Below are 72,089 nucleotides of genomic sequence, written 5' to 3' on the forward strand. Positions count from 1 at the left end.
TATTTAGATTTATTTAATTAATATTTAAGTTAGGGGGTTTAAGGGTTAGGGTTAGATCATTTTATTATAGGTTGCGGCGGTATAAGGGGGCAGGATAGGGGTTAATAAATGTAATGTAGGTGGCGACGGTGTAGGGGGGGCAGATTAGGGGTTAATAAGTTTAATATAGGTGGCGGCGGGGTCCGGGAGCGGCGGTTTAGGGGTTAAACAATTTATTTAGTTGCGGTGGGGTACGGAATCGGCAGGATAGGGGTTAATAAATTTATTATAGGTGGCAGCGGTATAGGGGGATCAGGATAGGGGTTAATAGGTATTATGTAGGTGGCGGTGGGGTCCAGGAGCGGCGGTTTAGGGGTTAATACATTTATTATAGTTGCGGCGGGGTTTAGGCGCGGCGGTTTAGGGGTTAATAACTTTATTTAGTTGTGGGGGGCTCCGGGGGCGCCGGTATAGGGGGTAGAACAGTGTAGTTTAGTGTGGGTGCTTAAAGGACCAGTCAACACATTGGATTTGCATAATCAACAAATGCAAGATAACAAGACAATGCAATAGCACTTAGTCTGAACTTCATATGAGTAGTAGATTTTTTTATAACAAATTTAAAAGTTATGTATATTTCCACTCCCCTTGTACCATGTGATAGCAATCAGCCAATCACAAATGCATATACGTATAGTCTTTGAATTCTTGCACATGCTCAGTAGGATCTGGTGACTCAAAAATTGTAAATATAAAAGACTGTGCACATTTTTTTTAATGGAAGTAAATTGGAAAGTTGTTTAAAATTACATGCTGTATCTGAATCATGAAAATTTAATTTAACCTGAGTGTCCCTTTAATGACAGCTTATCAATAAAGCTGGGAAAAAGCCAAAGAGCAGCGAGATCGGATGAGTGATAACTATCACAGTCCGCTGCTCATCGCCCCGTACTTGGTGCGCGGCTTTTTGACAGCTTTTTTGATAACTTTGGCGAGCGTATTCAGGTCCGCTGCGGGGATGTGAGACGAGCTTAGGCGGGCGTATTGGGGCCGGCGATGGCAGGTAAGTAGACACGTTGATAACTAGAGGCCAATGTGTCCATCAGTAATAGTACATTACCTGTTGTTCCTTCAACATCTAATGTACAAGATATACCTGTGAATTTAAAATATTTTATTGCTGATGCAATTCAGAAGGCTTTGTCTGCAATCCCGCCTTCTAATAAATGTAAAAGATCTTTTAAAACTTCTCATAAAGTTGATGAAATTTCTAATGACCGACAACATGCTGAATTATCCTCCTCTGACGAGGATCTATCTGATTCAGAAGATCCTTCCTCAGATATTGACACTGACAAATCTACTTATTTATTTAAAATGGAGTATATTCGTTCTTTGTTAAAAGAAGTGTTGATTATATTGGATATTGAGAAAACTAGTCCTCTTGATATTAAAACAAGTAGACGTTTAAATTCTGTTTATAAACCTCCTGTGGTTACTTCTGAGGTTTTTCCAGTTCCTGATGCTATTTCTGATATGATTTCTAAGGAATGGAATAGGCCTGGTACTTCTTTTATTCCTTTTTGGTTGGAAAGTTTAGCACAACAGGAAACAGATACTGATTTGTCTAGCATTGTTCGCTTGCTTCAACATGCTAATCATTTTATTTGTGATGCCATTTTTGAGATCATCAAAATTGATGTTAAATCTTTGTCTTTAGCCGTTTTAGCTAGGAGAGCTTTGTGGCTTAAATCTTGGAATGCTGACATGGTTTCTAAGTCTGGATTACTACCTCTTTCCTTCCAAGGTAATAAGTTATTTTGTTCTTAGTTGGATTCAATTATTTCAACTGTCACTGGGGGGAAGGGAGTTTTTTGGCTCAGGATAAAAGACCTAAGGGTAAATCTAAAGCTTCTAACCGTTTTCGTTCCTTTCGACAAAATAAGGAACAGAAACCTAATCCTTCCCTCAAAGAATCTGGTTCCAATTGGAAACCTTCTTTAAGTTGGAGTAAATCCAAACCATTTAAGAAATCGAAGCCAGCCCCCAAGTCTGCATGAAGGTGCGGCCCTCAGCAAATCCAGTAAAGGCTCAGGATTTTCTGAAGTGTGTTTCAGACCTGGAGCTTTCAGAGGTAATCATACCAGTTCCGTTTCAGGAATAGGGTCTGGGGTTTTATTCAAATCTATTCATTGTCCCAAAGAAAGAAAATTCATTCAGGCCAGCTCTGGATCTGAAAATTTTGAATAGTTATGTAAAAGTACCAAATTTCAACATGGTGACTATAAGGACTATTCTGCCTTTTATTCAGCAAGGTCATTATATGTCCTCAATAGACTTACAGGATGCATATCTTCATATTCCGATTCATCCAGACCACTATCGGTTTCTGAGATTCTCTTTTCTAGACAAGCAATACCAATTTGTCGATCTTCCATTTGGCCTAGGGACAGCTCCAAGAATCTTTTCAAAAGTTCTCGGTGCCCTACTCTCTGTAATCAAAGAACGGCGTATTGCGGTGTTTCCTTATTTGGAAGATATTTTGGTACTAGCTCAGTCTTTATATTCTGCAGAATCTCACACAAATCAACTAGTGTTGTTTCTTCAAAGACATGGTTGGAGGATCAATTTACCAAAAAGTTCCTTGATTCCTCAGACAAGGGTCACCTGTTTAGGTTTCCAGATAGATTCAGTGTCCATGACTCTGTCTCTAACAGACAAGAGAAGATTAAAATTGGTTTCAGCTTGTCGAAACCTTCAGTCTCCATCATTCCCTTCAGTAGCTATGTGCATGGAAGTTTTAGGTCTCATGACTGCGCATCGGACGCGATCCCCTTTGCTCGTTTTCACATGAGACCTCTCCAGCTTTGTATGCTGAACCAGTGGTGCAGGGATTATACAAATATATCACAATTAATATCCTTAAATCCCAATGTTCGACTATCTCTGACTTGGTGGTTAGATCACTATCGTATAGTTCTAGGGGCCTCTTTTGTTCGTCCAACCTGGACTGTAATCACAACACATGCAAGTCTTTCAGGTTGGGGAGCTGTCTGGGGATCTCTGACAGCACAAGGGGTTTGGAAATCTCAAGAGGCGAGATTACCAATCAATATTTTGGAACTCTGTGCGATTTTTCAGGGCTCTTCAGGTTTGGCCTCTGTTGAAGAGAGAACCGTTCATTTGTTTTCAGACAGAAAACAATAATAACAATAATTTCTGCGGTTCATATACCAGGTATAGATAATTGGGAAGCGGATTATCTCAGCCGTCAGACTTTACATCTAGGGGAGTGGTCCCTCCATCCGGATGTGTTTTCTCAGATTTTTCAGATGTGGGGTCTGATGGCTTCTCATCTAAACAAGAAACTACCCAGGTACCTGTCCAGGTCCAAGGATCCTCAGGCGGTTGATTTCCCTGCAACCAATTATGCCTTCCTGATTAAGGCCTGAAAGGGACAGTCTACACCAAAATTTTTCTTATTTAAAAAGATAGATAATCCCTTTATTGCCCATTCCCTGTTTTTGCGTAACCAACACAGTTATATTAATATACTTTTTACCTCTGTGATTACCTTTTATCTAATCATTTGCAGACAGCCTCCTTATCTAAGTGCCTTTGACAGACATGCAGTGTAGTCAATCAGTGAAGACTCCTAAATAACTTCACGGGAGTGAGCACAATGTTATCTATATGACACATGTGAACTAGCACAGTCTAACTGTGAAAAACTTTCAAAATGCTCTGAGCTAGGAGGCGGTTTTCAACTGTTTAGAAATCAGTTTAAGCCTAGCTAGGTTTAGCTTTTCAAAAATACCACCAAGGGAACAAAGCAAATTTGATGATAAAAGTAAATTTGAAAGTTGTTTAAAATTGCATGCCCTATCTGAATCATGAAAGTTTAATTTTGACTAGACTGTCCCTTTAAGTCATGCAGCAAAGGTAATAGCTCCAAACCGTCCTGAAGAAACTCTATGACTCAAGAAACTCAAAAGAACTTCCAACAGTATTTATTCTCTGCACACCATTCTAAGTACGTCTTCCATACCTTGTGGTAAATTCATATGGTAACAGGCTTTCTAATTCTAATCAAGGTATCAATCACCAGACCTTGGCCACTTCCATTAAGGCTAGACCTTTTGTCTCAAGGTCCATCTTTCCATCAGGATCTCAAATCATTAAATTTGAAGGTATGGAAATTGAACACCTAGTGCTTAGTCATAGAGGTTTCTCTGACCCAGTGATTAATACTATGTTACAGGCTCGTAAATCTGTTTCTAGGAAGATTTATTATCGAGTTTGGAAGACTTATATTTCATGGCGTTCTTCTCATAAATTCTCTTGGCATTCCTTTAGAATTCCTAAAATTTTACAATTTCTTCAGGATGGTTTGGATACGGGTTTGTCTGCAAGTTCCTTGAAGGGACAAGTCTCTGCTCTTTCTGTTTTATTTCACAGAAAGATTGCTAAGCTTACTGATATTCACTGTTTTTTTACAGACTTTGGTCCATATAAAGCCTGTCATTAAATCAATCTCTCCTCCTTGGAGTCTTAATTTGGTTTTGAAGGCTTTACAGGCTCCTCCGTTTGAGCCTATGCATTCTTTGGACATTAAACTACTTTCTTGGAAAGTGTTGTTCCTTTTGGCCATCTCTTCTGCTAGAAGTGTTTCTGAATTATCTGCTCTTTCTTGTGAATCTTCTTTTCTGATTTTTCATCAGGATAAGGCAGTTTTGCAGACTTCTTTTAAATTCTTATAAATAAAAAGAGAGAAGCGCTCAACCTGGGAACGAACAATAGCATAATAGCTTGTTCTATGGCAAGTTACCACCCTAGAAGCAGCCTCTTTTTGCTCAATATGTGCCTTTCACAGAGAAGAACTTTCCTGTAGCATATCAGTCTGATCCTGACTTCACAGTGCAGTCCAGCCCCGAAATACCAGGCAATCCCTCTCTGAACAAGAGAAACAGCAAAACCCCAGACGTACGTTTCGCCCTATTGTGGGCCTCGTCAGTGAGGTGCAGCCATATCCCACTAGGCACACTGAGCAATGGGTCCACGTCTGGATTCCCGCATCACACTTAGGGAGACTTCCCCAAGTGTCATAATTTGCATAAATAAAAAGAGAGAAGCACTCAACCTGGGAACGAACAATAGCATAATAGCTTGCTTTATGGCAAGTTACCACCCTAGAAGCAGCCTCTTTTTGCTCAAAATGTGCCTTTCACAGAGAAGAACTTTCCTGTAGCATATCAGTCTGATCCTGACTTCACAGTGCAGTCCAGCCCCGAAATACCAGGCAATCCCTCTCTGAACAAGAGAAACAGCAAAACCCCAGACATATGTTTTGGCCTATTGTGGGCCTTGTCAGTGAGGTGCAGCCATATCCCTCTAGGCACACTGAGCAACGGGTCCACGTCTGGATTCCCGCATCACACTTAGGGAGACTTCCCCAAGTGTCATAATTTGAATAAATAAAAAGAGAGAAGCGCTCAACCTGGGAACGAACAATAGCATAATAGCTTGTTCTATGGCAAGTTACCACCCTAAAAGCAGCCTCTTTTTGCTCAATATGTGCCTTTCACAGAGAAGAACTTTCCTGTAGCATATCAGTCTGATCCTGACTTCACAGTGCAGTCCAGCCCCGAAATACCAGGCAATCCCTCTCTGAACAAGAGAAACAGCAAAACCCCAGACGTACGTTTCGGCCTATTGTGGGCCTCGTCAGTGAGGTGCAGTCATATCCCTCTAGGCACACTGAGCAACGGGTCCACGTCTGAGTGACACACTATAATAAAATGAACAGGCACGGAAGTTTTTCCAGCTTTTGTTCTGTCTCAGCTGAGTGCATCTCTCTCTCTCTTTTAATTTATGCAAATTGCTCTTGGGTCTCCCTAAGAGTAAAAGGGGAAACCAGACGTGGACTCCTTGCACACATGCCCTTAGATAGATGCGACTGCACCTCACTAACGAGGCCGAAATGATCGTCTGGGGTTGTTGTTTCTCTTGTTCAGAGAAGAATTGCCTGGTATTTCGGCGCTGGACTGTCATTGGGCAGGGTCAGACTGATATGCTACAGGATATTTTTTCTTTGTGAAGGGGCATAGTGTGCTAAAAGAGTATGCACCCTGAGTGACACACTATAATAAAATGAACAGGCATGGAAGTTTTTCCAGCTTTTGTTCTGTCTCAGCTGAGTGCATCTCTCTCTTTTTATTTATGCAAATTGCTCTTGGGTCTCCCTAAGAGCAAAAGGGGAAACCAGAAGTGGACTCCTTGCACACATGCCCTTAGAGAGATGCGACTGCACCTCACTGACGAGGCCGAAACGATCGTCTGGGGTTGTTGTTTCTCTTGTTCAGAGAAGAATTGCCTGGTATTTCGGCGCTGGACTGTCATTGGGCAGGGTCAGACTGATATGCTACAGGATATTTTTTCTCTGTGAAGGGGCATAGTGTGCTAAAAGAGTATGCACCCTGAGTGACACACTATAATAAAATGAACAGGCACAGAAGTTTTCCAGCTTTTGTTCTGTCTCAGCTGAGTGCATCTCTCTCTCTCTTTTTATTTATGCAAATTGCTCTTGGGTCTCCCTAAGAGTAAAAGGGGAAACCAGACGTGGACTCCTTGCACACATGCCCTTAGAGAGATGCGACTGCACCTCACTGACGAGGCCCACAGAAGGCCGAAACGATCGTCTGGGGTTGTTGTTTCTCTTGTTCAGAGAAGAATTGCCTGGTATTTCGGCGCTTGACTGTCATTGGGCAGGGTCAGACTGATATGCTACAGGATATTTTTTCTCTGTGAAGGGGCATAGTGTGCTAAAAGAGTATGCACCCTGAGTGACACACTATAATAAAATGAACAGGCACGGAAGTTTTTCCAGCTTTTGTTCTGTCTCAGCTGAGTGCATCTCTCTCTCTCTTTTTATTTATGCAAATTGCTCTTGGGTCTCCCTAAGAGTAAAAGGGGAAACCAGACGTGGACTCCTTGCACACATGCCCTTAGAGAGATGCGACTGCACCTCACTGACGAGGCCCACAGAAGGCTGAAACGATCGTCTGGGGTTGTTGTTTCTCTTGTTCAGAGAAGAATTGCCTGGTATTTCGGCGCTGGACTGTCATTGGGCAGGGTCAGACTGATATGCTACAGGATATTTTTTCTCTGTGAAGGGGCATAGTGTGCTAAAAGAGTATGCACCCTGAGTGACACACTATAATAAAATGAACAGGCACGGATGTTTTTCCAGCTTTTGTTCTGTCTCAGCTGAGTGCATCTCTCTCTCTCTTTTTATTTATGCAAATTGCTCTTGGGTCTCCCTAAGAGTAAAAGGGGAAACCAGACGTGGACTCCTTGCACACATGCCCTTAGAGAGATGCGACTGCACCTCACTGACGAGGCCCACAGAAGGCCGAAACGATCGTCTGGGGTTGTTGTTTCTCTTGTTCAGAGAAGAATTGCCTGGTATTTCGGCGCTGGACTGTCATTGGGCAGGGTCAGACTGATATGCTACAGGATATTTTTTCTCTGTGAAGGGGCATAGTGTGCTAAAAGAGTATGCACCCTGAGTGACACACTATAATAAAATGAACAGGCACGGAAGTTTTTCCAGCTTTTGTTCTGTCTCAGCTGAGTGCATCTCTCTCTCTCTTTTTATTTATGCAAATTGCTCTTGGGTCTCCCTAAGAGTAAAAGGGGAAACCAGACGTGGACTCCTTGCACACATGCCCTTAGAGAGATGCGACTGCACCTCACTGACGAGGCCCACAGAAGGCCGAAACGATCGTCTGGGGTTGTTGTTTCTCTTGTTCAGAGAAGAATTGCCTGGTATTTCAGCGCTGGACTTGTCATTGGGCAGGGTCAGACTGATATGCTACAGGATATTATTTTTTCTCTGTGAAGGGGCATAGTGTGCTAAAAGAGTATGCACCCTGAGTGACACACTATAATAAAATGAACAGGCACAGATGTTTTTCCAGCTTTTGTTCTGTCTCAGCTGAGTGCATCTCTCTCTCTATTTTTATTTATGCAAATTGCTCTTGGGTCTCCCTAAGAGCAAAAGGGGAAACCAGACGTGGACTCCTTGCACACATGCCCTTAGAGAGATGCGACTGCACCTCACTGACGAGGCCCACAGAAGGCCGAAACGATCGTCTGGGGTTGTTGTTTCTCTTGTTCAGAGAAGAATTGCCTGGTATTTCGGCGCTGGACTGTCATTGGGCAGGGTCAGACTGATATGCTACAGGATATTTTTTCTCTGTGAAGGGGCATAGTGTGCTAAAAGAGTATGCACCCTGAGTGACACACTATAATAAAATGAACAGGCACGGAAGTTTTTCCAGCTTTTGTTCTGTCTCAGCTGAGTGCATCTCTCTCTCTCTTTTTATTTATGCAAATTACTCTTGGGTCTCCCTAAGAGTAAAAGGGGAAACCAGACGTGGACTCCTTGCACACATGCCCTTAGAGAGATGCGACTGCACCTCACTAACGAGGCCCACAGAAGGCCGAAACGATCGTCTGGGGTTGTTGTTTCTCTTGTTCAGAGAAGAATTGCCTGGTATTTCGGCGCTGGACTTGTCATTGGGCAGGGTCAGACTGATATGCTACAGGATATTTTTTCTCTGTGAAGGGGCATAGTGTGCTAAAAGAGTATGCACCCTGAGTGACACACTATAATAAAATGAACAGGCACGGAAGTTTTTCCAGCTTTTGTTCTGTCTCAGCTGAGTGCATCTCTCTCTCTCTTTTTTTTTTCTTTTAAATTCTTACCTAAGGTTGTGAATTCTAACAACATTAATAGAGAAATTATTGTCCCTTCTTTGTGTCCTAATCCTAAGAATTCTTTGGAGAGATCCTTTACATTCTTTGGATGTGGTAAGAGCTTTGAAATATTATGTCGAAGCTACTAAAGATTTCAGGAAGACTTCTAGTCTATTTGCTATCTTTTCTGGTTCTAGGAAAGGTCAAAAGGCTTCTGCCGTTTCCTTGGCATCTTGGTTAAAGCTTTTGATTCATCAAGCTAATTTAGAGTCGGGTCAAGCCCCGCCTCAGAGAGTTACAGCTCATTCTACTAGATCAGTCTCTACTTTGTGGGCTTTTAAGAATGAAGCTTCAGTTGATCAGATTTGCAAAGCTGCAACTTGGTCTTCTTTGCATACATTTACTAAATTCTACCGTTTTGATGTATTTGCTTCTTCGGAAGCAGTTTTTGGTAGAAAAGTTCTTCAGGCAGCTGTTTCAGTTTGATTATTCTGCTTTTGATTTAAGTTTTTTCTTTCATTTATGAGAAAAACTTTTTTTTTTTTTGGTTGTGGATTTAATTTTTTCAGCGGAAAATGGCTGTTTTTATTTTATCCCTCCCTCTCTAGTGACTCTTGTGTGGAGTTGCACATCTTGGGTATTGCTATCCCATACGTCACTAGCTCATGGACTCTTGCCAATTACATGAAAGAAAACATAATTTATGCAAGAACGTACCTAATAAATTCATTTATTTCATATTGGCAAGAGTCCATGAGGCCCAGCCTTTTTATGGTGGTTATGATTTTTATGTATAAAACACAATTATTTCCAAATTCCTTTGTTGATGCTTTTTACTCCTTTCTTTATCACCCCACTACTTGGCTATTCGTTAAACTGAATTGTAGGTGTGGTGAGGGGTGTATTTATAGGCATTTTGAGATTTGGGAAACTTTGCCCCTCCTGGTAGGATTGTATATCCCATACGTCACTAGCTCATGGACTCTTGCCAATATGAAAGAAATTAATTTATCAGGTAAGTTCTTACATAAATTATGTTTTTTCTCATTTTTTAGTTGAGCATATCAGTTTACCAGCTCTCTGATGTCACGCTATACCAACGCTCGTTAAATTCAATTTCGCTCAAGCAAACGAGTTTACTTTCGTGTGCTACTTCTGAAGTAAAGAGCTGCGATAAACCTCTTTTCACTTGCGCACAACAGTTAGTGCGCCACTTATAGTCTATCCAATAAATGGGCATTCAGGTTTACAAATAAAATACTATATTTTGTTAAAACATTTTATTTTTAAACAAGTTCCTTATTGCTATGCACTTGTCGCCTGCAAAAGGGGTCATTATTTTTAAGCTAAAACACTTTTTTTTAAAGAAAAAAAAAAGAGCATTTTATTTTTTACACAAGTATGTCCCTTTAATCTACTTTTGTTCATGTTACAGCCAAAAGCTATGGGTTTTGACAACTAACTATTTACTCTTTCATTTTAACTATCAATACAAAGGTCAGACCATTCTGAGGCATGGGGTGAAAGCTTCATGGTAACACAAACAATTGCCTCAGTCTGTGCAATGCTGATGATCTGGGGCAAGTTAAGAACAAAAATCCCCTTTAATTTGTTCCCAATGATCCACTTTACCTGCTGGAGTGTATTAAATTGTTTACAAGTATTTCCATTAACCTTATATTGGCATTTGAATTAGTTTATCTTGCCTGTGGTAACCCCACCCATCCTGAAAGTTTTTGGACACGAGGCCAAGCTCTCTAAACACAGCCAGTAGAAGAAATTACACTCCCAGGGGTTTATTGAAGAGATAAGGTAATAAAATGTTAATTTTCCATTGTTCTCTCCAAGTATTGGTGATTGGTTTATGGTCAGATATAAGATAAAGAAGCATGCATATGTACACAATGTGATAAAGTACAGTAATGAGATCTGATTATACCTACAAGCTCAACCCATTTTATTAGGTTGTGGCTTCAAAACACAAAACCAGCTAATTCATATACACAAATAAGCCTTAAAAAAGCAAATCTCATACATGTTATACTCTGCAGCTGGTAAAAAAAGTAATTGGAAACACATTAAGGGAAAAACTACATTATAGTATACTGCCCCTTTAAGTAAATGTGCTTAAAAAAAAAAAAGCAATACCCCACCCACTTACATATTCCCACCCACTTACACATTCAAAAGCAGATGTCATGTAACAAAGATCTGAAATCTCCTTTAGTAGGAAGATAAACTATGTACCTAACTATAAATAACTCCTACATACACATGATATAATCATCTGGGCATAAAGTCCTCCCTTGTGCTGTTCCCTACTAAATGCCTTCTGTAATGCCCGGGAAGAACAATAATGTTAGACAAAAAATACATTTTAAGAGAGTAAGTATGTTAGTTTTCTGAAAAAGATAGAAGTTCTCTATTTTTTGCTATATGTAAATTTAACCCTTAGGTACTGGTCTCCCTAAGGGTAATGAGGCAACAAGAAGTGTCTGGTGGGATATGGAAACTGATGAAACTGCTTTAAAGCTTTGGTGACTGCTTGTGTTTGCTTTGCAGATGGATGTATATACTGATATGTTTACAGAAAGAGATAAGCTCTACCAAAAACAAACAACAGCTCAGTAGCTTGTTCTAGGGTGAGTTATCACCAAGGAGCAGCCTTGTTTAGCCCAGTTATGCTTTGCAAGAAGGAGACCTTATCTGAATTATATCAGTCTCATCCCGCTTGGTAAGATCAATCCAGCCTTGAAATTCAAGAAAATCCTCCTCTGAACAAGGAACATAGAAACCCCAGATGATCGTTTCAGCCTGCATTGGGCCCCGTCCCTGAGGCGCAGAAAGAGGCTGCACTCTGGGTGGTGCCATCCTATAGGGAGGGCTATTAAGCACCATCCGTTCCCAGTTGAGCACTTATCTTTGAATTGTATTCTCCCTAAGTTTAATGGGGCAACCAGACATGGACCCTTGCTCACTGTGCCTAGAGAGGTATGGCAGCACCTCCTCTGATGAGGCCTATATAGGTTGAACCATAGGTCTGAGGTTAACTGTACAAATTTGTTGTTCAGTTGAGAATTGCTTGGCATCTTGGATGGAGACATTACTGATACTACAAGAAAGCTATCTTCTGTGAAAAGCATAGGATGGGCAGAAAGTAAATAAACTCTGGTGGACACCATTCCATAAGGTGAGCTGTTAAGCATTGTTTGTTCCCAGTTGAGCACTTTTCTTTGCATCAAAAATGGATCAGTTGTACGGGTTCTATTTTCTTTGAAAACCATATGTTTTGGCTAATTAAGGATGCTGCTGTGATCTGGCTAACAGAACAATTTGTTTTATTGTTTGTTTGTTTTTGCAGGAGCTGTTTAGTCTTTGGTTGCCTCTTGGTTGAACTTTTTTTTTGTAGTAAATCTTGTATCATAGAGTGGTGCGTCATTCAGAGCTGGATTGCCTGCTATATTTTTCTAAACCACTGTACTTCAGCAAAGAGTGAAATAAAAAAAGATTGTTCCCAGGGTGTATATATAGAACACACATTTTTAAACATTGTTTGTTCCAAGCTTTGGCTTTTGTTTAATTTTCATATAAGCAAATTACTTAAACCACTGAAGATTTGTGTCCCTTGGTGTGATGAGGGATATGGCTGTAAACTTTCTAAACTTCGCTAGATCAGATGTAGCTTTTCACGTTGACCCTTGCAGGGGCTGCCATGGTAGAATTATTGTAAAAAAAGGGGCGGTCCCTGCGAGTGGCGAGATGTATCCTATATAAAGTAATGGAGCTCGCTGGAAATAGACACTTTGCTCTATAGAGCGAGGTTAGCAGGGTGCTAGGGGGAGGCACTTTAAAAGTAAACTTCTGCAGCCAATATAAATCACATTACTATCTATGTATAGCATCTTACAAATGCTTCTATTTTTGTATGCATGTGTTTTTCTATTAGGGTATTAAGTATTTTGCGTGTTTTGAGAATAGCTAGCCCCCTTCTAACTGGCGAGAAAAAACTGTAAGATCTGCAGGGCGAAAATCTTTACAGATTTACGCTGGAATCAGGGAGACTATTTCATATACGCCCATGAAACTCCCATGTTCAGCCCATATTTTGCAAAAACAACAATAGCGCTTTGTATTTTGTACTTAAAAGTAAGAATTTCTATGTTGTTATTTTGTGCATCCAGTGTACTTAAATTACAATTTACACTGTGCATATTTAATATGATTTATTCCTGTGTATTATTATTATTATTATCATTTATTTGTATAGCGCCGCCAAATTCCGTAGCGCTGGGTACAGTGATAGGGGTATACAATGACAAAGATTTGTGATAAAATACAAAACATAACAAAACGAAACAAATCTAGTACAGGAGGAAAAGGGCCCTGCTCCGGAGAGCTCACAGTCTATAGGTTTAGGGTGCAGAGACATAAGGTTGGGGTAGCTTGTTACATCAGTTGTATTTGCAGCAGTGAGTCAAGCAGTTCATGTACATGTATTAGTTTGGTTCGGATGCGAGATGGAGGAGAGATGGTAAGCCTCTCTGAATAGGTGAGTTTTCAAGGATCGTCTGAAGCTATACAAGGTTGGAGACAGTCTAATGGAGCGGGGTAGAGAGTTCCAGAGGACAGGAGCAGCACGTGCGAAGTCTTGGAGGCGGGGGTGGGACGTAGAGATAACAGTGTGTAGAGACGTAGGTCAGATTTCGATCGAAGAGGATGGGATGGGGAATATTTCATGATGAGAGAGGAAATATAGTTGGGAGTTAGACTGTTGAGTGCTTTGTAGGTTAGGGCTAATACTTTAAATTGTATTCTGGAGTGTATGGGGAGCCAGTGTAGAGACTGGCAGAGCGGAGCAGCTGATGTAGATCGTCGACTTAGGTGGATGAGTCTAGCAGAAGCATTCATAATAGATTGGAGGGAGGAGAGGCGGTGTTTTGGAAGGCCATTTAGGAGTAGATTGCAATAATCAATGCGTGACAAAATGAGGGAATGAATAACTATTTTTGTAGTTTTTTGAGTAAGGAAGGGACGAATTCTGGAAATGTTGCGTAGGTGTGAACGGCAGGATTTGGTAAGCGCTTGTATGTGTGGGTTGAATGTGAGTTCTGAGTCTAGTGTGACCCCAAGACAGCGGACCTGGGGTGAGGTGTTGAGAATAGTGTCTCCAACCATCAGAGAAATGTCAGGTGTTGGATGTTTCGAAGAGGGGGGGATAAGAAGCAGCTCAGTTTTGGACAAATTGAGTTGGAGGTAGTGTAAATTGCAGAGAGGCAGTCAGAAATCTGGTTGAGTAAAGAGGGAGAGATATCAGGAAAGGAAAGATAGATTTGGGTATCATCAGCATATAGGTGGTACTGGAATCCAACAGAGGCTATAAGTTTTCTAAGGCAGGATGTATAAAGAGAGAAAAGCAAGGGGCCCAAGACAGAGCCTTGCGGTACCCCAACTGAGAGAGGCATAGGATCACAAGATATGTTGAAACTGAAAACGAGCAGTTTGAAAGATATGATGCAAACCAGGAGAGGGCTGTGTCTTGGATGCCAAATGAATGTAGTATTTTTAGGAGGAGAGGATGGTCAACTGTGTCAAAAGCTGCAGACAGGACAAGGAGAATTAGTAAGGTGTAATGGCCTTTTGCTTTAGCTGATAACAAGTCATTTGTTACTTTAGCAAGAGTGGTTTCTGTTGAGTGTTTAGGGTGGAAACCAGATTGTAGTGGATCAAGTAAGGAGTTAGTTGTGAGAAATTGAGTTAGCCGATTATAGACTAGTCGTTCCAATAATTTTGAAGCAAAGGGAAGTAAGGAGACTGGTCAATAGTTAGAAGGCGTGGAGGGGTCAAGGGAGGGCTTTTTTAGGATTGGTATGATTGATGCATGTTTGAATGTGTCAGAAAATGTGCCAGCGGTGAGAGATTGGTTAAAGAGATGAGTTAGGGTAGGGGTTAGTGAAGCAGAGAGAGAGGGAATAAGTCGTGAAGGAATAGGGTCAAGTGGGCAGGTTGTGAGATGAGCCAAGGATAGGAGTGCAGAGACTTCTTCCTCTGTTACAGAAGGGAAGTAGCATAGGTTTTTGTTATTAGAAGGGGTGGGTAGGATTGCTGGGTTTGAGGGGTGTGAGGTGCAGATCTCTTTTCTAATGGTGTCAATTTTATTTTTGAAGTGATCAGCAATAATTTGAGCAGTGAGGTTGGTAGTGGGCAGGGGGGCAGGCAGACGTAGAAGGGAGTTAAAGTTTGAGAAAAGTTTTCTGGGGTTGGATGCGTGAGATGACACAAGGGAGGAGAAATAGACTTGTTTGGCCAGGCTGAGTGCAGAGTTGTAGGACTTAAGGTTGAATTTATAATGTTGGAAATCAGCACAGACAGGTGCATGATTTCCTCCACTGCCGTTCAGCAGCCCGTGAGCATCGCTGAAGATATCTGGTCTGTTTAGTGTGCCACGGTTGCCGTTGAGTGATTGATGTACGTCGAAGAGTGGAGGGTGCAGTTTTGTCAAGTGTTGATTTTAGTGCCGAATTATTCTGTAGAGTCACAAGGTTTGGACAAGAGAGGGATGAAATGTCAGATAGCAGAGGACTCAGTTGAGTGGAAAAGTCTGTGAGATCCAAGTCATTTAAATTCCTGAAAGGTAGCAGTTTTTTGGGGGCTTGCAAAGATGTAGCAGGTAGAGTAAGAGAGAAAGTTAGTAGATGGTGGTCAGAGAGAGGAAAGGGGAAGTTAAGGGAGTTGGAAACAGCACAGAGATTTGTGAAGACCAGGTCTATGGAGTTGCCTTCACGGTGTGTTGGAGATGTTGTCCACTGGGACAGGCCTAAAGAGGTGGTAAGGGATAGAAGTTTAGAGGCAGCAGGCGTGTTAGGCTTATCAAGGGGTATGTTGAAGTCCCCTAAGATGAGAGAAGGGACATTACAAGAGAGAAAATGTGGAAGCCAGGCTTCAAAGTGGTCCAGAAATTGTGATGCTGGGCCAGGGGGCCGATAGATAACTGCAACACAAAGAGCTATAGGGGAGAAGAGGCGGATAGCGTGAACTTCAAAAGATGAGAAGGAAAGAGAGGGGGGTGAAGGAATGCAGTGAAAGGTACTGTGTGGAGACAGGAAAATTCTGAAGTGCAGGCCACCGTAGGACAGAGAGGCTACAGCAGTTGTGTTAGAGGAGGAAAGCCAAGTTTCAGTGAGGGCTAACAGGTTAAGTGAACGTGAAATAAATAGGTTGTGAATAGATGTAAGCTTATTGTATACCGAGCGTGCATTCCAAAGGGCACACGAGAATTGGGGTGTACTAATAGAGGTGCAGTTAATGAGGTTTAGAGGGTTACGTGTGCAAGGTGTATGAGGTGTCATTTGGGGTAGTGATCTGAGGGAAGCAGAGGGTGGACCTGGGTTAGGCGAGACATCCCCAGCTACAAGAAGAAGAAAGATGGTGAGGGAAAGCAGATGAGAATTTGTCTTATGTGAGTGTTTAAGTTTAGGATCAGTGAAGCATGTCTGGCTGAGGGATGTGAGATAAAAATAAAGTTCATGTGTGTAATTTAGATCCATTTTTTTTTTTTTTGGTGAACAATTTTCTTACAATTTTTAGATGCACCTTAACAATACAATTATTTCCTCCGTATTTTTATGTGAATGGTTCAATTATTTGTTTTCTATGATTTTTAAATTACAAATTTTATTGTGCACTTTATAATATATGCAACTCCTTCCTATACAAAAATGCAGTATATGCCCCTTAGCGAGACACCATGTTTTCAGGGTAACAAGTGGCATTACAGAATTCTACCAGGAAACTAGAAGGACTTGCAAGCATTCTAATAGAATCGACCCCTAAGTGCTTTTGCATTGTCCTATTATTATATATTTCTTGATTATGGAATTCAACTGTATTTAAAGAGACATGAAACCCAAACATTTTTTTCATGATTCAGATAGAGAATACAATTTTGTTTTCCAATTTACTTCTATTATTTAATTTGCTTCCTTCTCTTGTTATCCTTTGCTGAAAGGTTTATCTAGGCAAGCTCAGGAGCAGCGGAGAACCTAGTTTCTAGCTGCTGATTGGTGGCTGCATATATATATTGAATGTGATTGGCTCACCCATGTGTTCAGTTAGAAACCATTAGTGCATAGTTGCTCCTTCAACAAATGATACCAAGAGAATTAAACAGATTAGATAATAGAAGTAAATTAGAAAGTTGTTTAAAATTGTATTTGCTATCTGAATCATGAAAGAAAATTTTGGGGTTTCATGTCCCTTTAATGGTCATTAAGATGTAACTCTGAAGTGCCTGCTGAGATAATACAATAAAGTAAAGTTCTTTTCTGCAAAAACAAACAAAACATAATTTACTTAAAGGGACTTTTTCCAGAGTGGGAACTCATTATGGTAGAGAAAGTTAATTTGTTGTATCTTTGTTGAGTGGTTTGCTCTCTTTTTAGTACATATGAATTATGAATCTTGGAGATTCTCTGCATGTGGGAGCTTGAGAAGCCAAGATATAAACTCATTACCCAGTGGTACTAGATTGATATGGCTGCAACCTCACTGATGGGACTTACAGAAGGTCAGAGTGCACAGTTTGTAGTGCCTGGTGTTTGCTACTGAACTGATGCACCTTAAAAAATTCTGCTCTGTAAAAAAAAAACAACCACTGGGAGGGCGTGAACTATTTAGGTTTTGTTGGCTTTCTAGTTGAACACATCTGGGCGCGATCAAATATACGGCGCAGGTTTTGGGGCAAGCGTGGGAACCTGCGCCGTCCGTAATTTCACTTCGCACATCGGGGTATTACATAAACCCCGCCGGCAGTTCCTAAAGTGCCATAAGTCTGATAAACTAGCGATGTCCAGAAATGACATAACTACAAATTCCTAGAGTCGCTAGTGACTTACGGCACTTTAGAAACTGCCGGCACCTAAGTAAAGTAAATAAAATAACAAATCTCCCGTAAAAGTCTAACACTCCTCATAAAAAATAAGCCCGACACGTAAAACCCCTATATCCACAATCCCCCCCCTCTCATTACTAATATTAAATGTATTAACCCCTAGACCGACAACCCCCCACAACGCAATATGCCTATTTAAACTATTAACCCCTATATCCGCCAACCCCAACATCGCAAACTACCTCTTAAAACGATTAACCATTAATCCGCCATTAACCCACAACGCAATAAACCTATTCAAGTATTAACCCCTAAACCGCCATAGCCCACATAGCCTATTAAATGTATTAACCCCTAATCTGCCGCCGCCACTATAATAAAGTTATTAACCCCTAAACCTAAGTCTAACCCTAATCCTAACACCCCCCCAACTTAAATATTATTTAAATAAATCTAAATATAATTACTATTATTAACTAAATTATTCCTATTTAAAACTAAATACTTACCTATAAAATAAACCCTAAGATAGCTACAATATAATTAATAATTACATTGTAGCTATTTTAGGATTTATTTTAATTTTACAGGCAACTTTGTATTTATTTTAACTAGGTACAATAGTTATTAAATAGTTATTAATTATTTAATAACTACCTAGTTAAAATAAAGACAAATTTACCTGTAAAATAAATCTTAACCCAAGTTACAATTACACCTAACACTACACTATCATTAAATAAATTAAATTAATTAACTACAATTTCCTAAAATTAAATACAATAAAATAAAATAAACTAAAGTACAAAAAAACCCCACTAAATTACAGAAAATAAAAAAAAATACAAGAAGTTTAAACTAATTACACCTAATCTAAGCCCTCTAATAAAATAAAAAAGCCCCCCAAAATAATAAAATTCCCTACCCTATACTAAATTACAAATAGCCCTTAAAAGGGCTTTTTTGCAGGGCATTGCCCCAAAGTAATCAGCTCTGTAAAAAAAAATACAACCCCCAACATTAAAACCCACCACCCACACAACCAACCTTACTCTAAAACCCACCCAATCCCCCCTTAAAAAACCTAACACTAACCCCTTGAAGATCATCCTACCTTGAGCCGTCTTCACCCAGCTGGGCAGAAGTCTTCATCAGATCCGGGCAGAAGAGGTCCTCCAGCCGGGCAGAAGTCTTCATCCAAGTGGCATCTTCTATCTTCTTCCATCCGACGAGGAGCGGATCTATCTTGAAGACATCCGACGCGGAGCATCCTCTTCTAACGACGGCAGACAACTGAATGAAGGTTCCTTTAAATTACGTTATCCAATATGGTGTCCCTTCAATTCCGATTGGCTGATAGAATTCTATCAGCCAATCGGAATTAAGGTAGGAAAAATCCTATTGGCTGATGCAATCAGCCAATCGGATTGAAGTTCAATCTGATTGGCTGATCCAATCAGCCAATAGGATTGACCTTGCATTCTATTGGCTAATAGAATGCAATCTCAATTCTATTGGCTGATTGCATCAGCCGATAGGATTTTTCCTACCTTAATTTCCGATCGGCTGATAGAATTCTATCAGCCAATCGGAATTGAAGGGATGCCATCTTGGATGACGTCATTTAAAGGAACCTTCATGCAGTCGTCGGCCGTCGTTAGAAGAGGATGCTTCGCATTGGATGTCTTCAAGATGGAGCCGCTCCTCGTTGGATGGAAGAAGATGCCGCTTGGATGAAGACTTCTGCCTGGCTGGAGGACTTCTTCTGCCCGGATCGGATGAAGACTTCTGCCCGGCTGGGTGAAGACGGCTCAAGGTAGGGTGATCTTCAAGGGGCTAGTGTTAGGTTTTTTTAAGGGGGGATTGGGTGGGTTTTAGAGTAAGGTTGGGTGTGTGGGTGGTGGGTTTTAATGTTGGGGGGGTTGTATTTCTTTTTTTACAGGTAAAAGAGCTGATTACTTTGGGGCAATGCCCCACAAAAAGCGCTTTTAAGGGCTATTTGTAATTTATTATAGGGTAGGGAATTTTATTATTTTGGGGGGGCTTTTTTATTTTATTAGGGGGCTTAGATTAGGTGTAATTAGTTTAAACTTCTTGTATTTTCTTTTATTTTCTGTAATTTAGTGGGGGGGTTTTGTACTTTAGTTTATTTTATTTAATTGTATTTAATTTTTGGTTTTGTAGTTAATTAATTTAATTTATTTAATGATAGTGTAGTGTTAGGTGTAATTGTAACTTAGGTTAGGATTTATTTTACAGGTATATTTGTATTTATTTTAACTAGGTAGCTATTAAATAGTTAATAACTATTTAATAACTATTGTACCTAGTTAAAATAAATACAAAGTTGCCTGTAAAATAAAAATAAATCCTAAAATAGCTACAATGTAATTATTAATTATATTGTAGCTATCTTAGGGTTTATTTTATAGGTAAGTATTTAGTTTTAAATAGGAATAATTTAGTTAATAATAGTAATTTTATTTAGATTTATTCAAATAATATTTAAGTTAGGGGGGGTGTTAGGGTTAGGGTTAGACTTAGGTTTAGGGGTTAATAACTTTATTTACCGCGGCGTTGGCGGTGGCAGATTAGGGGTTAATACATTTAATAGGCTATGTGGGCTATGGCAGTTTAGGGGTTAATACTTGAATAGGTTTATTGCGTTGTGGGTTAATGGCGGATTAAGGGTTAATAGTTTTAAGAGGTATTTTGCGATGTTGGGGTTGGCGGATTTAGGGGTTAACAATGTAGTTATTACTTGCGGTGTGGGTTTGATGGCGGATATAGGGGTTAATAGACTTTATTAGTTATTGCGGTGGGGGATTGCGGTTGACAGGTAGATAGACATTGCGCATGCGTTAGGGGTTAGTTTATTTTTGCAGGCATTTTAGGGAGTTACGGTGCTCCCATACTCAGCGCAAGGCCTGCTAGGGCTGCCTTTTATGGTGAGGTAAAAATGGAGTAAGATTTCTCCATTTTCGCCACGTAAGGCCTTGCGCTGGATATTGGATACCGATTTACGACGCAGTCCCATGTTAGCCTATGGGAGTAATAATTGCGAGCGACGGGTGAAATATATGCGCGTAACTTGTATGCTACGCCATATATGTAATACCAAAATCGTGTAAAATCTGGCGTCCCCGGCTTTTGCGGGCGACGCTGCATATGTAATGGAGGCCCTGTTTTTTTATATATATATATATATACATACAGTATATATAAATAAACAATGATCATACAGGGTTTGTCTCCATAAGATTAATGAGCCATGCCACCCTCCCTCTCCCTCCGTACACAAGGAACAGCTGGGATAGATATGTACTTCTCAGGTGAGCACAATAAAATGGAAATGTATATCTGTGTTTCCAGTTATTTTGAGGGTGTTCTGTCACTTTTAGCCAAAACCAGACTTCTATACAAAAAGAAGTTTTTATCGGCAGATAGCACGTATGGGTTAAAAGATGCTGCTCCAGGGACGGGTACTAACCACAGATCAAATGATTTCCCTTTGTTTGTTCCCTAGTTAATCAATTCTCTCTTTTGAGTGATGGGGAAGATAGAAGCACTGTCTTTGCTCGGTGTGTTTATAGTATAGTAGTTGTATGTCTGAATTGGCTCTTATTTTGCAGCTGGAAAGTTCATCTCAGTGAAAGCACATTTGGGTTTAAAATGGCTGCTCTTGGGGTCAGGCTTTAGGGGTCGATTTATCAAAGGCTTTGCAAGCCTTTCGACCCTATACGACTGCAGGTTCTCACAAGAGAACCTGCACGCCGTATTTAACAAGCAGCAGTCATCAGACCGCTGCTTTCCTAACCTTTCACCACCTCTAAAGTGGCGAATTTCAATCTCCCTGGTATAGTCAGATTGGCTGTGCGTGGGCAGGGGCGGGATTACACGCGATTGCAAAATAGCGCTCATGTGCAATACTGCATTCCGCCAGGGGAATTCAGCCCGACAGAGGCGAGCTGCGGCGGACAGGGGCGCGTATGTGCGCCCCTGTCCACCTCAGCTTGATAAATCGTAATAAGTATGGAGGTTTTGTTGTTCGGTGACAGAGTGCTACTCTCTTTTTCAAAATATGCAAACTATGACCATACGGGATCAGTTTCCCTAAATTAAATGAGAGAAACCAGATGAGAATTCCTTGCTTAGCTGATTGTAACTGTGCCTCAGTTGTAAGGATGGGTGAATTGTTGCAAAATAGAATTCATTTTTAGCACATTTGTTTGTTTGTTTCAAATGTTTGTACAACATTTCTTTAATGTAATAGTATTTCTAATGCTATCTTTAAATGTAATATTCAATTCAATTTTTTTCTAATTTGAATTTTGCATAATTTGAATTGAATTATGCAATATTTGAAATAGAAAAATATGTATTTTATATATTTGTATCTATTATGTATCAGTTTAGTAAATTCCCTACCACATGAAGTATTAAACTTCTGAATAGTATTTGTTAAACCGAATGTTACATTTGAAATTTCGAATGTGGAAATTTGATCTAATTATGAACATTCAAAAACCAGAAAAAAATATGTGAGTACTGAATTTTAATGGATTTTAGTTCTTATCAACATTTGATTGTTCAAAACCAATGCTCACAGGACTATTTATTCTACCAAGAGAATTGCACTTTCAGAACATTTGCTCTACTCAATAGTAAAGTCTAATTTGTGCTTGCTGGTGTTTTGGGGTTGGTTCAATATTCTTTAACATCTCACTTAAATAAAAGATACATTTGGGCTAAAAGAGGCTGCTTTGCAGTGGAATATAAACATAGAACAATTTAGTTTTTGTTTGTATCCTGTTTGCTTCTTTTCCGTATGTTCTTAAGAAACTTTAATTCTTAAAGGGACAGTCTAGTCAAAAATAAAATTTCATGATTCAGATAGCAGGGCATGTAATTTTAAACAACTTTCCAATTTACTTATATCATCAATTTTTCTTTGTTCTCTTGGTATTCTTAGTTGAAAGCTAAACCTAGGTAGGCTCATAGGCTAATTTCTTAACCCTTGAAGGCCACCTCTTATCTGAATGCATTTGACAGTTTTTCACAACTAGAGGGCGTTAGTACATGTGTGCTATATAGATAGCATTGTGCTCATGCCCGTGGAGTTACCTAGGAGTCAGCACTGATTGGCTAAAATGCAAGTCTAGCAAAATAACTGAAATAAGGGGCAGTCTGCAGAGGCTTAGATACAAGGTAATCACGGAGGTAAAAAGTGTATTAATATAACCTCGTTGGTTATGCAAAACTGGGGAATGGGTAATAAAGGGATAATCTATTTTTTAAAACAAAAATTCTGGTGTAGACTGTCCCTTTAATTATATGTCTTCCTAAGTGTAATGTGGGAACCATACATAGGCTTCTAGCCCAGCATACCTAGAGTAACGTAGCCGAATAGCACAGGAAATCTTCACTGAAGGACAAAACCAATGTTTGGAGTTGCTGTATCTTTTGTTGCAGGTCTTTACTTAGACTTCAGGGGCGCGATCCGATATAGATCGCAGTTTGCGGGGCAAGCGAGGGAACCGGCGTCGCCCGCAGTTTCAGCTCGCAACTCGAGCTATCCCATATAAGTCGCCGTCAGATGCTAACGTGCCGTAAGTCTGACAAACCAGCAATGTCCAGAAATCTGCGCAAGTACAAATTTCTGGCGTCGCCAGTGACTTGCGGCACGTTAGAAACTGCCGGCGCCTATAAAACCTGACTAAAGTCTAAAACACCCGCACTGTCTAACACGCCTCCCTAACATAGCCCGCACTGTCTAACACGCCTCCCTAACATAGCCCGAGACGTCTAACCCTCTATCCGCTATCCCCCCTCACTAGCCTAACAATAAAAAAGCTATTAACCCCTAAACCGCCGCTCCCGTACCCCGCCGCAACCTAATAAAGTTATTAACCCCTAAACCGCCGCTCCCGTACCCCGCCGCCAGCTATATTATATCTATAACCCCCTAAAGTGAGCCCCTAACACCGCCGCCCTCTATATTAATACTATTAACCCCTAATGTAAGCCCCTTACACCGCCGCCATCTCTATTAAAATGATTAATCCCTTATTTAATCTACCTACCCCGCCGCCAGCTATATTATCTATATTAACCCTAAGTATATTATAGTTAATATAGGTATTACATTATATATATTAACTATATTAACCCTAATTATATTAGGGTTAATATAGTTAATATAGTTACTATAGTATTTATATTAACTATATTAACTCTATCTAACCCTAACTAAATTTATATTAAATTAATCTAATTCATTTATAAACTAAAATATTCCTATTTAAATCTAAATACTTACCTATAAAATAAACCCTAAGATAGCTACAATATAATTAATAATTACATTGTAGCTATGTTAGGGTTAATATTTATTTTACAGGTAAATTGTTAATTATTTTAACTAGGTATAATAGCTATTAAATAGGTATTACCTATTTAATAGCTACCTAGTTAAAATAATTACCCAATTACCTGTAAAATAAATCCTAACCTAAGTTACAAATACACCTACACTATCAATAAATTTAATAAACTACAAACATCTATCTAAAAATACAATTAAATTAACTAAACTACAAAAAAAAAAACACTAAATTACAAAAAATTAAAAAAAGATTACAAGATTTTTAAGCTAATTACACCTATTCTAAGCCCCCTAATAAAATAATAAACCCCCAAAATAAAAAAAATTCCCTGCCCTATTCTAAATTAAACAAATTTCAAAGCTCTTTACCTTACCAGCCCTTAAAAGGGCCTTTTGTGGGGCATGCCCCAAAGAATTCAGCTCTTTTGCATACAAATACAATCCCCCCCCCCCATTACAACCCACCACCCACATACCCCTATTCTAAAACCACCCAAACCCCCCTTAAAAAAGCCTAACACTACCCCCCTGAAGATCTCCCTACCTTGTCTTCACCACACCGGGCCGAACTCCTGATCCGATCCGGGCGATGTCTTCCTCCAAGCGGCAAAGAAGAATTCTTCCTCCGGCGATGTCTTCCTCCAAGCGGCAAAGAAGAATTCTTCCTCCGGCGACGTCTTCCTCCAAGCGGCAGCAAAGTCTTCATTCTTCCGGCGGCATCTTCAATCTTCTTTCTTCGCTCCGCCGCCGCGGAGCATCCATCCCGGCCGACTGCTGTACTACGAATGAGGTACCTTTAAATGACGTCATCCAAGATGGCGTCCGCCGAATTCCGATTGGCTGATAGGATTCTATCAGCCAATCAGAATTAAGTTAGAAAAATCTGATTGGCTGATTGAATCAGCCAATCAGATTCAAGTTCAATCCGATTGGCTGATCCAATCAGCCAATCAGATTGAGCTCGCATTCTATTGGCTGTTCCGATCAGCCAATAGAATGCGAGCTCAATCTGATTGGCTGTTCGGATCAGCCAATCGGATTGAACTTGAATCTGATTGGCTGATTCAATCAGCCAATCAGATTTTTCTAACTTAATTCCGATTGGCTGATAGAATCCTATCAGCCAATCGGAATTCGGCGGACGCCATCTTGGATGACGTCATTTAAAGGTACCTCATTCGTCGTTCAGTCGTCGGCCGGGATGGATGCTCCGCGGTGGCGGAGCGAAGAAAGAAGATTGAAGATGCCGCTTCATGGAAGATGTTGCCGGAAGGAAGAAGACTTTGCTGCCGCTTGGAGGAAGACGTCGCCGGAGGAAGAATTCTTCTTTGCTGCTTGGAGGAAGACATCGCCGGAGGAAGAATTCTTCTTTGCCGCTTGGAGGAAGACATCGCCCGGATCGGATCAGGAGTTCGGCCCGGTGTGGTGAAGACAAGGTAGGGAGATCTTCAGGGGGGTAGTGTTAGGCTTTTTTAAGGGGGGTTTGGGTGGTTTTAGAATAGGGGTATGTGGGTGGTGGGTTGTAATGGGGGGGGGATTGTATTTGTATGCAAAAGAGCTGAATTCTTTGGGGCATGCCCCACAAAAGGCCCTTTTAAGGTCTGGTAAGGTAAAGAGCTTTGAAATTTGTTTAATTTAGAATAGGGCAGGGAATTTTTTTTATTTTGGGGGTTTATTATTTTATTAGGGGGCTTAGAATAGGTGTAATTAGCTTAAAAATCTTGTAATCTTTTTTTTATTTTTTGTAATTTAGTGTTTTTTTTTTTTGTAGTTTAGTTAATTTAATTGTATTTTTAGATAGATGTTTGTAGTTTATTAAATTTATTGATAGTGTAGGTGTATTTGTAACTTAGGTTAGGATTTATTTTACAGGTAATTGGGTAATTATTTTAACTAGGTAGATATTAAATAGTTAATAACTATTTAATATCTATTATACCTATTTAAAATAATTAACAATTTACCTGTAAAATAAATATTAACCCTAACATAGCTACAATGTAATTATTAATTATATTGTAGCTATCTTAGGGTTTATTTTATAGGTAAGTATTTAGATTTAAATAGGAATATTTTAGTTTATAAATGAATTAGATTAATTTAATATAAATTTAGTTAGGGGTGTTAGGGTTAGATAGAGTTAATATAGTTAATATAAATACTATAGTAACTATATTAACTATATTAACCCTAATTTAATTAGGGTTAATATAGTTAATATATATAATGTAATACCTATATTAACTATAATATAGTTAGGGTTAATATAGATAATATAGCTGGCGGCGGGGTAGGTAGATTTAATTAGGGGTTAATCATTTTAATAGAGATGGCGGGGTGTAAGGGGCTTACATTAGGGGTTAATAATATTAATATAGCTGGCGGCGGTATAGGGGGATTAGATTAGGGGTTAATAATTTTTATATAGGTGGCAGCGGTGTAAGGGGTCAGATTAGGGGATAGATAAGGTAGATGGCGGCGGTTTTAGGGGCTCACAGTAGGGGGTTAGTTTATGTAGATGGCGGCGGGGTCCGGGAGCGGCGGTTTAGGGGTTAATAACTTTATTAGGGATTTCGGGGGGGGGGGGGGATCGCGGTTGACAGGTAGATAGACATTGCGCATGCGTTAGGTGTTAGGTTTATTTTAGCAGATCGCGGTTGACAGGGAGATAGACATTGCGCATGCGTTAGGTGTTAGGTTTATTTTAGAAGATCGCGGTTGACAGGGAGATAGACATTGCGCATGCGTTAGGTGTTAGGTTTATTTTAGCAGCCAGTTTAGGAAGTTACGGGTCTCCAATAGTCAGTGTAAGGCTTCTTACGGCTGCTTTTTGTGGCGAGGTGAAAATGGAGTAAGTTTTCTCCATTTTTGCCACGTAAGTCCTTACGCTGCATATTGGATACCAAACTGCGCGGGTTTGGTATACCTGCCTATAGCCCAAAAAACTACGGGCGACGGCAGAAATATACGTGCGTAACTTCTAGGTTACGCCGTATATGTGATACCAAACCCGCGCAAATATTGGCGTCGCCGGCTTTTGCGGGCGACGATTTTTATCGGATCGACCCCCAGGAAGTTTATGCTAGAAAAACTTTGGGTTAATAGTGACTTTTTGGGGTGAGAATTAAACATTGAATACTCTTGTTAGGGTTCTTTGTTCTCTGGTCAGTCCTTTGTTTCACTATATGGAAATAATTATCCTTAATAATTTGTCTCAGAAAGGGCCCCATGTTCAGTATAACTTGTGGGATATGGCAGCACCTTAATGTTGAGATCTGAAATATATATACAGTTTATTTCTGGGATTGTATCCCTCATTCAGAGTTTTATTAGCTAGTATTTTGGTGCTGGGCTATGGTACCAGGCTGATAATATTCAGAAAGGCACCTTTAGGCTGAATGAGGCAACTCCATGAAAGGTGTGAGGTAATTGAAGGACAATTTTATTTTGTGGGCGGGGTTTTCTTTTTGCATATGGGACAGTAAAGTCACAATTAGACATTCATGATTTAGACAGAACATATAGTTTTAAACAACTTTCCAATTTACTTCTATTATTTAATTTGCTTCCATTTCTTGTTCTCCTTTGCCGAAAGGTTTATATAGGTAAGCTCAGGAGCAGCAAAGAACCTAGGTTCTAGCTGCTGATTGGTGGCTGCATTTATATACCAATTGTCATTGGCTCATCCATGTGTTCAGTTAGAATCCAGTAGTGCATTGATGCTCATTCAACAAATGATACCAAGAGAATGAAGCAAATTCGATAATAGACATAAACTGGAAAGTTGTTTAAAATTGTATGTCCCTTTAAGTGTTTCTTTTTTTATTGGAATCCCTGTAATTTTGTCTCCCTAAGGTAGATGGTAGAAACCAGACATGGATTTCTTACCCAGTGTGCTTTGAGGGTTCATAGGATGTTCAGAACCAGAAAGATGTTAGAGCTCCTAAACTTAAGAGTTGGTTGAATTGTCCTGGTTTGGGGTCCCTACTTGCGGTTCCTCCAGTAACTCTCCATGACTTTATAGAAGCCATGGTTTGCTGAGGACGATCTTGTCACACATTGTGTGTGCCATGACGTGATATGACTGCACTCCCTTCCCATGACTCAGCCCCAGATCTCCCTGCCTCTGACACCAGCATCCCAGTCCCGCATAGTCTCAAGGAAATGTTGGGAAGTATGAGGTCATGCAGCTAGGTACCAATAATGTCTGGTTCATTACAGAGCAGTTAACAGAGTATGAAACCCTTTTTTTTTTCTTTCATGATTCAGATCTGTAATTTTAAACAACTTTCTAGTTTACTTCTATTCTCAAATTTTCTTTGTTCTCTTGGTATCTTTAGTTGAAAAGAAGGTAAGTAAGCTCAGGCTCGTGCACTATATGTAAGCAGTTCTGCAAGTATGTTATTCATTTGTAAGAGCACTAGATGGCAGCACTATTTCCTGCCATGTAGTTCTCCAGACATATACCTAGGTATTGCTATAACAAAAAATACCAAGGAAACAAAGCAAATTTGATCATAGAATAAATCTTATTTTTTTTTTTAAATTGTATGCTCTGTCTGAATCACAAAATAATATTTTGGGGTTTTCTATCCCTTTAACCACTCACTGCTACAAGTTAGCGAATATAAAATAACAGACCAAAGAGGCAAATCTGTGTAAACATAAACACACTCTGAAAGTTTCATTTAAGTTTAAATTTTAAATTCAGATTTATTAGAAATCCATTTAAACCATTTTCGTGCTCAGCTCACCAGCTGCTTCACTAAAAGTGTTTATAAAGTACTTTGCCTTGGTATTAGAAGACTCCAAACATGAGCTCAGCACAGTGAGATAAGCAGAATGAGTCATCTCCTTATCGCTGCAACATAAAACACAAACCTGTTCTTCAGGACATCTATATTTATGAATTCTTGTAACCTACAGTAAAGCAGAAGAGTAACTGGCCTCACATAACACCATAAAGGCTTTTTTTAATTTAACATTAAAGGGACATTAAACACTTACGCCTAGATTTAGAGTTCTGCGTTAGCCGTCAAAAACAGCGTTAAGGGGTCCTAACGCTGCTTTTTACCGCCCGCTGGTATTTAGAGTCAGTCAGGAAAGGGTCTAACGCTCACTTTCAAGCCGCGACTTTTCCATACCGCAGATCCCCTTACGCCAATTGCGTATCCTATCTTTTCAATGGGATCTTCCTAACGCCGGTATTTAGAGTCTTGGCTGAAGTGAGCGGTAGACCCTCTACCGACAAGACTCCAGCCGCAAAAGAAAGTCAGTAGTAGTTAAGAGCTTTATGGGCTAACACCGGTTTATTAAAGCTCTTAACTACAGTGCTCTAAAGTACATTAACACCCAGAAACTACCTATGTACCCCTAAACCGAGGTCCCCCCACATCGCCGCCACTATAATAAATATTTTTATCCCCTAATCTGCCGACCGCACACCGCCGCCACCTACATTATCCCTATGAACCCCTAATCTGCTGCCCCTAACATCGCCAACACCTACATAATATTTATTAACCCCTAATCTGCCCCCCCCAACGTCGCCGCTACCTAAATACACTTATTAACCCCTAATATGCCGACCGGACCTCGCCGCCACTATAATAAATGTATTAACCTCTAAACCGCTGCACTCCCGACTCACAAACACTATAATAAATAGTATTAACCCCTAATCTGCCCTCCCTAACATCGCCGCCACCTAACTTCAAGTATTAACCCCTAATCTGCCGACCGGACCTCGCCGCTACTCTAATAAAGTTATTAACCCCTAAAGCTAAGTCTAACCCTAACCCTAACACCCCCCTAAGTTAAATATAATTTTAATCTAACGAAATAAATTAAAATTATTAACTATTTAATAGCTACCTAGTTAAAATAATTACAAAATTACCTGTAAAATAAATCCTAACCTAAGTTACAATTAAACCTAACACTACACTATCAATAAATTAATAAAATAAATTACCTACAATTACATACAATTAAATAAACTAAACTAAATTACAAAACCCCCCCACTAAATTACAAAAAATAAAAAAAGATTACAAGAATATTAGGCTAATTACACCTACTCTAAGCCCCCTAATAAAATAAAAAGCCCCCCAAAATAATAAAGCCTACCCTATTCTAAATTAAAAAGTAACCAGCTCTTTTACCAGCCCTTAAAAGGGTTTTTTGCGGGGCATGCCCCTAAGTAATCAGCTCTTTTGCCTGTAAAAAAAAATACAACCCCCCCAAAAGTAAAACCCACCACCCACATACCCCTACTCTAACCCAAACCTCCTTAAATAAACCTAACGCTACCCCCTGAAAATCTCCCTACCATGAGTCGTGTTCACCCAGCCGGGCACCGATGGACCAAAAGAGGACATCCGGAGCAGCAGAAGTCTTCATCCTATCCGGGCAGAAGAGGACATCCGGACCGGCAGACATCTTCATCCAAGAAGCATCTTCTATCTTCATCCATCCGGAGTGGAGCGGAGCCATCTTCTTCCAGCCGTCGCGGATCCATCCTCTTCAACCGATGCCTACTCGCCGAATGAAGGTTCCTTTAAATGACGTCATCCAAGATGGCGTCCCTCGAATTCCGATTGGCTGATAGGATTTTATCAGCCAATCGGAATTAAGGTAGGAAAAATCTGATTGGCTGATCCAATCAGCCAATCAGATTGAGCTTGCATTCTATTGGCTGATCGGAACAGCCAATAGAATGCAAGCTCAATCTGATTGGCTGATTGGATCAGCCAATCGGATTGAAGTTGAATCAGATTGAAGTTGAAGTTGAATCAGCCAATCAGATTTTTCCTACCTTAATTCCGATTGGCTGATAGAATCTTATCAGCCAATTGGAATTCGAGGGATGCCATCTTGGATGACGTCATTTAAAGGAACCTTCATTCGGCGAGTAGGCGTCGGTTGAAGAGGATGGATCCACGTCGGCTGGAAGAAGATGGCTCTGCTCCGCTCCGGATGGATGAAGATAGAAGATGCCGCTTGGATGAAGATGTCTGCCGGTCCGGATGTCCTCTACTGCCCGGATAGGATGAAGACTTCTGCCACTCCGGATATCCTCTTTTGGTCCATCGGTGCCCGGCTGGGTGAACACGACTCAAGGTAGGGAGATCTTCAGGGGGGTAGTGTTAGGTTTATTTAAGGGGATTTTGGGTTAGAGTAGGGGTATGTGGGTGGTGGGTTTTAATGTTGGGGGGGTTGTATATTTTTTTACAGGCAAAAGAGCTGATTACTTAGGGGCATGCCCCGCAAAAAGCCCTTTTAAGGGCTTGTAAAAGAGCTGGTTACTTTTTAATTTAGAATAGGGTAGGGACCTTTATTATTTTGGGGGGCTTTTTATTTTATTAGGGGGCTTAGAGTAGGTGTAATTAGCCTAATATTCTTGTAATCTTTTTTTATTTTTTGTAATTTAGTGTTTTGGTTTTTTTTTGTAATTTAGTTTAGTTTCTTTAATTGTATGTAATTGTAGGTAATTTATTTAATTAATTTATTGATAGTGTAGTGTTAGGTTTAATTGTAACTTAGGTTAGGATTTATTTTACAGGTAATTTTGTAATTATTTTAACTAGGTAGCTATTAAATAGTTAATAACTATTTAATAGCTATTATACCTAGTTAAAATAAATATAAATCCTAAAATAGCTACAATATAATTATTTGTTATATTGTAGCTATATTAGGGTTTATTTTACAGGTAAGTATTTAGTTTTAAATGGGAATACTTTAGTTAATAAGATTTAATTTATTTCATTAGATTAAAATTATATTTAATTTAGGGGGGTGTTAGGGTTAGACAGCTTTAGGGGTTAATACATTTATTAGAGTAGCGGCGAGGTCCGGTCGGCAGATTAGGGGTTAATACTTGAAGTTAGGTGGCGGCAACGTTGGGGGGGGGCAGATTAGGGGTTAATACTATTTATTATAGGGTTTGTGAGGCGGGAGTGCGGCGGTTTAGGGGTTAATAACTTTATTAGAGTAGCGGTGAGGTCCGGTCGGCAGATTAGGGGTTAATAAGTGTAGGTAAGGAATAGGCGACGTTGGGGGGGCAGATTAGGGGTTAATAAATATAATATAGGGGTCGGCGATGTTAGGGGCAGCAGATTAGGGGTACATAGGTATAATGTAGGTTGCGGCGTTGTCCGGAGCGGCAGATTAGGGGTTAAAAGTATAATGCAGGTGTCATCGATAGCGGGGGCGGCAGATTAGGAGTTAATGAGTTAGGGGTGTTAGGTGCAGACTTAGAAAGTGTTTCCCCATAGGAAACATTGGGCTGCGTTGGGAGCTTAACGCTGCTTTTTTGCAGGTGTTAGGTTATTTTTCATCCCAAACTGCCCCATTGTTTCCTATGGGGGAATTGTGCACGAGCACGTTTTGCCAACTTACCGCTACCGTAAGCAACGCTGGTATTGAGGGTTGAAGTTGCGGTTCATTTGGCTCAACGCACCCTTTTTGGAGCCTAACGCAGCCCTTCAGACAACTCTAAATACCAGCGTTGTCTTAAGGGTGCATTGGGAAAAAAAGCAGCGTTAGCTACGCGGGACTTTACCGACAAAACTCTAAATCTAGGCGTTAGAGATGGTAATATAAAATGATAAACTGTGTATATAAAAAACAACAACTGAAATATACTTTCATTATTAATTTTTTCCCTTTTTCCTGTAATTCCATTCTGAAATTGTGAGTTTTTCAGTTCCTGTTAGAAATGGAAGTGCAGAACACTGTTATATCCCACACAGCCATTGGCTGCACACTCTAGTTACCTATCTATAACTGTCCCTAATTGGTTACTGCAGAGAAGATAAACTAAGTTACAACATGGCAGCTCCCATTGTTTCATAGACACTAAAACTTTACACTTATTTTGTCACTATTTAAACAACTAATGAAACTTTAAAAAATACATCTACATGTTAGTCATGGACTAATCTTTTTTTTTTAATGCATCATTCTCTCTAGCACTTATTTAGGGATAGATTACAAGTGAAGCGCTACCCAGGGTGCTGAACCTTTTTTTTTTTTGGTAACCAAAAAAAAATAAAAAATATATAAATATACACATTTATAAATATATATATATATATATATATATATATATATATATATATATATATATATATATATATTACATATGTGTGATTACCTCTTTAATATTATTTAGCATCATTTTATAATGATTTTTTTTTTTTTAATGTCCAAATCTTGTTAGTTGAATCACTCTTTTTAGGTTGAGACTTCAAATTATAAGGAGCAGAAACTTTTTTTTTTTTTTAAATTAACTAAAAGGTCACATGATCTCCTAAATCCAAGAAACATCTTAACTCCATTTGTTATTCTAATCAGATGCAAGAGATTCAGCCTAAAATGTGACCAATTGCTCATGCGATTCATAAAAATGTAATTTTGATATCAGTGTCCCTTTGAATGATGAATTCCTCTCTACTTCCCCTCTCACCTTTTCTAGGGCACTAGACTTTTAAACATTGGAACCACCTTGCAAATTCCTTTAAGGTTTGTGGGTGCTGTAGTAATGAAGAAATTACATTGGATATCAGTTTCTTTCCTGACTGTGGGAACTTAGCAAATGAATCACAAAACTATTTTCTCTCAAGTATTTTTTTTCAAGATAAACTAAACATAATTTTTTACCAAAGTCAAAATATTCATATATTGAATAGCTCAGCATAGTAACAGTAGACCTTAGCTGTAGATCTTACTTTCCCCTGGGTGTATTAAGGATGTTCCTGTTCTGGGAGAATTCTCATGTCACGTTGATGCATGACATCTTGATCCATACAATCTGCACGGTTCCCTATCCTATAAGACTTTTCCACACTAACATTCTTTTCATACTTCTATCTAGTAAAGTCCACAGGGAGGCTCCCACTGCCAAGAAAGAATGGGAGAGGCTTGGGGGATGGGAGATAAGAGGAAGAAAAAGGAAAAAAAGATGAAGAGAGTAAAATCAGGGAGGTCAAACATGGAGCAAGGCAAGTCAAGGTGCAGATAGGACAAGTGCTACGGACACAGAACACAAATATAATAGTGAAGAGGGCACAACATTTGGCAATAAAAAATTTTTTAATAGATATTAAGGAAGCATTTTAGCACTAAAACCTTTGCAGGAAGCTTAGAATATTTTGTAACAATTAAATTAAATTAGCAATTAAAGAGGCATGAAAATACAATTAAAAGGCATTTTATAATATTATTATTATTTATTTGTAAAATGTCATCAAATTAGCGCTGGATACATGAGTAGAAATTCATGATGATTCAGTAAAAATAGAAATACAGATACATAAAAAAGACTTCTTAAAACAAATGAATACAAGCAGGTATATCTTTTGGGCTGGGCGAGAGGAACACCAGCCCCAAGCCTTGCGGTTTAGGGGGTCCTGCACTGCCATCAGGGGTGAGGGTATGAGAAGGTGTACATCCTGCGCTTTTGGGGGTCCTGCACTGCCATCAGGGGTGAGGGTATGAGAAGTTGTACATCCTGCGCTTTTGGGGGTCCTGCACTGCCATCAGGGGTGAGGGTATGAGAAGGTGTACATCCTGCGCTTTTGGGGGTCCTGCACTGCCATCAGGGGTGAGGGTATAAGAAGGTGTACATCTTGTGCTTTTGGGGGTCCTGCACTGCCATCAGGGGTGAAGGTATGAGAAGGTGTACATCCTGTGCTTTTGGGGGTCCTGCACTGCCATCAGGGATGAGGGTATGAGAAGGTGTACATCCTGCGCTTTTGGGGGTCCTGCACTGCCATCAGGGGTGAGGGTATGAGAAGGTGTACATCCTGCGCTTTTGGGGGTCCTGCACTGCCATCAGGGGTGAGGGTATGAGAAGGTGTACATCCTGTGCTTTTGGGGGTCCTGCACTGCCATGAGAGGTGAGGGTATTAAAAGGTGTACATCCTGCACTTTTGGGGGTCCTGCACTGCCATCAGGGGTGAGGGTATGAGAAGGTGTACATCCTGCGCTTTTGGGGGTCCTGCACTGCCATGAGAGGTGAGGGTATGAGAAGGTGTACATCCTGCACTTTTGGGGGTCCTGCACTGCCATCAGGGATGAGGGTATGAGAAGGTGTACATCCTGTGCTTTTGGGGGTCCTGCACTGCCATCAGGGGTGAAGGTGTACATCCTGTGCTTTTGGGGGTCCTGCACTGCTATCAGGGATGAGGGTATGAGGTGTACATCCTGCGCTTTTGAACTATTAGGAACTGTTTGGAGGACCTTGCTACGTGTTGCAGTTACAGCGTCAAGGCATTAGGATTGGACTGAGCGTGCAAACCGGGGGACCAAGTTGATATGCTTTTATATATATATATATGATATGATACGTAGATATCCTTTCATCTATATGATATATAGATATGCTTTAATATATATGATATGATACGTAGATATGCTTTCATATTCTTGAAAGTGTAACCATTTGCGCAACGTATTTTAATTTTTATTAAAGCTCTTGAATCAGAGATGTGCAGTTCCTTTTGTTTCTGTCGAATATACAGTATGTTAACAAGGTGCTGCATCACCAATGAGATCAATACATATAAAACACCCCAGGTTCTGTTCTGACAGCCAATGACTGATTAGTATTCCAGTAAAAGAAGATACTATACATCTTGTGCATAGAAGCTTGCAGTTGCCATTTTGTTTTCAGTTCACTCCAAACAAAAGTTGAAAATAATGTTAAAAAAATACTTGTCTAAAATTAAAGCGATCATAAAGCGATAGAAAAATAGTGCACAGTTTGCCTACCCTGACAACATAAAACATGCATTTAGATGGATAAGCAGTGGTGTGGATGGAACCAGATTGCAAAAGTTAACTATAAAAGTCATGACTAAGAGATCTCCTTAAAAACCTGATTTAAAAGACACCAATACTGTTAGTGACGATCACAAAAGTGCAAGGGAAACAATTAAATATTAAAAATAAAAACAAAGTATTTGTAGATGATCGTGTCCTGAAGTGACTAGAAGTATGTCCATCCTGCCAAAGATACGTATTGCCTTCATATGGATTGTTGAGGATGTATTGTAATGACAATAGATTAATGTCACTCACGTAAATAAGTATTTGCATTGTATAGTGACCAAAGGGGTTACAAGAAAGCTGAACAAAGGGGTTACATGACTAGAGCTTTCCTGTAACATTAAAGGGACAGTCTACACCAACATTTTTCTTATTTAAAAAGATTGATAATCCCTTTATTACCCATTCCCCGTTTTTGCATAACCAACACAGTTATATTAATACACTTTTTACCTCTGTGATTACCTTGTATCTAAGCCTTTGCAGACAGCCTCCTTATCTAAGTACCTTTGACAGACATGCAGTGTAGTCAATCAGTGAAGACTCCTAAATAACTTTACGGGAGTGATCACAATGTTATCTATATGCCACACATGAACTAGTACTGTCTAACTGTGAAAAACTTTCAAAATGCTCTGAGCTAGGAAGTGGTTTTCAACTGTTTAGAAATCAGTTTGAGCCTAGCTAGGTTTAGCTTTTCTAAAATACCACCAAGGGAACAAAGCAAATTTCATGATAAAAGTAAATGGGAAAGTTGTTTAAAATTGCACGCCCTATCTGAATCATGAAAGTTTAGTTTTGACTTTACTGTCCCTTTAAGAGGTGTGAATGGGCTATTATATCAGTAAGCTACAGGAGACCTCCCAGTTTCTATTTCGAAAAGAGGTACTTAACACACGAAAAATCCTTTTCAGGAGCTCTTCGGTTGAAAACTTGTTCACGGCAGTGAGTTTTCAGCAAACAAAATGATATAGCATTGTGATGATTACAAGTGGCACGTTAATATTTACGCGTAAGCGCTAAATGTTTTTTCGCGGGTGTTTGCGCGTTGGGTTTTCCACTCATATTACAAGTAGAAAGTAAATGCGATCGCTTGAATGAAATTTAAGTCAACTGGGTTAGCGCGACCTCAGAGCTCTGATTAAATGCTTCACAAACCCAAAAGTCTCACAAAATACATCAAAAATACATTTAAAGTACAGTTACACTTATAATAATACTGTCTGATAAAAATTATTACAAAAATATATTGCACAAAAAAATTATAAAGGCTCAAAGATATGAGGTCTCGGGTGTTAGGGAAAGCCAACCAGCAGTTAGCTAATGGTAGGGCATTGCTGCTACTGAGACTACCAAGATATGCTTTTCAACAAAGGATACCAAGAGAATTAAGTGCATTTAATAATAGAAATTATTTGAAACGTGTTTTAAAATTTAATTCTCTATCTGAATCATAAAAGTTTGTTTTTGATTTTCATATCCCTTTAACCCCCTAATGTAAATGCCCTAAACCACCACAACCCCAAGGCTAACACTCACCGCCACTATTAACCCACTAAATATCCCAACCCCAATTTGAAAAAACCCTCAGCTAAACTGCTAAACTACCTCAACCGCAACAACAAAAATCCCCTAAATGCAAACCCCCAGGTGAAATACAGAGGCTGCAAGTTGTCTTGGGAGACTATGGGCAAGATTTATCATGAGGCAAATTCCCCGATCGGTTGCAAGCTTGCTCATTTGAGCCTGCAACTGATATTTATGGATCAGCAGTTTAAACTGCTGCTTCATAAACCCTCATGCCAATTTAGAGTTGACGGGTGAAAATCACGGTGTATTCATTCGCCCGGGGTGATTGACGAGCCATACTCTCACGCAATTGGTTGCGTGAGGGTATGGCGAGGTATTGCACAAGCTTTTGCCTGTCCAATAGTAAATATGGGGAACAAATGCTCCCCATAATCTGCAATCAAATGCGGACTGGTTCACATTATGTCCATTCGCAGATTGATAAATCTTGCGCTTTGTATGGGCACAGAACTTCACACTGTTAACAAAACCTGCACAAGATCATTAAATATCAGCCAATCAGGTGCCACATAATTCTAATAAAGTTTATAAACTCTCTTCCCATTTCATTTGCAAAAACATTACAGTAAAACTTTTGTAGAATATACATTAGCATTCTAACAAAATTTCTTCTGCAGATAATTTTTATTTCCAAACTAATTCCCTTTATATACTATGTATGATATGTAAGTCTTGGAAAAGATAAAACAAAATACAACATGTAAGGAAACAGAGAATTTTATTATGCGCCTTTTCAAAAATAATTGATTAAACAAATTGCTGATTGTAATCCGGAGTTGTAATATTTTGCACACAATGGAAAGATAACAGAGCACATACATCTAGAGTATAGAATACACAGATATTCAAATTATTTCTGTGTGTATCTTCAGTTCAAACACAAGAGATCATAATTATAAATGTTTATGTTTCTAACAAACTGCAGGACAAATGGTTTAAAAACTGTACAAATACAGCTGTCCCTCGTTTTACAACGGTTCAATTTACACCGTTCCAGATTAACAACCTTTTTTCCCAGTCATGTGACTGCTATTGAAAAGCATTGAGAAGCAGTGCATTTATTAAAATAACCAGTAGGTGGAGCTGTCCGCTTGTGTTGCAGCAAAGCCAAGCAAGCTGAAATTAATCAGTTTTAACCAGACCTGAGCTATCGAGCAGATTTCAAAGGAACAAGATCTTCCTGTCTATAAATCAGTCCAGATTGGAATGCATAGAAAGAACTGTTTGCAGAAAAATGCAAGTGAAGTCTGTGTTGTTTGATTGTTTTATTAGGTTTACAATGCTGTTTAGCAAATGTTTTTATTATATATTCTGTGTTGTGTGATTATTTTATTAGGTTTATAATGCTTTTTAGCATTTAAAGTCTTCATTTCAAAGCTTTAAAAATAATGTATTAGGTGTTACTTATGACAATTTTAAGAGGGGCCTGGGTTTCAATTTACAACGGTTTCGATTTACAACCATTCCTTCTGGAACCTAACTCCGGCGTAAACTGAGGGCTACCTGTAATTATTACTCATAAAAAAACTGATGACAGAGGAAGATTTTTTTTTACAACTCAATTAACCTTGTTTAGATCAACTAAAAGTGTCTTCTACAAACAACAAGGCAATGAGCTCTAAGGTGTTTGAAAACGTAATGAAAGAGTTTGGTCGTGTAAGTGCTACACCTAATGTAAAAGCACAATAGAGTGGCATTTTTTAGAGATGATTAGTTCAGTTATAGATTTAAATTACTACTGGCTGTGAACAGGTAATTGTCTCCTGTAATTATTGCTTTGGCTATGTATAGCTTGTCCCACCTTCTTCAATACAGCCGATCATCAAACCAAATAAGAGGTGTGCAACTTGGGCAAATATTTCAAAGCGATTGCAGCAGCTATTTAATTTAGAAAAAATGTTTAAATTGAAACGCAATGCAACTTAAAAACCAAATTAAAGGTATATTATTCTTAAAATGTTTTATTGTGCATATGAAAGGGCAGCATTTACACAAGTGAAAAATATATTTTTTTATTATTATTATTATTATCATTTATTTGTATAGCGCCGCCAAATTCCGTAGCGCTGGGTACAATGATAGGGGTTAAAGGGACAGTATACAGTAAAATAGTTTTTCCCTTAATGTATTTCCATTGAGTTGTTATACCAACTGCAGATGATAAAATATTTTAGAAATTGCATTTTCAGGTTTATTTGTGGATATGAAATTGCTGGTTTTGTTGTGCTTTGAAACCATAGCCTAATGAAATGGGTTGCGATTGCAAGTAAAATGAAATCTCATTATGTTATCACTTTGTGTACACACACACACGCTTCCTTATCTTATATTTGTTTGTAAAATTTATCAAGCAGCCGATGACCCCTTTAAATTGTTCCCGATGATCTATTTTACCAGATGGAATATATTAAATTGTTTACACGTGTCCCTGTCTGCCGCAGCTCGCCTCTGGCGGGCTGAATTCTGCTGCCGGAATTCAGCATTGTAAACAAGTCTTTAAAGCCCCAAAATGGCCTAGTGCAGTTGTTTGTTTGTTTTTGCTACATTTTTTAAAAAAATAATAAAAAAAACTACAATGCTCTTTATTTTGAGGGCATTTGGGGCACTTTTAGAAAATTAACCAGAGATCGGATCTCTGGTTAATTTTCAGAGTGCTAATTGTTACCGCAAGGTTGTGGTAGTAATAACCATCCTCTTGTAATGGTTGATTAATTATTGCGCTCCTGCAAACGGACAAATTTGCCCGTTTGCAGGAGCACAACAATTTAGCGCTCCACTTGTACTCTAACCCTTAATCAGGGCCGTATTTACATCTCAGGTGACTGTAGGCACAAAAACCTGAAGCACCCCCTGTAGGATCCCCTCAAACAGCTCTCTAAACCTCCCCCCTCTAACTATTTGCCGCCATCTTAGGTACTGACAGCTGTCTGCCAGTACCTATAAACTGTTTTTGTTTTGTTTTTTCTAAATATTTTTTATTTATTTTATAATTTTCTGTAGCGTAGTGTCCCCCCACCTCAATTGATCATTAGGTAGGGCACCCCAAACCTCCCAAACCCTTTTCTGTAGTGTAGCTGCCCCTTCCCTCCCTGTCCCTTTATTTATTTTTCTTGTAGTGTAGGGCCCCCCACTCCCTCCCCTTCCACTGCTGGGCTGCCCACCCGCACCAACAGAAGATTGTTACAGACTGTAATAATCACGCATGTGCCCTCATATGGCATATGAGGGTGTATGAGTTCCTGAATGCTGGAGCTTCCTGAAGTGAAGTCTCGCGGTAAGTATATATACGTCTTATTGGGTGAAGGGGTTAATTTACTCACAGGAATGGATGCTGCTTATATTTCCTATAGTACAGGAAGAATCCAGAGCACTCCAGGGGTAAAAATTAAGTTTAACTTTTATTTGGGATACTAAAAAGCAAACATCTAGGTGCAGGCAGGTAAAGCCAGTGAACACTCCCAGTCCTCCTCTTCAGTGAACTTCTTCTCTTCTCCTCCCTGCGCCGTCAGCTCCGCTTGCTGGTAGTGGTCGCATCAGGCTCAGTGACATCACGTGGTGCCTCATTGGATGGAGCCCAGAGCTGCGGATAACATGTTTTTTTTTTTTAATTGCATGGTGGCTCATACAGGCAGGCGCCCCTCGCTGCAGTGCATCTGTAGGCACCTGCCTACTGTGCCTAATGGGAAATCCGACCCTGCCATTAATGTGATATGTATGTTGTATATATTTATTGAAAATATGACTAAAGACTGACATTTAGATATAAATCATAATGTCCACAAACATATTTGCATCTTTATGTGACAAAAAACATTTAGTAAAAAAACAGATTTGCTTGTACTCAGTAAAAATGCAAGCTCATTGCAGGTCTGGAATAATTAAAATACAATTGATTGCGCAGACATTGCATGCTCTACTGTCATTTACAAAAACATGCTATTAATGCTGCAACATGGACCTGACGATCTATAGCTCTCTGGGCTGATGAGATTCTATAAGAATGCTCGCCACCACCGCCAGTACTTCTATTTCCCTGGTGGAATTATATAAAGCCACTTTTTACCCTTTAAACAGGGTGTCTTGTTAAGGGGCGTATACTACATTTTTGTATGGGGGGGAGATCATAATTTAAAAATGAAAGAATATAAATAATAGAACCATTCACACATAGATATGCAGGAAAAAATTGTATTGTTAAGGTGCATCAAGAATAGTAACAAAATTGTTCACCCCAAATTGTATTTTATTTAAAAAAAAATGTTATAAATGCATCTGCAGATTCTGCTGCGTTATACAGGGAAGACTGGGACTGACAGATTCCAGAGCCCTCAGTGCTTCCCAGAAAGCTTACAAAACAAGTGAAAATACCTGGATCAGCCAAAAAACCCTTTACAGGCAGGGCCATCTTTAACACAGGGCAAAAGGGTCAGCTGCTCAGGGCCCAGTCTTTGTTGAGGGGCCCAAGAGTCTTAAAAAAAAAAAAAAAAATTTGTGGTTTATGTCAGACTGCTGATGTCATGTGACATGGAGGATACACAGTCAGTCCTAATACTGTCACAGTCAAAAGTGCTCTGCCAAGCTAGTGCCATGGGCTGTAACTGCTCTGGTGGTTGGGATTGTTTCTGGGTAGGGCTGACTATAGGCGCATGCACCAAAAAGCTGGAGTGGCAGGCACGTGAGGATTTGAGCATCTGTGCAGCTTCACACATTGCTCTCTTCAGTCTTGAGGCTGTGTGATATGTCTCACACTGTATCCATGCAGCCTTGGGCAGACAACATTCAGTCTGCTGGCCCTTTAGCCCTGCTCTTTCTGCTGTGGCCCTAAGATCAACTAACTGAAGTTTGTTAGGGGAACAGTGCTTTGTAGAAAGGTGTCAGTGGGAAGAATATGTAAGTGCACACATGCCCCTTCCGCGTGCAGCATTGTCTAGTGCAGGTTGAGAGGGAACTTGCTCCTAGCAAAGAAGTGACATGTGTTGCTATGGCTGATGTCATGCTGATACTTCACACATTAAGGTAAGGTTTATTTTTATAGTTTTTGTTTCTCTCTGTCTCAGATTTTACAACTTCCCATAGTAGTTTTGCTGTTCCAGTCAGTAAACTTATATTTGTCTGCACCTCCATGCTTCCTCCTCAGTCTTTACCTTGCTTTGCTCCTGTTGGCTGCCCCAAATCTCTTTAACCAGCTAACCTCACACCAGAATAACATTCAAAAGCATATTAAATGAATCCACAGTGGAGGAATTTATTTACTTATTAGAACTGCTTAGGTCCAGTTTCACATATTGCAAGTTATTTCTTTTCTTTTTTTTAAATGATTAGCCCAGCAGTGGATGATCCACTACTGGGCTAATTATAAAAAAAAATAATTATAAAATAAATTGATTTAGATGTTTTTTGGTATGTTGAGGTCGAGAGCGAAATTGCATGGGGGGGGGGGGGGGCAAGAAAATGTTTGCCCAGGGTCTAGTCAATATTAAAGACGGCCCTCTTTACAGGATGCTATTCATGTCATTACTGGCAGTATGAGCAGGCGCGTGCTGTCATTGCAAGTGCTTGTGATGCTTCGCATGTCATATGCTCAGTAAAAACCATCTCTGAAACACTGATAGCTTTGGCTAATACACTTGTATTTGCAGAACTGCTTTTAATCAAAACTGAATGAGCTGATGTGCTACTTTTGACTATTATGGTGCTTTGATGTTCTATGCTGTAGAGCGGATGAATTGTGTAGGCGGCTATACAGATGGAATGTACTAAGGCACAGAGGAACAGACAGGGGATTGCTCACAAGCTTGTGAGGATCAAAAACATCTGGGGGAGCTCTGACAAACTGTACCCCTTACAGAAATAAATAAGACCAATTAAAGGGACATAAAAGTAAAAAAAATAAACTTTCATGCTTCTGGTTTTAATTTACTTCCGTTGTCAGGAGCACCAATACACTACTGGGAGCTAGAGATAATGGTAGCTATATGCACATATGCCTCTTGTTATTGGCTTAGCAGATGTGTTCAGTTACCTTCCGATAGCGCATTTGCTGCTCTGAAATTGACTTTGCCTGTGTGTTTAACCATTTGCAGGGATTAAACACATAGGTATATGCGAGCAGTAGTGCAATAATATTATCCTCTAATACAGTAGAGCATTTTCCCACTTTATGTGTCAATATGTATATAAACACATACATATATACAGTATTTATATAATATTCATATACAGTACATTTATATTTCAATTTGCTGCCATTGCTGCGCGACTTACCCCCTTTGCTGCGCTAGGTTCTCATGCCCAGGCTTCCAATGGAGTTTATGGAGGTCGCTTTCTCGTGAGCACAAAGCTTCCATGCAATGCGAACGCGAGATGTTTTTATGCACGGCATCAGCTCTTACTGAGCATGAGAGTTCACAGTGTGTAAATATATTGTCACATGCTACAGGGGACAGGGAAATTAAAAAGTTGTCATAAAAAAAAATGTGCAATGTATTTTTATTATCCAATTGTTGATTATGCAAAAAACTTTTTTTTTTAATATTGTATTATTTGCTGATTCATCATGAGAACCTCCGATTTTAAGTTGAAATCTATGTAGTTGATTATTTATGAAACACTGTTTGTATTAGACAATATAAAAATTATCATGTTTGTATACTGATTAGCGCTGCAGAATCTGTTAGTGCTCTACAAATACCTGATAATAATAATAATAATATGGTTTCACTACTTCTAGTTAACAGACATTACTTTGGGGCCCATTTATCAATCTCTGGATGGAGCTTGAGGGCCCGTGTCTAAAGACCGCTGCTCCATAACCTGTCCGCCTGCTCTGAGCAGGCGGACAGACATTGCCACAATTCAACCCGATCAACTATGATCTGCAGGGGGCAGCGTTTCAATGCGGAGCATTCAGCGAGGTCTGTCGGACCTTTGTTAAATAGGCCCCATAATGTCTAACTTTTGTACCTCACCTTTATTTAATGTTTTTATTGTATGTGCCACAACTTCATTTCTGTTTATTTATTGTACGTATATTTCATTATTTTGAAATTAATAAAATATTTGAAAAAAAAATATGAGGAAGAAATATCTAAAATTCCAATGCAATTGTTTTATTTCACTTGACAAGTTACCTACTCACTTGTGAACCTAAAAGTATTTCTGACAATGGTGCTTCACGTTTTATTTCAAACATACATTTACTCACATTCCAGGATAAATGTTAGAAAGGTTATATCTGTGGGGGGTTTCTTCAATCTAAATTTTTTGATGCCAATGCCAAGAATGGAAGCTCTTCATCCAACATTATAGCTCATATGCAAGTCACATGCAGGGCCGTTTCTAGAGAATCTGGCTCCCAGGGCAAAATTCCAAAATGCGCCCCCCCCCACAGATTCTAAAGTACCCCTCCTAGACCTTGCATGTCACTCTGTCATTTAGAGGTCAGCTCCAGAGCAGCAGTGCGCTACTGGGACCTAGCTGAACACACCTGGTGAGCAAATGACAAGAGACAAATGTGTGTTGCGGCCACCCACCAGTTAGCTCCTAGTAGTGCATTGCTGCTGCTAAGGATATGCACATATGCTTTTCAACAATGAATACCAAGAAAACAAGAATAATAGAATTGTCTTAAAATTCTGAATTATGAAAGTTTAATTTTGATTTTCCTATCCCTTTAAATATGTCCTTTTTTCTATTACAATGTTTTTTCCAAATATATTGATATTATCTAAAAATATCTTTATATCTTTTACTAATTGCCATTATATTTATACTTGTCTCATAGCTATGCATATTTATTTGTTTAATGCATATCAATCCCTTAAAATTCTTATCCAAAATGTATCTACAAAATGTCCAATAGACTTTAAAGCTGAACTTTGCAGAAAAGTCATCAGGTACGATTTTCTAAAGGATTGCAATATGTCACTAGGTGTATTTGTAACATATTTAGGGGTCTATCACATGACATATATGAGTAACTTATATTTTCAATAAAATGTGCAGTCAAACCACCGCTTCATAGGCTGATAAGGAGTAAAAGGATGAGCATACGTCATGCAATATTTAAAGGTCACATAAGACCCAGAGGTACTAGATGGTGGAATTGCCTATGCTCTACAGACTGGTTGGATATCCTCATTTCTTCACAAAAATACATTTCCATACCTTCCAAGACAAATGTTGGACATGTTATTTGTCTCTAAAGAGGCCAATTTATGTTTTTCTTCCTAGGTCTACTCATTTTGATTCCAATGCCTATGAAGAATGTCCTTCACCAAAGTTATACCTCATTTTCTAGTCCCAAGGAATATATTAGAAGGAACTATATTTTTTCTAAACACACATTTAGGAGAATATATGCAATAAGATCTTTCTCTTTTCTTAATTCAAAACATGGGATGTGAAACACTATTTAGTACAGTTGTTTGTAGACCTGGGATATCAACTCTACAGCTGTGCTTGTAGCACTAACGAGAATATTGGTTGAAACATAATGTTTGACAAACACTTAACCCAAGGGAGATTTTTGGTATGCAGAAATGTTGAGATGCCAACATTTTTTCAGATGCTGGACCTCATCAGCGTCACAAAATCCGCCTACAGATGAGAGAGAATATTGGCAGGTGTTCCCTTAAAGTGTTCCGGCTGTCCTCTGGTGTTGTCCACACAGGCAAAGCCTTATGGTGAATAGAAATAATAGCAAGAGTTGGTACATCACGCTGCCTTAATTATGTTTTATTGGCATGCAATTGTCAAAGTACTCCAGCTGGTTTAGTAATGTTTTTTTTCTTGTCTGCACAATCAGTACACATAACAACCGTGGGGCCCCAGAGAAAGGATGAATGATAGTTTCCATAACACTCACCCACCATTATTTAAGCATTTATGAATGTGTTTGTTTTCTTGTGTCTCATTCTAGTACAAGGGCGTTTAAACTATATTTTAAGAGTTAGTCTGCTATGCTTGGTTATGCTTCCAACAGTCAATGGAACAAACAATTTATTTATGTGCCATTTCGTTTTTTTTACTGCCTCTTTGACAAATAACTTTATTTATTTATTTATTTAAAGGGACATTTTAACAGCAAACCAACATGTATTTTATTTTAGCTTGAAAACATGATATTAAACTACAACTGATACAGCATTATTGGGTCCTAATGATCACTAGCAGATAAGTACGATGATTATTTGTAACAGTGGCATAACTAAACCTTACTGGGCCCCAGGGCAAAGCTTTGGTGGCCCCACAATACAACAGTGACCTTTGTGGCCATTTGCAGAAGCTGAGGCAGCAGCCACATAGAAGAAAGAGGAGCAGTAATGGACAATGAGTCATACTTCCCTCTTAGTTTATTCCAGAGGATATACGCTTGTGCAGGCTTTCTGTACAAATATGGTGGCAGGTTTATAGTACAGTAACACTGTGATGGCCATCTTGCAAACTTTGCAACCATATTTTTCATGGAAAATGTGAGCCCTTTTTTGCATGGAGCACATAGAGGGGCATTATGCAGTAGTAGCCTGGGCACCACAAAAACCTCCTGTAGTGATTCCATTACTGATTGAAGGGCCTGATTGGCCCCCTTGAGGTATTGGCATGGTCTTATTGAAGTCCCCTGTAGTTACACCCCTGATTTGTACCTGTAAGACAATAAGCATTAGTAAGCAGTAACTATCATCCAATTAGCAATAGCAAGCAGTAATTTTCAGCCAATGAGCATTAGCAAGCAGTAACTATCAGCTAATGAGCATTAGCAAGCAGTAACTATCAGTCAATGAGCATTAGCGAGCAGTTACTTTCAGCCAATGAGCATAAGCAAGCAATAAATATACGCCAATGAGCATTAACAAACAGTAACTATAAGCAATGAGCATTAGCAAGCAGTAATTATCAGCCAACGAGCATTAGCAAACAGTAACTATCAGCCAATGAGCATTAGCAAGCAGTAACTATCAGTCAATGAGCATTAGCAAGCAGTTACTTTCAGCCAATGAGCATAAGCAAGCAATAAATATACGCCAATGAGCATTAACAAACAGTAACTATAAGCAATGAGCATTAGCAAGCAGTAATTATCAGCCAACGAGCATTAGCAAACAGTAACTATCAGCCAATGAGCACTAGCAAGCAGTAACTATCAGCCAATGAGCATTAGCAAGCAGTAACTATAAGCCAATGAGCATTAGTAAGCAGTAACTATCAGCCAATGAGCATTAGCAAACAGTAACTATCAGCCAATGAGCATTAGCAAACAGTAACTATCAGCCAATGAGCATTAGCGAGCAGTAACTATCAGCCAATGAGCATTAGCAAGCAGTAACTATAAGCCAATGAGCATTAATAAGCAGTAACTATCAACCAATGAGCATTAGCGAGCAGTAACTTTCAGCCAATGAGCATAAGCTAGCAATAAATATACACCAATGAGCATTAACAAGCAGTAACCATAAGCAATGCACATTAGTAAGCAGTAGCTATCAGCCAGTGAGCATTAGCAAGCAGTAACTATCAGCCAAAAAACACAAACAAAAACAAGATGGGGCTTTACATGTTAACAACTGTGTCAGCCGTTTTGATGACGAACGAAGCTCACCAAATAACAAATGTAGTCAAATGCATCATCAGCATCAATTTAGTGTAAAAATAAGAAATAAACATATCTACAATATATTGATAATTGTGAAATCCATACCAATACCAATGTATGCCTATCAGGATTTCATAATAAAAATTAATTGTAAGGTTGCTAACACTCTATACTGGTGCAACACACACATATGAAATACATTAACCCACTTAACCTAATATGAAAGGAACCAATCAATGATAGCATGTGTGTGCCTTTGGAGATTGGATGAGGAAATATTGACACTAGAATGCAGACAGAGAGAAGAATGGTAGGACACGTAAGAATGGTGGGCTTACAGAATGAGGATGTATGGCTTGGTGCTCAACAGGAAAAAGTACATGGGAGATTTGGTCAGTTAATGAGAGCTGCTGGCCAGCATGGAGAAAAAACATAAACACATAAGCGCTTCCCTGAATACTAAAGGTATCAAGATATATATGAGTAAATGTAAACTGCAATTACTGATATGTTGAAACCAGCAAAGACAGAGACAGGTGTAGCTGAGCTCCGTTAAAGTGAAAGTTTGTGGTCAACAGTCAGTGAACCCACCAATGGGGAACCAGAAACAGTCCCAAAAAGTCCCACAAAGTACAAGTGGAATCACCGACCTTGGGATAAAACTTATAGCGTGGTTTGAAGTCACAGCCGGAAGAAATGCAGGACAGACGTTTTGAAATGTCCACAAGGATGAAACTCCTGTCGTCACAGCTGTGGAGTATGAACGTTGATAAGGATGCCGCTCTCTGTAGCAAAAAGGTCTCTGGCTGTGTTCGAATCCTCATTTGCCTGGGGGAGACATTTATGGTGATATATTCACACACCGCTTGTTTTGTTTTTTAATCCTGTACGTGATATTTTGTATTTACGCTATTTTATTCAGTAAAAACTTTTACTCTTAGAGAGTTTGTTGCGCTCTTGTCTTTCTGTTTTTTTCTTAGCTGGCCAGCATGGAGAGCATTGGAGACCTGAACAGTTTGTTAGAGCTGTTGGGCAACCGGGAGAGCATGGGAGGCCTGACCAGTTTGTTAGAGCTGTTGGGCAACCGGGAGAGCATGGGAGGACTGACCAGTTTGTTAGAGCTGTAGGGCAACCGGGAGAGCATGGGAGGCCTGACCAGTTTGTTAGAGCTGTTGGGCAACTGGGAGACCTGACCAGTTTGTTAGAGCTAAATACACACAGAGAGAAATGCACTCACAGGAACGAACAACCAGCTCAATACCATTGTTAGCCTGTTCTATGGCGATTTACCACCTGGGTGCAACTTCTTTTAGCCCAGCAATGCTTTTCACAGAGTAGAACTTTCCTGTAGTATATCAGTCTGATCCCGCCTATTACGGTCAGTCCAGTTTGTTAGAGCTGTTGGGCAACCGGGAGAGCATGGGAGGCCTGACCAGTTTGTTAGAGCTGATGGGCACCCTGCAGAACATGGGAGATATGGCCAGTTTGTTAGAGCTGCTGGGCACCCTACAGAGCATGGGAGATATGACCAGTTTGTTAGAGCTGTTGGGCAACCTGGAGAGTATGGGCATGTGACCAGTTGGTTAGAGCTGTTGGGCAACCTGGAGAGAATGGGAGATATGACCAGTTTGTTAGAGCTGTTGGGCAACCTGGAGAGCATGGGACATATGACCAGTTGGTTAGAGCTGTTGGGCAACCTGGAGAGCATGGGAGATATGACCAGTTGGTTAGAGCTGTTGGGCAACCTGGAGAGCATGGGAGATACGACCAGTTGGTTAGAGCTGTTGGGCAACCTGGAGAGCATGGGACATATGACCAGTTGGTTAGAGCTGTTGGCAACCTGGAGAGCTCGGGAGATATGACCAGTTTGTTAGATCTGCTGGCAACCTGGAGAGCATGGGAGATATGACCAGTTGGTTAGAGCTGTTAGTAACCTGGAGAGCATGGGAGGCCTGACCAGTTTGTTAGAGCTGTTGGGCAACCGGGAGAGCATGGGAGGCCTGACCAGTTTGTTAGAGCTGTTGGGGAACCTGGAGAGCATGGGAGATATGACCAGTTGGTTAGAGCTGTTGGCAACCTGGAGAGCATGGGAGGCCTGACCAGTTGGTTAGAGCTGTTGGGCAACCTGGAGAGCATGGGAGATATGACCAGTTGGTTAGAGCTGTTAGCCAGCATGGAGAGCATGGGAGGCCTAAAAAATAAACAAGGACTCTCATTGTATAAGAAAAGTGTAACTGCCGCTATGTAGTAGCATTCAATAACTACTCATTTGCCTTCATGTAGAGACCCCAGGAAGCTTGTGGGGCTGTGACAGGGAGTAATGGACACTGCACAAATTAAATTTAAAAAGCAATAAAAGATGATAGATAATACAGATTGAAATTATTTATAATAAGTATAACCCCATGCTTATTGCTTTATAATTACAGCAACAAAACAGACTGTTTTAGATCTCTTTAATATCTAAAGAAGGGCTTTCAATAGGAAGCATCCTTACAGTATCTTTAAGTTTAATACATGTAAACCAATGATGGTATTACTTCATGAAATCACAGTACATCTTTCAGTTTTTATATTTGGTCTAATTTTACATATTTCTTACATTTTAATTTAAAATAAAGAGGTAATGTTTTGTAAACTCACAGAAAAAAAAACATACACAAAATAAATATTTTGAAATTCCTCCAAATCATTAAACCCCTTTGCGATGTGGACATTTAGCTTCAAGGCATAAAACTATTAAGTCACTTTCTCCACTGTGAATTACATAAAAACTTAAAGCTGTCATTTCCAAAACTAAAAGACAATTGGTTGAAATCCATCATCCACAACAAATCACATTTCTACATTTTTTTTAAAACTGTCAATCTAAGAACTTGTCTGATCACATATTTGTTAATGTGTTTATTGAAGTCAGTCTTGCAGAGATAAATTATATGACATGGAAAGTACAACACAGGTTTACAAGTTGTTAAGAGATTGTTCTGGAAAACGGCAACCTGTAAACAATGTTCTAAAATGTTACTTGATTTGGAAGACTAGTTACGAAAGGGTCAAATCTATTTGTTAATCTGGCTGTCTGTCTATCTATCTCTGCCTGTCTTCTATCTGTCTGTCTATTTATCTGTGTTGGCCTGTCTGTCTCTCTATTTGGGCTTGATCCAATAAAAATCGTCGCCTGCAAAAGCTGGCGACGCCAATATTTGCGCTGGTTTGGTATCACATATACGGCGTAACCAGAAGTTATGCGCGTCTATTTCTGCTGTCGCCCGTAGTTTTTTGGGCCATAGGCAGGTATACCAAACCAGCGCAGTTTGGTATCCAATATACAGCGTAAGGACTTACGTGGCGAAAATGGAGAAATCTTACTCCATTTTCACCTCGCCACAAAAAGCAGCCGTAAGAAGCCTTACGCTGACTTTTGGAGCCCCGTAACTCCCTAAACTACCTGCCAAATAAAACCTAACACATAACGCATGCGCAATGTCTATCTACCTGTCAACCGCGATCTGCTAAATAAAACCTAACACCTAACGCATGCGCAATGTCTATCTACCTGTCAACCGCGATCCCCCGCAGCAATCCCTAATAAAGTATTTAACCCCTAAACCGCCGCCATCTACATAAACTAACCCCCTACTGTGAGCCCTTAAAACCGCCACCATCTAACTGATCTATCCCCTAATGTGAACCCCTAAAACCGCCACCATCTACCTGATCTATCCCCTAATGTGAACCCCTTACACCCCCGCCATCTACCTTATCTATCCCCTAATCTGACCCCTTACACCGCCGCCACCTATATAAAAATTATTAACCCCTAATCTAATCCCCCTATACCGCCGCCAGCTATATTAATATTATTAACCCCTAATCTAATCCCCCTAAAATAATTATCTCTATTACCAGCCCTTAAAAGGGCCTTTTGCAGGGCTTTGCCCCATAGTAAACAGCTCTTTTGCCCTATAACCTGCCCTCCCTACACCGCCGCCACCTATATTAATAGTATTAACCCCTAATGTAAGCCCCTTACACCGCCGCCATCTATATTAAAATTATTAACCCCTAATTGAATCTACCTACCCCGCTGCCAGCTATATTATCTATATTAACCCTAAGTATATTATAGTTAATATAGTTATTACATTATATATATTAACTATATTAACCCTAATTATATTAGGGTTAATATAGTTAATATAGTTACTATAGTATTTATATTAACTATATTAACTCTATCTAACCCTAACACCCCTAACTAAATTCTTATTAAATAAATCTAATTCATATTATAAACTAAAATATTCCTATTTAAATCTAAATACTTACCTATAAAATAAACCCTAAGATAGCTACAATATAATTAATAATTACATTGTAGCTATTATATGGTTTATATTTATTTTACAGGTAACTTGGTATTTATTTTAAATAGGTACAATAGATATTAAATAGTTAATAACTATTTAATAGCTACCTAGTTAAAATAATTACCCAATTACCTGTAAAATAAATCCTAACCTAAGTTACAAATACACCTACACTATCAATAAATTAAATAAACTACAAATATCTATCTAAAAATACAATTAAATAAACTAAACTAAATTACAAAAAATAAAAAAAAGATTACAAGATTTTTAAGCTAATTACACCTATTCTAAGCCCCCTAATAAAATAATAAAGCCCCCAAAAATAAAAAAAATTCCCTACCCTATTCTAAATTAAAAAAAGTTCAAAGCTCTTTTACCTTACCAGCCCTTAAAAGGGCCTTTTGTGGGGCATGCCCCAAAGAAAACTGCTCTTTTGCCTGAAAAAAAAACACAATACCACCCCCCAACATTACAACCCACCACCCACATACCCCTAATCTAACCCAAACCCCCTTAAATAAACCTAACACTACCCCCCTGAAGATCTCCCTACCTTGTCTTCACCACACCGGGCCGAACTCCTCATCCGATCCGGGCGATGTCTTTATCCAAGCGGCAGCAAAGTCTTCTTCCATCCGGCAGCATCTTCCATCAAGCGGCATCTTCAATCTTCATTCTTCGCTCCTCCGACGCGGAGCATCCATTCCGGCCGACGACTGAACGACGAATGAGGTACCTTTAAATGACATCATCCAAGATGGCGTCCGTCGAATTCCGATTGGCTGATAGGATTCTATCAGCCAATCGGAATTAAGGTAGAAAAATCTGATTGGTGATTGAATCAGCCAATCAGATTCAAGTTCAATCCGATTGGTTGAACCAATCAGCCAATCAGATTGAGCTCGCAATCTATTGGCTGTTCCGATTAGCCAATAGAATGCGAGCTCAATCTGATTGGCTGATTGGTTCAGCCAATCGGATTGAACTGGAATCTGATTGGCTGATTCAATCAGCCAATCAGATTTTTCTACCTTAATTCCGATTGGCTGATAGAATCCTATCAGCCAATCGGAATTCGACGGACGCCATCTTGGATGACGTCATTTAAAGGTACCTCATTCGTCATTCAGTCGAAGAATGAAGATTGAAGATGCCGCTTGATGGAAGATGCTGCCGGATGGAAGAAGACTTTGCTGCCGCTTGGATAAAGACATCTCCGGGATGAAGACTTCTTCTTTGCCGCTTGGATAAAGACATCGCCCGGATCGGATGAGGAGTTCGGCCCGGTGTGGTGAAGACAAGGTAGGGAGATCTTCAGGGGGGTAGTGTTAGGTTTATTTAAGGGGGGTTTGGGTTAGATTAGGGGTCTGTGGGTGGTGGGTTGTAATGTTGGGGGGTGGTATTGTGTTTGTTTTTTTCAGGCAAAAGAGCAGTTTTCTTTGGGGCATGCCCCACAAAAGGCCCTTTTAAGGGCTGGTAAGGTAAAAGAGCTTTGAACTTTTTTTAATTTAGAGTAGGGTAGGGAATTTTTTTTATTTTGGGGGGCTTTATTATTTTATTAGGGGGCTTAGAATAGGTGTAATTAGCTTAAAAATCTTGTAATCTTTTTTTTATTTTTTGTAATTTAGTGTTTGTTTGTTTTTGTAATTTAGTTTAGTTTATTTAATTGTATTTTTAGACAGATATTTGTAGTTTATTTAATTTATTGATAGTGTAGGTGTATTTGTAACTTAGGTTAGGATTTATTTCACAGGTAATTGGGTAATTATTTTAACTAGGTAGCTATTAAATAGTTAATAACTATTTAATAGCTATTATACCTAGTTAAAATAATTAACAATTTACCTGAAAAATAAATATAAACCCTAACATAGCTACAATGTAATTATTAATTATATTGTAGCTATCTTAGGGTTTATTTTATAGGTAAGTATTTAGATTTAAATAGGAATATTTTAATTAATAATATTAATATTAGATTTATTTTAATAAGAGTTTAGTTAGGGATGTTAGAGTTAGATAGGGTTATTATACTTAATATATATATATTATAATAACGATATTAACTATATTAACCCTAATATAATAATGGTTAATATAGTTAATATATATAATATAATAATTATATTAACTATATTAACCCAAATATAATTAGGGTTAATTTAGTTAATATAGCTGGCGGCGGTGTAGGGGGATTAGATTAGGGGTTAATACATTTATTATAGGTGGCAGCGGTGTAGGGGGATTTAGATTGTAGGCAAAAGAGCTGATTACTTTGTGACAAAGCCCCGCCAAAAGCCCTTTTAAGGGCTGGCAAAAGAGCAGTTTACTTTGGGGTAATGCCACGCAAAAAGCCCTTTTCAGGGCTATTTGTAGGGTTAGACTTAGGTTTAGTGGTAGGGATAGTTTAGTATTTTAGGGGTTAAATAATTTAATATAGATGGCGGCGGGGTAGGGGCTCACTTTAGGGGGTTATAGATTTCATATAGCTGGTGGCGGGGTCCGGAAGCGGCGGTTTAGGGGTTAATAACTTTATTAGGTTACGGCTGGGTCCGGGAGCGGCGGTTTAGGGGTTAATACATATTTTATTGTTAGGATAGTGAGGGGGGATAGCGGATAGAGGGTTAGACGTGTCGGGCTATGTTAGGGAGGCGTGTTAGACGTGTCGGGCTATGTTAGGGAGGCGTGTTAGACAGTGAGGGTGATTTCATACTTTAGTCAGGTTTTGTAGGCGCCGGCAGTTTCTAACGTGGCGTAAGTCACTGGCGACGCCAGAAATTTGTACTTGCGCAGATTTCTGGACATCGCTGGTTTATCTGTCGGTCTGTCTGTCTCTATTTATCTGTTGGCCTGTCTGTCTCTCTATTTATCTGTCGGTCTGTCTGTCTAATTATCTGTCGGTCTGTCTGTCTAATTATATGTCGGTCTGTCTGTCTCTCTATTTATCTGTCGGCCTGTCTGTCTATTAATCTGTCGGTCTGTCTGTCTCTCTATTTATCTATCTATCTATTTATCTATCTATCTATCTATCTATCTATCTATCTATCTATCTATCTGTCTATCTATCTGTATCTGTCTGTATGTATCTGTATCTGTCTATCTGTATCTATTTGTATGTGTCTGTATGTCTATATATATATATATATATATATATATATAAAAAGGTAAAATTGTTTAGGCTTGCGCTGTGTTTTAATGCAAAAATTTAATTTGCTTAAATATACAGTTCCTCCTGATGTGTTTCTGAGCAGCTTAGTCTGGTGATTCCACTATCATCAAAATGGAACAAACAATTATGGATAGTATCTAGGGGGTACCAGACTACAAGCACTATAGTCTGGTACCCCCTAGATACTATATATATATATATATATATATATATATATATATATATATATACAGAAACAAGACAATGTCAACCGCGCTGGAACACTGAAAACAATGTATATCACTTTAAGGTTACACAGATCAGTACCAACATAAATGTACAACAAATTAGAGATCACATATATATCTGAGTATGATGTACTGAGTTCATAAAGTTCATGTCCAGGGGTTTGGGCAGCAGACAAGTGTGTAGTGAAGATTCCCGAAAACCTCACCAAAGAAAACAGATAAAAACAAGGATTGCGAATCTGCGTTTCAAAGCAGAGGTATAAAATAATGTGAAAAAGAAAAGAAAATTATATATAAGAAGAAAATAGCACTGGGGTTGTGGGGTGTCAGCCCCTATAGCAATGCACTTACTTCCAATTACCTCAATCAATATAAGGTAAGTAGCCGCTACAAGATGATAAAGCACAGCTCCCACCGGTCTCCACACTGCTCAAAGTATTCAGCCAATAGGGAATTTAGGGTGTTCAGTCTGTCGTGCTGCTCCTGAGGTATGGCAGTATATACTTCCACTGGACCACCGCACTAGTGCCGTTTTATCAGCTTTTCTCAGTTCAGCTGCAATGTGTGTCTCTCTTCTAGTCAGAAACACTCTGGATGCTCTATCTCTCTCTCTCTCTCTCTCTCTATATATATATATATATATATATATAAGGACAAAAGTAGATGCACTCTCAGGTCTTCCACGATTTACTTTATTGTAACGTTTTCGGGGTTCACAACCCCTTCATCAGGTTGTGAACCCCGAAAACGTTACAATAAAGTAAATCGTGGAAGACCTGAGAGTGCATCTACTTTTGTCCTTATATGCTATTTATATTTGCACCCAGGCTGTTGCCTCTTGGTGGGCTGACCTGGAAACTGCTTGGATATATATATATATATATATATATATATATATATATATATATATAATATATATATATATATATATATATATATATATATATATACAGTATATATATAACATAATTTATGTAAGAACTTAACTGATAAATTCATTTCATTTATATTGGCAAGAGTCCATGAGCTAGTGACGTATGGGATATACAATCCTACCAGGTGGGGCAAAGTTTCCCAAATCTCAAAATGCCTATAAATACACCCCTCACCACACCCACAATTCAGTTTATTGAATAGCCAAGTAGTGGGGTGATAGAAAAAGGAGTAAAAAGCATCAAAAAAAGGAACTGGAAATAATTGTGCTTGGAAATCATAACCACCATAAAAAGGGTGGGTCTCATGGACTCTTGCCAATATGAAAGAAATTAATTTATCAGGTAAGTTCTTACATAAATTATGTTTTCTTTCGTGTAATTGGCAAGAGTCCATGAGCTAGTGACGTATGGGATAGTAATACCGAAGATGTGGAACTCCACAGAAAAGTCACGAGAGGGAGGGATAAAAAATATTAACAGCCTGCACATATGGTGGGACTGCCCCTTACTGGAGGGCTTTTGGTCTTCCATTTGGCATGAGATGCAGAAAGTACTAGACTTGGAAATACCGAGGGCTCCTGAGACCCTACTTTTTCACTTCCCGGAAAAAATACAGAACCCAGTAAAAAAGTCCCTCCTAATGTTAATGCTGACAGGGGCAAAAAATCTGATTCCACTTCGATGGAAAACTGCCCAGATCCCCTCTTTAGGGGATTGGAGACGTAATGTACAACACATTCTGCTCTTGGAAAAACTTCATTATGTCAAGACCTCTAGATTAGACGCATATGAAGTGATGTTGCAGATGTGGGATGTAGATCACACCATGACTTGACCTATAAAGCCTTAAGGTAGTACTTTCCCGGTGTGTGCGGTGCTGTGACCTCCCCCCCCCCCCTTTTTTTTTTTTTTTTTTTTCTCTTCTTCTCAATCTGCCTGACTTCTTCTTCTCTTCCTGTTTTCTTTCTGTTCTTGGTCTCTTTCTTAAGTGACCGGTCTTTATGCTGGATGTGTGGCTCTGGGAGCAACCTTGCTCTAGATGTTATCTATGCAACTTTACAGTATAAATATTTTTGTAGTTACTGTTTATCTCTATATGCCATGTCGATAGATGTGTGACATGGCCCTATTATCTGAAAAAATTGGAAAATGTAAAAATAGAGCTAATTGAGTCTATGCCTTTTGGTAAAGCACAGATGTTGATCTTGTCTTGTACTATCTTCCTGCTGGGGAGATGAACTAACAACAAATGTGGACTTGATACTCAGCGACAGACTCTTATCTCAGTTGTGTTTGTTTTCCCTATACTGTTGGTTGAAGCATCTGTTTGTTGTAATACCTATTTCTCAATAAAGCTCTTTAAAAAAAAATAAAAAAAAAATAATAACAGCCATTTTCTGCTGAAAAAATTAAATCCACAACCCAAAAAATAAGTTTTCCTCATAATTGAAAGAAAACAAACTTAAAACAAAAGCAGAGAAATCAAGCTGAAACAGCTGCATGAAGAACTTTTCTACCAAACACTGCTTCCGAAGAGGCAAATACATCAAAACGGTAGAATTTTTTAAATGTATGCAAAGAAGACCACGTTGCTGCTTTGCAAATCTGATCAACTGAAGCTTCATTCTTAAAAGCCCACAAAGTGGAGACTGATCTAGTAGAATGAGCTGTGATTCTCTGAGGCGGGGCCTGACCCAACTCCAAATAAGCCTGATGAATCAAACGCTTTAACCAAGATGCCAAGGAAATGGCAGAAGCTTTCTGACCATTCCTAGAACCAGAAAAGACAACAAATAGACTAGAAGTCTTCCTGAAATCTTTAATATTTCCCTATTAATGTTGTTAGAATTCACAACCTTAGGTAGAAATTTAAATGAAGTCCGCAAAACTACCTAATCCTGATGGAAAATCAGAAAAGGAGACTCACAAGAAAGAGCAGATAAATTAAAAACTCTTCTAGCAGAAAAGATGGCCAAAAGGAATAACACTTTCCAAGAAAGTAGTTTAATGTCCAAAGAATGCATAGGCTCAAAAGGAAGAGCCTGTAAAGCCTTCAAAACCAAATTAAGACTCCAAGGAGGAGAGATTGATTTAATGACAGGCTTGATACGGACCAAAGCCTGTACAAAACAGTGAATATCAGGAAGTTTAGCAATCTTTCTGTGAAATAAAACAGAAAGAGCAGAGACTTGTCCCTTCAAAGAACTAAGAACTTGCAGACAAACCTTTATCCAAACTATCCTGAAGAAACTGTAAAATTCTAGGAATTCTAAAAATAATGCCAGGAGAATTTATGGGAAGAACACCATGAAATATAAGTCTTCCAAACTCAATAATAAATCTTCCTAGAGACAGATTTATGAGCCTGTAGCATAGTATCAATCACTGAGTCAGAGAAACCTCCATGACTAAGAACTAAGCGTTCAATTCCCATACCTTCAAATTTAATTATTTGAGATCCTGATGGAAAAATGGCCCTTGAGACAGAAGGTCTGGTCTTAAAGGAAGTGGCCAAGGTTGGCAACTGGACATCCGGACAAGATCCGCATACCAGAACCTGTGAGGCCATGCTGGTGCTACCAGCAACACAAACGAATGTTCCATGATGATCTTGGAGATCACTCTTGAAAGAAGAACTAGAGGCAGGAAGATATAAGCAGGTTGGTAAAGCCAATGAACTGCTAACACATCTACTGACTCCATCTGAGGATCCCTGGACCTGGACAGGTACCTGGGAAGTTTCTCGTTTATATGTGAAGCCATCAGATCTATTTCTGGAAGACCCCACATCTGAACAATCTGAAAAAACACATCTGGATGGAGCGACCACTCCCCCGGATGTAAACTCTGACGGCTGAGATAATCCGCTTCCCAATTGTCTACACCTGGAATATGTACCACAGAAATTAGACAAGAGCTGGATTCTGCCCAAGAAAGTATCCGAGATACTTCTTTCATAGTTAGGGGACTGTGAGTCCCACCCTGATGATTGACATGCCACAGTTGTAATATTGTCTGTCTGAAAACAAATGAATGGTTCTCTCTTTAACAGAGGCCAAACCTGAAGAGCCCTGAAAAAAGCACAGAGTTCTAAAATATTGATTGGTAACCTTGCCTCTTGAGATTTCCAAACCCCTTGTGCTGTCAGAGATCCCCAGACAGCTCCCCAACCTGACAGACTTGCATCTGTTGTGATCACAGTCCAGGTTGCACAAACAAAAGAGGCCCCTTGAACTATATGAAGTGATCTAACCACCAAGTCAGAGAGAGTCAAACATTGGGATTTAAGGATATTAATTGTGATATCTTTATATAATCCCTGCACCATTGATTCAGCATACAAAGCTGGAGAGGTCTCATATGAAAACAAGCAAAGGGAATCGCGTCCGATGCTGCAGTCATGAGACCTTAAACTTCCATGCACATAGCTACTGAAGGGAATGATTGAGACTGAAGGTTCCGACAAGCTGAAACCAATTTTATTCGTCTTTTGTCTGTTAAAAACAGAGTCATGGACACTGAATATATCTGGAAACCTAAAAAGGTAACCCTTGTCTGAGGAATCAAGGAACTCTTTGGTAAATTGATCCTCCAACCATGTCTTTGAAGAAACAACACTAGTTGATTTGTGTGAGATTCGGCAGAATGTAAAGACTGAGCTAGTACCAAGATATTGTCCAAATAAGGAAACACCGCAATACCCTGTTCTCTGATTACTGAGAGTAGGGCACCGAGAACCTTTGAAAAAATCCTTGGAGCTGTCGCTAGGCCAAATGGAAGAGCAACAAATTGGTAATGCTTGTCTAGAAAAGAGAACCTCAGAAACCGATAGTGGTCTGGATGAATCGGAATATGAAGATATGCATCCTGTAAGTCTATTGAGAACATATAATGATCTTGCTCAACAAAAGGCAGAATATAGTCCTTATAGTCACCATCTTGAAAGTTGGCACTCTTACAAAACGATTCAAAATTTTCAGATCGAGAACTGGCCTGAATAAATTTTCTTTCTTTGGGACAATGAACAGATTTGAATAAAACCCCAGACCCTGTTCCTGAAACAGAACTGGTATGATTACCCCTGAAAGCTCTAGATCTGAGAATTAGAATAGAGATGATGGCACCACTTGCTAATAATACAAAAGGGGGGTCTATAACTGTTCAGATACGGTCAATTGGCCTTGGATTATAACTTATATTGTGTGGTATTGGTGCTAAGTATCAAAAACACTACATTGCAGAGTTATTAGTTGGATAAACTAAACAAAAAATTATACTATATAAGCACTCAAATAAGACCCTTGAATAAATTAGAGTTTGGAAAAAAGTCACACAAATTAAAATATAAATCTTTATTAGAACATGTTAAAACCTGGGTGTATTAAAACTGAAATGCTGGCAGAAATTCCAGTTACAAAACTGGTTATCAAAAGGGGGAACAATGGTATGATACTATACTGAGCTATTATGTAGGTAGCAATAAGGATGGGTTATTCAGCCTCAAAAAAGAACCAATATACACTGTATGTGAAAAAGGCCCAATTGCCAAGTATACAAGTTGTACTGATATGATGTTCAAATTGTTACAAGAAAAAAGGGGAGATTGTGGGAGGCGCTCAAAGAGCAGTCTGCTCCTAAATATGTCCTTTTATATATATATATATATATTAAAAAAACAAATAATTAGTAATCCCTTATTAAAATCTGTGTGCTGATAATTAAAAGTTCCTTTAGAAAGTTACTCACAGAATATAAAGAAAACCTCACTCAAATTCCAAACACATCTATAATTTTATTAAACATTCTAAAATTAACACAATCAATTCCTATATTCCTAGGACACCGGTGTCTCAATTTACATATAATATTCCATATAAGAATTCCTAAATAGATTGCTTTTAATTAAAAATATATAAAACAATTTTTACAGTTAGTAACTTGGTTAATATAAGTTGCTCAGTTGATACAAATCACACAATTGATACAAGTTATCTCAAACAATTTCAATAAGCAAGCATATACTTTATCTTTAAATGTTCCGTGTAAAAAAAATAAAAAAAATAAAAAAATAATAATCTGGTGCTTTAAGCTCCTACCGCAGTTTCTCCATACAGTTGTTTCTTTCCTTAGTGTGTGAAGTCGTATTTGCGGTTATGGGAGCAGCCAGGGAAACACTTTCAATTGTCTTTCGTCAGATAGAAACAAACAGACAAATTCTCCAATAGTTTGGTTTTTGATGTTCAAATTGTTAGCTTGGTCGGCATATGGGGCTCAAATAATATAGAGTAAATTGTTACATTGGTAACAGAAAGATAGGCTGCAAGGCCTTGTTACAAATAAGATGGAATGCACCCTTGTATAGTAATATCAAGTGTATAGCTTACTGATCAGTGAATTCAGCATACATAATAGCTCATTATAGTATCATACCATTGTTCCCCCTTTTGATAACCAGTTTTGTAACTGGAATTTCTGCCAGCATTTCAGTTTTAATACACCCAGGTTTTAACATGTTCTAATAAAGATTTATATTTTAATTTGTGTGACTTTTTTTCCAAACTCAAATTTATTCAAGGGTCTTATTTAAGTGTTTATATAGTATCATTTTTTGTTTAGTTTCTCCAACTAACAACTCCGCAATGTAGCTCTAGATCTAAAACACACTTCAGAAAAGCCTGAGCCTTCACTGGATCTGCTGGGAGGTGTGAGAGAAAAAAATCTTCTCACTGGAGGTCTTACTCTGAATCCTATTCAATACCCTTGAGAGACAATACTCTGAATCCATTGATTTTGGACAGAATCTGCCCAAATGGATTGGAAATTTTTTAATCTGCCCCCCACCAGCTGAGCTGGAATGAGGGCCGCACCTTCATGCAGACTTGGGGGCTGGCTTTGGTTTCTGAAACGGCTTGTATTTATTCCAACTTGAAGAAGGTTTCCAATTGGAACCAGATTCTTTGGGGAAAGGATTGGCTTTTCTGTTCCTTATTCTGTCGAAAAGAACGAAAATGATTAGAAGCTTTAGAGTTACCCTAAAATCTCTTATCCTGAGGTAAAAAACTCTGTTCCCCCAGTGACAGTTGAAATAATCATATCCAACTGAGAACCAAACAAATTGGAAAGAAAGAGATAGTAATCTAGACTTAAATATCATGTCAGCATTCCAATATTTGAACCACAAAGCTTTTCTAGCAAAAATAGCTAAATACATAGATCTAACATCAATTTTGATATCAAAAATCGCATCAAAGATAAAATGATTAGCATGTTGAAGCAAACGAACAATGCTAGACAAACCAGGGTCTGTTTCCTGTTGCGCTAAGCTTTCCAACCAAAAAGTTGATGCAGCTGTAACATCAGCCATAGAAATGGCAGGCCTGAGAAGATAGCCAGAATATAAATAAGCTTTCCTTAGATAAGATTCACGTTTCCTATCTAAAGGGTCCTTAAAGGAAGTACTATCTTCCATAGGGATAGTAGTACGTTTGGCAAGAGTAGAAATAGCCCCATCAACTTTGGGGATTTTTTCCCAAAACTACAATCTAACTGCTGGCAAAGGATACAATTTTTTAAATCTTGAAGAAGGAATAAAAGAAGTACCAGGCCTATTCCATTCCTTTGAAATCATATCAGAAATAGCATCAGGAACTGGAAAAACCTCTGGAGTAACCACAGGAGGTTTATAAACAGAATTTAAACATTTACTAGTTTTAGTATCAAGAGGACTAGTTTCCTCAATATCCAAAGTAATCAACACCTCTTTTAACAAAGAACAAATATACTCCACCTTAAAGAGATAAGATTTGTCAGTGTTAATATCTGAGGTAGGATCTTCTGAATCAGATAGATCCTCACAAAAAGCAAACAGGTCAATCCAGCACACAACGGTCCCTGCACGCTACTCCAGAGACCCACTCCAGTCTCAAAGTCCATCAACAAAATCCACCATGAATAGCAGCAACATATATTTATTATATTAACACAACAATACAGCAGTGACATTTCGGTATAACTACCTTAATCATGCTACACATCATAATTAAATGATTCTATTTATACTTATCCACCACTAGGTGGCACTACAGTGCAAGGAAAATATTAGCTCTTTATCTACACTCTTAAATGGAAACACCTATTAAATACAATTAAAAACATATAGAAAAATAGAACCTTAATCTAATTTGAAAACCTCCTACCTATTTACACAGATTTAGATAGCAGTAATTGAACCTAATAAGGGAAAATAGCGTAGTTACATCTCTTCCATTTTGTTTATCATCAAATGCCATTTCTAAGAATACAAACATGTCTAAATCTCTATTTAACCCATTAGGTTCCATTGTTCTTAATTTCCAGATCCAAAAACACTCACGTTGTTTTACCAGGAGTTCTCTATCCCCCCAACCTGCGTGGCATCAGTACTTTTTCAATTATTTGGAACCTTAGTTGATTAATTGAATGGCCCATTTCTATAAAATGATGTGCTACAGGGGCTTTAATGTTCCTAGTCCTAATGTTACTTTTATGCTCTATTATCCTATCTTTAATGACCCTTGTTGTTTCTCCTACATAGCTCCGCTCATAGGGACATTTAATTAGATAAATAACAAATGATGTATAGCATGTATGTCAATTTTTCTAGATATGATTTTGAGACCTTATGTGGAAGTATCTAGTTCATTTATAAAATATACTGGAGATTTTCTAAGAAAGGTTAACACATTGGGATTAGAAACAGAGAAGTATATATTATTCAGTTTAGATGTAGAGAGTTTATACACCTCAATTACCCATGAAAGTGGGATGGAGGCTGTAGAAACAGTATTGGATACCAATAAAAATTACTCTAAAGCTCAAACACACTTTTTATTACAACTTTTAGAACTGATTTTATATTGTAATGATTTTCTGTTTGAAGATGATTATTTTTTGCAGGTACAGGGCACTGCCATGGGGTCAAACGTCGTCCCAAACTATGCAAATATATTTATGAATGTTTTCTAAGAAAATTTTTTTTTCACTAATCCTGGATTTCATCGGTATGGCGCCTGTTGGTGGCGCTATATCGATGATATTTTTAGTATTTGGTGGGGCGACGTTGGATCCCTATTGTCATTTGTGACTGAATTGAATGGAGCCACTAGGTATATTAATTTCAAGCTGACATGGAGTGAAAGTGATATTACATTCCTTGATACTAAAATGATCAAAAGAGGGAGGGAATTAAAGGTTGACTTATTTAGGAAAGATACAGATAGAAATAGTCTGTTACATTTTGATAGCACTCATCCATTACCTCTCCTTAAAGCCCTTCCCCGAAGTCAGTTTTTATGAGCACGTAGGATTATAACTGATGATAATCTCCTAAGTGTGAGATTTAAAGAAATGGCTGATAGATTTGTAAATAGAGGATATTCGCCTGCAGTAATTGATAAAGAAATGAAACATGCTTTATCTGTCTCTAGAGAAACGCTACTGAGGCCTATGAAGAAAAATTATAAAAAAGAGGAGCATTTAATAGTTGTTTCTGAATTTAATTCACAATCAGAGAAGATCAAACGTATTATCAAGAAACATTGGACAGTTCTATGGAACTGTAATCCAGGAATTAACCCCTTAATGACAGAGGACTTACCAGGTACGTCATAGAAAAACATTCCCTTACTGCTTACAAGGGATTGTAGTGATGCCTCAATATTGAGGCATCACTGCAATCCCTTATTTTGCCCACCGATGTAGAAAGGGCCACTCTGTGGCCCTCTCTGCATCGGACTATGGCGATCAGACATTTGTTGGTGGGTGGGAGCAGCTTCTTTGAGGAGCGTTAAGCATATCCTCCATATCTCTGTAACTCACAGCTCCAGTTCAGCCAATATCGGCGGTTGCGGTGGGGGGGGCGGGGGGGCCCGAGAAAAAAAATCAGATCAATAAAGATGCATGGGGATCTTCTTTGTTTAGTAAGGGATCTGGGAGGGGGGGGATGTAGATAATTAAGGGGGGCCAGCTACACTACAGAAAACTAATTTTTAATCTAAAAAAGTTAAAAAAAAAATATTTTTGGGGGCAAATTGGGTACTGGCAGACAGCTGCCAGTACCCAAGATGGCGGCAAATAGGTAGAGGGGGAGGGTTAGAGAGATGTATGGGGGGATCAGGGAGGTTGTGGGGTAAGGGGGGATGCAGACTGCAGACAGTATGAAAAAAAAAATAACAAAAAATAATAAATGATTTTTATTTCAGTACTGGCAGACTTTCTGCCAGTACTTAAGATGGCGGTGACAATTGTGAGGTGGGGGAGGGAAGAGTGCTGTTTGAGGGAGGTCAGGGGGGGATCAGGGGGTGGGATGTGTCAGGTGGGAGGCTGATCTCTACACTAAAGATAAAAATTAACCCTACAAGCTACCTAATTAACCCCTTAACTGCTGGGCATATTACAAGTGTGGTGCGCAGCAGCATTTAACGGCCTTATTATTACCAAAAAGCAACGCCAAAGCCATATATGTCTGCTATTTCTGAACAAAGGGGATCCCAGAGAAGCATTTACAACCATTTATGCCATAATTGCACAAGCTGTTTGTAAATAATTTCAGTGAGAAACCTAAAATTGTGAAAAATTTAACAGTTTTTTTTTTATTTGATCGTATTTGGCGGTGAAATGGTGGCATGAAATATACCAAAATGGGCCTAGATCATTAATTTGGGTTGTCTATTACACTACACTAAAGCTAAAATTAAACCTAAAAGCTCCCTACAAGCTCCCTAGTTAACCCCTTCACTGCTGGGCATAATACACGTGTGGTGTGCAGCGGCATTTAGCGGACTTCTAATTACCAAAAAGCAACGCCAAAGCCATATATGTCTGCTATTTCTGAACAAAGGGGATCCCAAAGAAGCATTTACAACCATTTATGCCATAATTGCACAAGATGTTTGTAAATAAATTCAGCGAGAATCCTAAAGTTTGTGAAAAAAATTGTGAAAAAGTCAACAATTTTTTTTATTTGATCGCATTTGGCGGTGAAATGGTGGCATGAAATATACCAAAATGGGCCTAGATCAATACTTTGGAATGTCTTCTAAATAAAAATATATACATGTCAAGGGATATTCAGGGATTCCTGAAAGATATCAATGTTCCAATGTAACTAGCGCTAATTTTTTTAAAAAAGTGGTTTGGAAATAGCAAAGTGCTACTTGTATTTTTTGCCCTATAACTTGCAAAAAAAAAAAAGAACATGTAAACATTGGGTATTTCTAAACTCAGGACAAAATTTAGAAACTATTTACAATGGGTGTTTTTTGGTGGTTGTAGATGTGTAACAGATTTTGGAGGTCAAAGTTAGAAAAAGTGTGTTTTTTTTCCATTTTTTCCTCATATTTTGTATTTTTTTTATAGTAAATTATAAGATATGATGAAAATAATGGTATCTTTAGAAAGTCCATTTAATGGCGAGAAAAACGGTATATAATATGTGTGGGTACAGTAAATGAGTAAGAGGAAAATTACAGCTAAACACAAACACTGCAGAAATGTAAAAATAGCCATTGTCATTAAGGGTAAGAAAATTGAAAAATGGTCCGGTCATTAAGGGGTTAAGGAGTTCCAAGTTCTCCCTATGCCTGCTTATAAACAAGGTTGGAATTTGAAACAACAATTAGTTAAAGCTGATGTAGGTTCTAATATAAAATCTAAACAACACTATATTACTAGTAAAAATGAAGGATGTTATCCTTGTCTTAATTGTTCATGTTGCAATAACATGATTAAAGGCCCAGACTTTTTTCACCCTATCACGGGGAAATTTTTTTAAATCAAAGGTTATCATACATGCTATACATCATTTGTTATTTATCTAATTAAATGTCCCTGTGGGCGGAGCTATGTAGGAGAAACAACAAGGGTCATTAAAGATAGGATAATAGAGCATAAAAGTAACATTAGGACTAGGAACATTAAAGCCCCTGTAGCACATCATTTTATAGAAATGGGCCATTCAAATAATCAACTAAGGTTCCAAATAATTGAAAAAGTACTGATGCCACGCAGGTTGGGGGATAGAAAACTCCTGTTAAAACAATGTCAGTGCTTTTGGATCTGGAAAATAGGAACAATGGAACCTAATGGGTTAAATAGAGATTTAGACATGTTTGTATCTTATAAATGGCATTTGATTATAAACAATATGGAAGAGATTTTTCCCTTATTAGGTTCAATTACTGCTATCTAAATCTGTGTAAATAGGTAGGAGGTTTTCAAATTAGATTAAGGTTCTATTTTTCTATATGTTTTTAATTGTATTTAATAGGTGTTTCCATTTAAGAGTGTAGATAAAGAGTTAATATTTTCCTTGCACTGTAGCGCCACCCAGTGGTGGATAAGTATAAATGGAATAATTTCATTATGATGTGTAGCATGATTAAGGTAGTTATACTGAAACGTTGCTGCTGTATTGTTGTGTTAATATAATAAAACATAATTTATGTAAGAACTTACCTGATAAATTCATTTCTTTCATATTAGCAAGAGTCCATGAGCTAGTGACGTATGGGATATACATTCCTACCAGGAGGGGCAAAGTTTCCCAAACCTCAAAATGCCTATAAATACACCCCTCACCACACCCACAAATCAGTTTAACGCATAGCCAAGAAGTGGGGTGATAAGAAAAAAGTGCGAAAGCATAAAAAATAAGGGATTGGAATAATTGTGCTTTATACAAAAAAATCATAACCACCACAAAAAGGGTGGGCCTCAAGGACTCTTGCTAATATGAAAGAAATGAATTTATCAGGTAAGTTCTTACATAAATTATGTTTTCTTTCATGTAATTAGCAAGAGTCCATGAGCTAGTGACGTATGGGATAATGACTACCCAAGATGTGGATCTTCCACGCAAGAGTCACTAGAGAGGGAGGGATAAAATAAAGACAGCCAATTCCGCTGAAAATAATCCACACCCAAAATAAAGTTTAAATCTTATAATGAAAAAAACTGAAATTATAAGCAGAAGAATCAAACTGAAACAGCTGCCTGAAGTACTTTTCTACCAAAAACTGCTTCAGAAGAAGATTTGCTGCTTTGCAAATCTGATCAACCGAAGCTTCATTCCTAAACGCCCAGGAAGTAGAAACTGACCTAGTAGAATGAGCTGTAATCCTTTGAGGCGGAGTTTTACCCGACTCGACATAAGCATGATGAATTAAAGATTTCAACCAGGATGCCAAAGAAATGGCAGAGGCCTTCTGACCTTTCCTAGAACCGGAAAAGATAACAAATAGACTAGAAGTCTTTCGGAAATTCTTAGTAGCTTCAACATAATTTTCAAAGCTCTAACTACATCCAAAGAATGCAATAATCTCTCCTTAGAATTCTTAGGATTAGGACACAATGAAGGAACCACAATTTCTCTACTAATGTTGTTAGAATTCACAACCTTAGGTAAAAATTTAAATGAAGTTCGCAACACCGCCTTTTCCTAATGAAGAATCAGAAAAGGAGACTCACAAGAAAGAGCAGATAATTCAGAAACTCTTCTAGCAGAAGAGATGGCCAAAAGAAACAAAACTTTCCAAGAAAGTAATTTAATGTCCAATGAATGCATAGGTTCAAACGGAGGAGCTTGAAGAGCCCCCAGAACCAAATTCAAACTCCAAGGAGGAGAAATTGACTTAATGACAGGTTTTATACGAACCAAAGCTTGTACAAAACAATGAATATCAGGAAGATTAGCAATCTTTCTGTGAAAAAGAACAGAAAGAGCAGAGATTTGTCCTTTCAAGGAACTTGCAGACAAACCTTTATCCAAACCATCCTGAAGAAACTGTAAAATTCTCGGAATTCTAAAAAAATGCCAGGAAAAATGATGAGAAAGACACCAAGAAATATAAGTCTTCCAGACTCGATAATATATCTTCCTAGATACAGATTTACGAGCCTGTAACATAGTATTAATCAAAGAATCAGAGAAACCTCTTTGACTAAGAATCAAGCATTCAATCTCCATACCTTTAAATTTAAGGATTTGAGATCCTGATGGAAAAAAGGACCTTGCGACAGAAGATCTGGTCTTAACGGAAGAGTCCACGGTTGGCAAGAGGCCATCCGGACAAGATCCGCATACCAAAACCTGTGAGGCCATGCTGGAGCCACCAGCAGAACAAACGAGCATTCCTTCAGAATCTTGGAGAATACTCTTGGAAGAAGAACTAGAGGCAGAAAGATATAAGCAGGATGATACTTCCAAGGAAGTGACAATGCATCCACTGCTTCCGCTTGAGGATCCCTGGATCTGGACAGATACCTGGGAAGTTTCTTGTTTAGATGAGAAGCCATCAGATCTATTTCTGGAAGTCCCCACATTTGAACAATCTGAAGAAATACCTCTGGGTGAAGAGACCATTCGCCCGGATGTAACGTTTGGCGACTGAGATAATCCGCTTCCCAATTGTCTATGCCTGGGATATGAACCGCAGAAACTAGACAGGAGCTGGATTCCGCCCATACCAGTATTCGAGATACTTCTTTCATAGCCAGAGGACTGTGAGTCCCTCCTTGATGATTGATGTATGCCACAGTTGTGACATTGTCTGTCTGAAAACAAATGAACGATTCTCTCTTTAGAAGAGGCCATGACTGAAGAGCTCTGAAAATTGCACGGAGTTCCAAAATATTGATTGGTAATCTCACCTCCTGAGATTCCCAAACCCCTTGTGCTGTCAGAGACCCCCAAACAGCTCCCCAACCTGTCAGACTTGCATCTGTTGAAATTACAGTCCAGGTCGGAAGAACAAAAGAAGCCCCCTGAACTAAACGATGGTGATCTGTCCACCACGTCAGAGAGTGTCGTACAATCGGTTTTAAAGATATTAATTGAGATATCTTTGTGTAATCCCTGCACCACTGGTTCAGCATACAGAGCTGAAGAGGTCGCATGTGAAAACGAGCAAAGGGGATCGCGTCCGATGCAGCAGTAAATAAGACCTAGAATTTCCATGCATAAGGCTACCGAAGGGAATGATTGTGAATGAAGGTTTCGACAAGCTGAGATCAATTTTAGATGTCTCTTTTCTGTCAGAGACAGAGTCACGGACGCTGAATCTATCTGGAAACCTAAAAAGGTTACCCTTGTCTGAGGAATCAATGAACTTTTCGGTAAATTGATCCTCCAACCATGATCTTGAAGAAACAACACAAGTCGATTCGTATGAGATTCTGCTAAATGTGAAGACTGAGCAAGTACCAAGATATCGTCCAAATAAGGAAATACCACAATACCCTGTTCTCTGATTACAGACAGAAGGGCACCGAGAACCTTTGTAAAAATTCTTGGAGCTGTTGCTAGGCCAAACGGCAGAGCCACAAACTGGTAATGCTTGTCTAGGAAAGAGAATCTCAGAAACTGATAGTGATCTGGATGAATCGGAATATGCAGATATGCATCCTGTAAATCTATTGTGGACATATAATGCCCTTGCTGAACAAAAGGCAGAATAGTCCTTATAGTTACCATTTTGAATGTTGGTATCCTTACATAACAATTCAATATTTTTAGATCCAGAACTGGTCTGAAGGAATTCTCCTTCTTTGGTACAATGAAGAGATTTGAATAAAAACCCAGCCCCTGTTCCAGAACTGGAACTGGCATAATTACTCCAGCCAACTCTAGATCTGAAACACATTTCATAAATGCTTGAGCCTTCACTGGATTTACTGGGACACGGGAAAGAAAAAATCTCTTTGCAGGAGGACTTATCTTGAAGCCAATTCAATACCCTTCTGAAACAATGTTTTGAATCCAAAGATTGTGAATTGAATTGATCCAAATTTCTTTGAAAAATCGTAATCTGCCCCCTACCAGCTGGGCTGGAATGAGGGCCGCACCTTCATGAGGACTTGGGAGCTGGCTTTGGTTTTCTAAAAGGCTTGGATTTATTCCAGACTGGAGATGGTTTCCAAACTGATACCGCTCCTGTGGGTGAAGGATCAGGCTTTTGTTCCTTATTGTGACGAAAGGAACGAAAACGATTATTAGACCTAAATTTACTTTTAGATTTTTTTATCCTGTGGTAAAAAAGTTCCTTTCCCTCCAGTAACAGTTGAGATAATAGAATCCAACTGAGAACCAAATAATTTATTACCCTGGAAAGAAAGGGAAAGCAAAGTTGACTTAGAAGACATATCAGCATTCCAAGTTTTAAGCCATAAAGCTCTTCTAGCTAAAATAGCTAGAGACATATACCTGACATCAACTCTAATGATATCAAAGATGGCATCACAAATAAAGTTATTAGCATGTTGAAGAAGATTAACAATGCTATGAGAATTATGATCTGTTACTTGTTGCGCTAAAGCTTCTAAC

The sequence above is a fragment of the Bombina bombina genome, chromosome 10 (assembly GCF_027579735.1).
Source record: "Bombina bombina isolate aBomBom1 chromosome 10, aBomBom1.pri, whole genome shotgun sequence".
NCBI classification, from domain to species: Eukaryota; Metazoa; Chordata; class Amphibia; order Anura; family Bombinatoridae; genus Bombina; species Bombina bombina.